Source organism: Schistocerca piceifrons, chromosome 2 (genome assembly GCF_021461385.2).
Source record: "Schistocerca piceifrons isolate TAMUIC-IGC-003096 chromosome 2, iqSchPice1.1, whole genome shotgun sequence".
NCBI classification, from domain to species: domain Eukaryota; kingdom Metazoa; phylum Arthropoda; class Insecta; order Orthoptera; family Acrididae; genus Schistocerca; species Schistocerca piceifrons.
The window spans coordinates 967753545-967825633 of NC_060139.1; the positions used below are offsets into that span (position 1 = coordinate 967753545).

A 72089-nucleotide genomic window follows, 5' to 3' on the forward strand; every position below is an offset into this window, starting at 1 on the left:
AACACGATACCACAGTTCATCAAGAGTAGTGACTGGTGTATTGTGACGAGCCAGTTGCTCGGCCACCATTGGCCAGACGTTTTCAGCTGATGATAGATCTGGAGAATGTGCTGGCCAGGGCAGCAGTCGAACATTTTCTGTATCCGGAAAGGCCCGTACAGGACCTGCAACAAGCGGTCGTGCTTTATCCTGCTGAAATGTAGGGTTTCGCAGGGATCGACGGAAGGGTAGAGCCACGGGTCGTAACACATCTGAAATGTAACGTCCACTGTTCAAAGTGCTGTCAATGCGAACAAGAGGTGACCGAGACGTGTAACCAATGGCACCCCATACCATCACGCCAGGTGATACGCCAGTATGGCGATGACGAATACACACTTCCAATGTGTCGCCAAACACGGATGCGACCATCATGATGCTGTAAACAGAAGCTGGATTAATCCGAAAATATGACGTTTTGCTAATCATGCACCCAGGTTCGTCGTTGAGAACACCATCGCAGGCGCTCCTGTCCGTGATGCAGCGTCATAGGTAACCGCGGCGATAGTCTCCGAGCTGATAGTCCGTGAGGCTGCAAACGTCGTCGAACTGTTCGTGCAGATGGTTGTTGTCTTGCAAACGTCCCCATCTGTTGACTCAGGGATCGAGACGTGGCTGCACGATCCGTTACAGCCATGCCGATAAGATGCCTGTCATCTCGACTGCTACTGATACGAGGCCGTTGGGATCCAGTACGGCGTTCCTTATTACCATCCTGAACCCACTGATTCCATATTCTGCTAACAGTCATTGGATCTCGGCCAACGCGAGCAGCAATGTCGCGATACGATAAACCGCAATCACGATAGGCTACAATCCGACCTTTATCAAAGTCGGAAACGTGATGGTACGCATTTCTCCTCCTTACACGAGGCATCACAACAACGTTTCACAGGCAACGCCGGTCAACTACTGTTTGTGTATGAGAAATCGGTTGGAAACTTTCCTCATGTCAGCACGTTGTAGGTGTCGCCACCGGCGCCAACGCTGTGTGAATGCTCTGAAAAGCTAATCATTTGCATGTCACAGCATCTTCTTCCTGTCGGTTAAATTTCGCGTCTGTAGCACGTCATCTTCGTGGTGTAGCAATTTTAATGGCCAGTAGTGTAATATTGGCCGGGAGTACTAAATGGTTCAAATGGCTCTGAGCACTATGGGACTAAACTTCTGAAGTCATCAGTCCCCTAGAACTTAGAACTACTTAAACCTAAGTAACCTAAGGACATCACACACATCCATGCCCGAGGTAGGATTCGAACCTGCGACCGTAGCGGTCTTGCGGTTCCAGACTGTAGCGCCTAGAACCGCTCGGCCACTCCGGCCGGCTCGGGAGTACCCACCTGGGGAGGTTCGGCTCCGAGTTGCAAGTCTTTTCAGCTGACGCCACACTGGGCGTGTCGACGATGATGAAATGAGGACCACACAACACCCAGTCCCTGAACGGAGAAAATGTCTCACCTGGCCGGGAATCGCAACCAGGCCGGCAGCATGGCAGTCAGACGCGTTCACCACTCACCTTAGGGGCGGACTCCCCAGCAATAACGATCCGTTTATCAGTCAGATGAAGTTGATCCGCATCATTAGTCTGTTGGAACCTCGAGCGTAATTATCGTGAATTTCTATTGTACTCGTATATGCGCAGAATGAAATATGTTTTGTGAATAATACGACGATCGTCCGTAAGAAATATATACCTTGTGCAGGATGTAATTTGTAGTAAATCGATTTTTGTTTGTGCAGCACTATCTAGTCGTTGTTTCATATTTTTCAGTGGCACAGTCTTAATAATGGAAAATGTAAACCGTTTAACCAGCGCTGAAATAAATGTTTAGGAGCCTGTCACAGAAGACGGCAAGTGGGAAGTGACTGACACTGTTTTTTGATTCCGCTAACTGCTGCAAGACAGATGTACATCAGGTAGCACAACTTAAGGATGAAAGTAACTATCATGTGATGGATCAACTGTCAAATAAAATAGCTCGATGAAATTAGGACCTTAGGTGGAAAGAACTGGCAGAGTCTAGTACAGAAGGTAACTTAAAGCAATACACAATGAGATAAACATAAATGACACTTTTTTTCAAAAACGATGTAATTACACTGGAGTCACCACAATTCATGATGGTCCACTCGACACTGCAGAAGGCTGGGCGTGGTTCTAAATACGATGTGTCATCACCGCGGATGGCAACGTATGCTCTACTACGTGCTCGCGTACTGGCCACAAGGTCAGTAAGGCGTTCTTGAGGTGGGGCATTCCATTTGCCTAGCAGCGCAGTTGTACACTACTGGATGGTCGTTGGTGCACGTGGCTTTGCTGCAATACGTCCCCCCAACGCATGCTGCACGTACTCGATGGGATTTACATCGGCAGAGCGAGCAGGTCAGCCCACTAGTCGGATATCCTCGCGTTCCAACAGGTTCACAGCTCGTGGTCTAGTGGCTAGCGTTGCTGCCTCTGGATTACAGGGTCCCGGGTTCGATTCCTGCCCTGTTTAGGGATTTTCTCCACCTGGGGACTGGGTGTTTGTGTTGTCCTTATCATTTCATCATCATCATCATTCATGAAAGTGGCGAGATTAGACTGAGTGAAGGTTGGGAATTTGTACGGGCGCCCCACATAGCAAACTTCATAATCAACGTTCCAACAACTCCTCCTGCACTGATCGATGAGGTCGCTCACTGTCATCCATAAAAATGAAGTCAGGGCCGAATGCACGTCTGAAAAGAGGCACGTGGGGACGGAGCAGCGTCAGAATAACGGCTGAGTTTACTGTGTTCAAAGATTTGCAGGTTAGTGTGCGCTTGCAACATTATGCCTCTCCACACCATAACATCTAGAACACCAAACGATCCCAAGTGAAAGAAAAGTAGCGCAAGTGACTCCAGTATGTAAGAAGGGTAAAGGAAAGGACCCGAAAAATTACTGACCAATATCCCTTATTTTGGTTTGCTGCAGAACCTTGAATATATTCTGAGTTCATATTAAACTTTGATGAGACTGAGAGGTTTATGTCTACGCCGCACGGGACTAGCCGAGCGGGCTAGGGAGCTGCAGTCTTGGATTGTGTGGCCGGTCTCGGCGTAGGCGTAGGTTCGAGTCCTCCTTCGGGCATGGGTGTGTGTGTTTGTCCTTAGGATAATTTAGGTTAAGTAGTGTGTAAGCTTAGAGACTGATGACCTTAGCAGTTAAGTCCCATAAGATTTCACACCACACACATTTGGCATTTTAGCTTATGTCCACGAATCAGTACGGCTTAAGAAAGCATCGCTCGTGCAATGTACAGCTTGCCCTTTTCTCACATGATACACTGCGAACCATGGATGAAGGGCAACAGGTATATTTCATATTTCTAGATTTCCAGAAAGCATTTGGCACGGTGCTCCACTGCAGGCTGTTAACAAAGGTACGAACATAAGGAATAATTTGACAGATACGTGAAATGGTCATAGACGTCTTAAGTAATAGAACCCAATATGATGCGTTCAACGGCGAGTGTTCACCAGGGAAAAGGGTGTCAGGAGTCCCCCAGAGAAGTGTGATAGCACCGCTGTTGTTCTCTGTATATATAAATGAATTGGCTGACAGGGTGGGCAGCAATTTGCGGTTGTTTGCTGACTATGCTGTGGTGTGCGGTAGGGTGTCGATGACTGTGGGAAGATACAAGACGACTTAGAAAAAAATTCTAGTTGGTGTGATGAATGGTTCTAAATGTGGAAAAATTTAAGTTAATGGGGATGAGTAGGAAAAACAAACCTGTAATGTTTGGATAAAGTATTAGTAGTGTCCTGCTCGACACAGTCAAGTGGTTTAAATATCTGGGCGTAACGTTGCAAAGCGATATGAAATGGAACGAGCGTGTTAGAGCTGCGGTAGGTAAGGCGGATGGTCGACTTTTAGTAAAGAGTGGTTCACCTGCAAAGGAGGACGCATATAGGGTGCTGGTGCGACCTATTCTTGAGTACTGCTCGAGTGTTTGGAATCCGTACTAGGTCAGACTCAAGGAAACTATCGAAGCAATTCAGAGGCGGGCTGCTAGGTTTGTTACTGGCAGGTTAGAACAACACATAAGTGTTGCGGAAATGCTTCGCGATCTCAAATGCGAATCGTAGGTGACGTTCTTCTCGAGAAACACTCCTGAAAAAATTTAGAGCACCGGCATTTGAAGCTGACTGCCACACGATTCTACCGCCGCCAACATACACTGCGAGTGAGGACCAACAATATAAGAAACGAGAAATTAAGGTATGTAGACATTCGTTTTTGCCTCGTTCCATTTGCGAGTGGAACAGGAAAAGAAACGACAGAGTACCCTCCACCACTCACCGTACCCTGGCTTGCGGAGTACCTGTGTTGATGTAGATCACGTGTGGCAGTGTTCCTGGCTGCATTATGCGTCCACACCTCTCGCATGTGAGGGGGATACGTCCAGTATTGTTGAACATGATCCTTGTAGTGGGCAAGCTGTTATGCATAATGTTGCACTCGGGTACTGACCAACAAATCTTTGAACGCGGTACAGTCTCCCATCAACAATATTTTGACATTATACTCTTTCCCCACGCAGTATTTTCAGAGGTGCATTCGGTCTTAACTTCATTTCTATGGATGACAATACGTGATTCTTGCGGATATTTGAAATTTGCACCTAGTGAAATTTGCACCGAACTAGAAACCTGTGAAATTTGCACTCAGCTTACCTGGAAACTACCTGTTCACTGCGCCACGGCCTACTTGCAACCTGAGTCCTCGCTCGCCCCCCCTCCCCCGTCCCCCCCCCCCCCCCCCCTCAGTCCGGCCTCAGTGCGGTGCTGCACGTCCCTGTCTGAGCTGCATCGACGCCGCCACGCAAATGACCAAATGACCAACGTGAACAAAATACCCTAACGCCGAAAGAAAAGCCAGAGCGCCACAAATCGTCGACACAGCGCTCTACGACATTTTCTCTTACATAGGCATATGGCACTGATTTAGCTTATTTTTACGTTTATTTCCTACTTTTATGATACATATGTCCGCAGCTCGTGGTCTCGCGGTCGCGTTCTCGCTTCCCGAGCACGGGGTCCCGGGTTCGATTGCCGGCGGGGTCAGGGATTTTCGCCTGCCTTGAGATGACTGGGTGTTGTTGTGTCATCCTCATCATCATCATTCATCCCCATTACGGTCGGAGGAAGGAAATGGCAAACCACCTCCGCTAGGACCTTGCCTAGTACGGCGGTGCGGATGTCCCGCGTCGTGCCCTACGCTCTGTCAAGGAGTATGGGACCCCATCGTCATCATCATCATCATGATACATATCGTGGTGCTGTACTCACGACTTCAGAGTGTACGGCGCGAGGTCTGAGGCGCCTTGTCACGGTCCGCGCGGCTCTCCCCGTCGGAGATTCGAGTCCTCCCTCGGTCCTTAGCGTAAGTTTGTTTAAATGTAAGCTTAGGGATCGATGACGTAAGCAGTGTGGTCCCATAACACGTTACCACAAATTTCCAGATTTCCAGTGTACTGCACCACAATCGATAAGCCGCACCCGAAACACTCTTAGCGGAGCAGCTGTATGGGTTGGCAATACGAACTATAACGAGGTCCGCCAGGGACCGCAGCTGCCAACCCATGGTTGATTGGTTGATGGGACCGAACAGCGACGTCATCGGTCCCATCGGATTAGAGAAGAATGGGGAAGGAAGTCGACCGAGCCCTTTCAAAGGAACCAACCCAACATTTGCCTGAAGCTATTTAGGGAAATCACGGAGAACCTAAACCAGGACGGCTGGACGTGGGTTTGAACCGTCGTCCTCCGGAAAGCGAATCCAGTGTGCTAAGCACTGCGCCATCTCACTCGGTGCCAACCCATGGGCATCAAGTGTGCGGATAGCGATTGGTCGATGCCTCATTAAATACCGGAGCATTGAGCTACGGCGGACAGTTCTGTAGCAGTGCGCCGAGTAATGTACAGTCTCCAGTTACCGCCGAGTTTACAAGCTGCAGTGTTCGTCCGACGTGTCCGACACTTAGACTCCTTACGTATCGTAGGCCAGCCTTGGACTCTACGTAAGTATCACTCAGAGGCACAGTGACAGCACTTTAATATTTCCGAGTACTTGTAATAATTTCAAACGTCTAGGCATTTCACAAGAAGAAGCATCATTTAAGTTGAGTATTTCTTCATATTTAATAAATATCATTTTATTACTAATTGTTGGGTATCTTTCTGATTGCCACTGTCAGACACTTAAGTGTGAACTGCAGGCTAATCATGTAGATGTAAATGTAGGAGGACGGGGTAGGTTATCTCCAATATGGTCAGCACACTGCTCTCCTGGCCGTTGTCAGTTTTCGTGGCTGGAGCCGCTACTTCTCACAACGGCTGAGTGCACCTCGCTTGCTAATATACTCTATGGCAAGGCCGTTGTCATGTAATGACTTTACTAGACGACGGATCGTAGCACCATCTGCAAACACTGTAAGAGAGATATTCAGACTGTCTCCTAGATTAGGAACAGTTGAGTGCCTATAACACCTCCTTGGGGACGCCAGATATCACTTCTGTTTTAGCGATGACTGTCCGTTAGTTACTATGAAATTTGACAATTCTGACAGGACCTCACGAATCCATTCGCACGGCTGAGACGATACTCCATAGGCCCTCAATCTGATTAGAAGTTGCGTGTGAAGAACAGTATCAAAGGCCTTCTTTAAATCTAGAGGTACTGAATTAATTTGAAATACTCTGTCGATAGCACTCATTACTTCATGAGAATAAAGAGATAATTGTGCTGCGCAACATCGATTATAGTGAATCTGTGCTATGTGTCAATCGATCTTCTCTTGGAAGAAATTCATAATTTTCGAACACAGTATAATTATGTTCCAAAATTCTACTGTAAATCGACGTCCGTGACATGGGCCTGTAATTCATCGCATTACTCCTGTTTCCGTTCTTGAATACTTGTGTTACATGTACACCTTCTCAGTTTTTTAGTTCAGATTTTTTGTTGAGCGAGTGGTTATATATGATCCTTACTCTGAAAGGAACCAAATTAATATACAATCTGGACCGGAGGACTTGCCTTTGTTAAGTGATTTGAGTTGCTTCGCTGTACCGAGAATAACTATTTCTAAATTAGTCATGTTGGCAGCAGTCCTTGGTTCGAATTCTGAGCAGTTTACTTCGCCTTGTTTGGTGAAATAATTTCGGATACCCAGATTTAGTATCTCCCTTTTAGTGGCACTGTCATCTCTAAAATTACCATGCATAGTTTGTCCTAATATGAAAAAAATCATTATAATTTATCACATTGAAGAACATTTGTTCTTTTGATACGTAAGTTGTGTCGTTACGTAAATGGTGATGTATAGTCTGTTCTTTTAGTGCAACTTACTAAGATAGAATTAAGTAGTGATAATGTATCTTCCACTTAGCAACAACGACAATTATCCAGGAGTACTGCTGCTACATAATTCTCGTACCACAGCAAAGAGGAGGGATCCAAACATTAGTGTCAGTGGTATTGAGGAACAATTGAAATCTCTAAAATTTAACAAAGCGTCAGCACCTGATGGAATCTCTATCAGATTTTCGTCTGAGTTAGCCCCCTTTTAACCATAATCTGTTATAGATCCCTCGAACAAAAAAACAGTGTCCAGTGGTTGGAATAAAGTACAGGTCACATCCACACACACAAGAAGCGTATCGGAAGTGTACCATAAAACTAAAATCCAGTCTTTTTGAGATCCATTTGTTACAGAATCTTATAACAGATTCTGATCTAAAACGTAATGCGGTATCTCCTTCTGGTCAGACAGCGTGAATTCCGACAATATCGACCATTTCAAACCCAACTCGCAAGTTTTTCACCAGACTTCCTGAATGCCATGGATCAAGGCAGTCAGGTAGACGCTCTATTTCTCCATATCTGAAAAGCTTTTGGCTCCGCAGCACATCTGCACTATGCTTACTATCAAAAGTGCGGCCGTGTGAGGAATCAGGCGAAAATTGTGACTGGATTGAGGATTTCTGGGTAGGGATGATGCAGCAAGTTATCTTGGATGGATAGTCATCAACAGATGTGGAAGTAACTTCGAGTGTGCCCCATGGAAGTGTGTTGGGACCCCTGTTAATGCCGTTTGGCAGTGCCATGCAGCCATTACTTCAGTAACCCAAGACTTTTCACAGTTGATGTAGTTTTCTGCTCTGGGGTAACAAAAGTCACCGGATACCTCCTGATATTGCCGGCCAGGGCGGCCGAACGGTTCTAGGCGCTACAGTCTGGAACCGCGCGACCGCTACGGTCGCAGGTTCGAATCCTGCCTCGGGCATGGACGTGTGTGCTGTCCTTAGGTTAGTTAGGTTTAAGTAGTTCTAAATTCTAGGGGACTGATGACCTCAGAAGTTAAGTCCCATAGTGCTCAGAGCCATTTGAACCATACCTCCTGATAATGTGTCGGACTTCCTACTGCCCGGCGTAGTGCAACATCTTGACGTGGCATGGACTCAACAAGTCGCTGGTCTTCACCTGCATAAATATTAAGCCCTGCTGCCTCTATAGCCATCCATAACTGCGAAAGTGTTGCTGGTGCGGGATTTTGTGCACGACCTGACCTCTCGATGATGTTTCAGAAATGTTCTATGGGATCACGTCGGACGATCTGGGTGGCCAAATCATTCTCTTCAATTGTCCAGAATGTTCTTCAAAACAATCGTAAAAAACTGTAACCCGGTGACATGACGCATTGTCATCCATAAGTATTCTGTCGTTATTTGGGGACAGGTAGTCCACGAATGGGTGCAAATGGTCTCCAAGTATCCGAACATAACCATTGCCAGTCAGTGATCGGTTCATGTGGACCAGAGATCCAGTCCATTCAACGTAAACACAGTCCACGCCATTATGGAGCCACCACCAGCTCGCACAGTGCCTTGTTAACAACTTGCCACACAACTGTGCCACACTCGAATCTTACCATCAGTTCTTACCAACTGAAGTCGGGACTTGTCTGATCAGGCCTGGTTTTCCAGTCATATAGTGTCAAACCGATATGGTCACGAGCCCAGGAGAGACGCTGCAGGCGACGTCGTGCCGTTAGCAAAGACACTGGCGTCAGTCATCTGCTGCCATAGCTCATTAACGCCAAATTTCGCCTCACTGTCAAGGCAGATACGTTCGCCGTACGTCCCACATTGATTTCTGCGGTTGTTATACGCAATGTTGCTTCTCTCTTAGCACTGACAACTCTACGCAAACACTGCTGCTCTCGGTCGTTAAGTGAAGAGCGTCGTCCACTACGTTGTACATAGTGAGAGGTACTGCCTGACATTCGGTATTCTCAGGACATTCTTGACACTGTGGATGTCGGGAATATTGAATTCCGTAATTCAAGTGGTGTCTACTTTGTAAATAGAGGTTATGAAGTATGAAATAACATAGGACTTGCGGTAACATCTGTTTTTAAACTCGCGGTCATGAATAACAAAAACAGTCATGATTCCACGAAAACAGATACAGTTGGTTTCTGTTAGTTTTATGACCAAAGTCGGTGTAGTTCTGACAGAACTATATGTCCCCTAATTTTAACCAGTTATACCCCTCCTTGTAATAGAACCTCATATAACATTTTCCCGTGTCTCTCTCTCTTTCGATGTATCGAAAAACAAATACCGCTTGGGTGCTGACATCGAGCATATTACATATACACGTACCGCACCATTGGAGTTGGTGGCCAGTGGTCGAAGTCGCTTGCACAGATCTCTGAATATATTTCCCACCAAAAATAAAGATAGTACCTCTCACTCCAGCCTTTTTCCCACCAGCTTCTGGGTGAAGTGTGGTGTACGTCTGCCACTAGTTTCGAGTGGTGTTCTAAAAGTTTTTCCTAGCAGGATAACACCAGTTGTATGGCATCAACAATTTTTGAGCTGCATTGCGATATTAGGTACTCCCTGTCTACCGGTATGCATATACTTCTGTAATTAGGATCGATCTTAGTGATTAATTACGTAATTAGGACCGATCTCTATGATTAATTACGTAATTAGGACCTTCCTCACCTGCATCTGGGCAGTTTCCATGTGTTGGGGGTGCACTTGGGCATACCGTCCAGAAGGACCAGGATTCGAGTCCCAGAAAGGACACAGCCAGTTTTAGTTCCCGACAATTCCCCGGTGAGAGGTAGGGTGGGACGTCAACACGGCCCTGTGATAATGAAATTCCCACCAAATTTCGGAATTCACGTTAAAATTCGAAATTCCCGCCAGAATTCGAATTCGCACCAATAGGTTAGGTGGTGGTGGTGGTGGGGGGGGGGGGGGAATGGGACGGGGATCCCACGTACAGGCTGAGGAAAACACATAAACACATGACGTTATCCGGGGGTGAGGGTGGGTGGGGAGTAGGTGTGGGCGGGTGTGGGGAGGTAATCAATTGATCAATTTAATTGATTTGCATATCAATTTGACATCAGTTTGGTATCAAAATTGCACCTGGAGCCCCAGTACCTTACTACCAGCATGCACTTATGAATTAGTTCATCGTCAAACTTAAATTGTGCGGCTGTGGGGGTGAGACCATTGAGGCTGACGACGTCATTGTGCGGCGAGAGACGACCGATCAGTTACACAATGTGAAAATGTTCTCGAGAATAAGGAAATGATCGACATACAAATCTCAGGGTGGTTCTGCTTCGTAATAAGCAATACTTAACGAAGGAACACGTAAAGTGTCCGGTCGTTTTACCAGCGAGCAGTCTGCCCTCAGTCTGTGAAAATGAGAGAAATACATATAAAATTCTATTAATTACACAGGAAACTAAGAGATTTAAAGCGTTTCGAAATAAATATTGTTCTGGCATAACCACAAGCACAGGAACGAAGATGAAGCACGCAAGATCAGAGAAAGCGGTGAGGGAACATCGGCCAAGCCGGCCGCGGTGGCCGTGCGGTTCTGGCGCTGCAGTCTGGAACCGCGAGGCTGCTACGGTCGCAGGTTCGAATCCTGCCTTGGGCATGGGTGTGTGTGATGTCCATAGGTTAGTTAGGTTTAAGTAGTTCTAAGTTCTAGGGGACTTATGACCTAAGATGTTGAGTCCCATAGTGCTCAGAGCCATTTGATTTGAACATCGGCCAATGGTGCGCAGCATTGGACCGCACGGCCCCAGTAGCGACACCTGGAAGAAGTGAACATAAGAGGTGCTCCAACTAGCCTCGGCCGCTCAGATCGGCCCAGCCTGCGACGCCATTAGTGCTACGCTATCGGATTGTCGTGACACATATCAAGTGCTTCAAAAATGGCTCTGAGCACTATGGGACTTAACATCTATGGTCATCAGTACCCTAGAACTTAGAACTATTTAAACCTAACTAACCTAAGGACAGCACACAACACCCAGTCATCACGAGGCAGAGAAAATCCGTGACCCCGCCGGGAATCGAACCCGGGAACCCGGGCGTGGGAAGCGAGAAAGCTACCGCACTACCAAGTGCTTGCTAGGACTTTGTGTATAGCAAGAACTTTACTGTTTTCATATCGCCTGTCGCTAACGATATTTGCTGTAATCAAAGTATTGTCAATTTGCTGTCTAGAAATAAAACTACTAATTTTATTTGTTTGAATTTTTGTATAGCATTCCGAGAAAGCTGCATTCCTTAGGCACCTTATTAGCGACGAGTGGGCAAGGCCCCACAAGTATAATCTGCGGTAAGATTAGAACATAATCTATTTCGGCCTAGTAACAAGAGATTGCGACTTAAATGTTCATAGCTTGATATAAGACAATAAAAGGAGAAAATGAAGACAGCTCGTTCCATCTGTCAAAGAAAAAAGAAGATACTACAGCTTCTGGGCATTTCAAGAAGCTTTTCTGGTTAATTACAGTTTCTGCCCACGATACAATAAATTTATTACCCTGACAATTCAGGGTATTTCATAAGAGAAAAGAAACGATCTATCGAAATAAATGTATAGTCACATACAAAGATTTGTTTTAAATATTCGAGTGCTTGATAGGTGTAATTCACATACACAAACATATAATGCCTGAAACGGTACGTCACGGGTATCGTCTATCTTCATAGTTACTTATCGTGCTACTGTATCGTCGTGCCATTTTTCAACAGGACAATACTCGTTCACAGTGCCAAGTGTGTCTGTGAACTGTCTGTGTGATGTTGAGACATTCCTGTGGCCGGGAAGATCCACATATCTGATGGAACGTGTGTGGCACCGTCAGGACGTCAATTCCGTCCCAGTGCCAGCACCCTAGGTAGCAAGAGCCAGCTTCAACAGTTTTGAACCGACTTGCCTCAGGAGAGAACACGACGGTTTATGACGCCCTTCCCAACCGAATCACTTCGCGCATCCACGCCAGAGGGGTGCAGCATCATGCTGATACGAGGGTTCACACTGCCGAAGTCTTTTGTAAATTTAAGACGACTTTGTAATCACTGAACCCTCTCAACCTCTGAAGCTTCCCTTCGTTTCCTCTTCCCTTCTTAGTTCACTTTTTTGTCAGGTGGTCTGCGTTTCATAACTAATAAATTTTTTCACAGTCCACATGTGCTTTAGGAAATGTTGAGCCTTTTAAAATATTGTTCCTAAATCTGTTTTTCTTGATTTCTTCTCTTACAGGCATGTTATCTGAGGATACTATTCTATACTCATTACTCGTAATTTACATAAAATATATGAGAAATAAGGCACGGAAGCTTTCCCAAAGTAAAGACGTAGGATACTTGTCTCAAATAAGCTGCCAAGCTGCATTCTACGACTATCTAACGCCATGTGACCAGGAAAATACTGATGAATACTGACATGTGTGGAAATGTCTACACTTCACGGAGATAACGAGCAGTCCTCTTCGTTTGTCAAATGCTCGCTATAACAGCCAGTGTGTGCATGCCGTGTAACCTGTAGCCGAGAAAACCGAAGGCGCCTTGTAACAGGTCCGCTGCTGATGACGCGCTCGTCAATGGCGTGTGGTGGGGGAACTGTGAATTCCCGCTGTGGGTATGACGTAGCGGCAGCCTCTCGTCTCGCATAAAACACCGCCGCCGCTCGCTCAGCTACAGCAGTCGCTTGTTGATTCTCCACGCAATACTCAGTCCGACACGATGGTAAGTTGATATTAGCGGCCTGAATAGTTGCTACAGTTTTCGTACTAAAATACGACAGAAATTACCCGTTGTCGTTTAGCTGTGTACAGCGATAACTGGCAGTCAGAGAAAGGCATGCCCGAGGATGTTACTCTGGCTACGTAACAATGTTTCAACGTAGTGTGATCAGACTGCATCGACTAGGAAGATTTGACATATCAGTCTTGCTACGCATATAGAAAACGTTCTTAACGTCTGGCGAACTACGTCCCTGCAAACTCTCGGAACATTTAGTGTTACCATATTTCGCTAGTGCTCCGTGGTATGTTGTTTCCTTTAAAGCTTCGTGCTTTCTTGAGTTCCAGTCTGTCTTTAGTTTTAGGAAAAATGGCTATCAAGAACAAGGGGGTAATAAGTGACCACCGAGCGAGGTGGCGCAGTGGTTAGCATACTGGACTCACATTCGGGAGGACGACGGTTCAATCCCGTCTCCGGCCATCCTGATTTAGGTTTTCCGTGATTTCCCTAAATCACTTCAGGCAAATGCCGGGATGGTTCCTTTGAAAGGGCACGGCCGATTTCCTTCCCCATCCTTCCCTTACACGAGCTTGCGCTCCGTCTCTAATGACCTCGTTGTCGACGGGACGTTAAACACCAATCTCCTCCTCCTCCTAATAAGTGACCACATATATACGTATATTTCCAGTTATATATACGTTTATTTCCAATTACACCGAAGTTTATCTATTGTGTTACAACAGTGCACGAGAGGAAGATAAAAAATAAACACTTGCTTTCCACAAAAAAATCTTGTGTATAGCCTATTTTTAGGGTAAGGACACAGGAAAACAATTTGTTAACGCTGCAATCGATAAGTAGTGAAACATGTGAGGAAACGCTGACTCTGTAGTCAGCTGTAAAATACAACCTTCAACAAATATGCACATAAAGAGGGCTGTATGATGCCCCAAAGTATTCCCTGGCTCTTTCAATCCTTTGGAACAATACATAAAATTCTTACGCCTGCAGTCAACCTTCGGTGGTGAATGTATCTACGCAAGACACAATAGTCTTTTCTTTCTCCTTAAGACCGTTTATGCACGCAATCATTAAAGCAAATTAACCAGACTTAGACTTCTTTACTATCAGGGTACTTCAGACACACCTCTTTGGTAAACGCTACTTTTCTTTACTTTTATTCTCCTTAATGTTTTGTTTATACTGCTGTGTATAAAAGAAGCTTTAAACGTATTCTTATACATTTAGAAGTGATGTACTACACACTGTATGGTTCCAAACTGTTGCCATTATGAAAGATGATGATAATCTCTGAGTGCAGAAATCGCTAACTTTATACGAAATACTTATAAATTTTATTAAATGTCTCTTAGTAAATGACATGATTCCATTTGCCTTATTTACAGCCGCATCAGAGCCCTCAGACCCTTTCGTCCATTAGTAACAATTATTATGCTAAACAGCTCTTCATGTACTAAGTATCTTTCTTTTTGTTTCTCAGCGTATCAATAATTCATCGATATCGTACTTTCCTAGGCAGAGGTGACTCACGCCAACTGACGATTACTATTGCTAAAGAGACTCTTTTGAATCAGTTTAAAGAATGTAAAACTAATTATTTCCCTTAACTTTTTCAAAATAATTCCGTTGAATATACTCTTAATCTGAATGCGATTGTGTTATATTTTTGTTACATCTGTTCTTAATCTCAGATTACGATACGCGTTGGTAGATACTACAGCCTGTATATATAAAGCCACTCTTTCCTGTTTTTTAAGTAATTCTTTATATCTGTTATTTCGAAGAGGAACAAACTATATTCCTTTTCCAATTTCTTATTCACAATATTCTTTCAGAATGTTAGGAAAACAACAAAATACAAGTAGCATAGTCTTGTTTTAATGTTGTAAGATAGATCAGAATTGATTTTTCCTTCCTGTGAGTACACGCCCAGCAATCGATTTACACAGTGTTAATCCCAAGACTTAACTCAGCCGCCTTTCCTAAAAGTAAAAAAAGGAAATAAATAAAAATGTTATTTGTTTGCCACTGACACTTCTGCCCTATAAATTAACACATTTCCAAATGAAGCTAAATCACTTCAGGCGTTGGGGTCTCACTACATTACCTGTTACGAATATACGTTAGATCAGTAAGTAGACTCGATTCAGCCCATGTATTAACTGCAGAATAACACTGTTCCTTTCACACTAATGGTTCCACTGGACCTAGTACTTTGATGAATAATTCGACTATTAAAAATTTAGTTAAATGTTCAAAGTAGTCATTAAGCAAGTCAGACTTTCCGGTAACACGACAGTGGGCTCTTCTTTGCAATCAGTCACGCACATGCCTTATCTAAGCACCCAATAGAAACACATTTCCGCACTTCCAACATCAAATAGCAGAAACCCCTCTCTACACACCAGGCTCTTCCCAGGGCAAGCTACTTCCAACCGGAAACAAATCAAATACACAAATCAAAAAAGTTTTACATCACCTCGGTTCCGAGAATTCAGGAATCTGTACAGAAAATTGAAATAAAGATCAACATAAATATCATTTCCGCCCTTTTTATTGCTCACGAAAACGACACATTGCTTGTTGTACCACCATACGGCGAGACCTTCAGAGGTGGTGGTCCATATTGCTGTACACATCGGTACCTGTAACACCCAGCAGCACGTCCTCGTGCATTGATGCATGGCTTTATTTGTCGTGGCATACTATCCACAAGTTCATCAAGGCATTGTGGGGCCAGATTGTCCCATTCCTCAACAGTGATTCGGTGTAGATCCCTCAGAGTGGTTGGTGGGTCACGTTGTCCATAAACAGCCCTTTTCAATCTATCCCAGGCATGTTCGATAAGGTTAATGTCTAGAGAACATGCTGGCCACCCTAGTCGAACAATGTCGTAATCCTGTAGGAAGTCATTCACAAGATGTGCACGATCGGAGCGCGAATTGTCGTCCATGAAGACGAATGCCTCGCCAATGTGCTAGCGATATGGTTGCGCTATCATTCAGAGGATGGCAACAGCGCTTCGTACAGCCGCTACGGCGCCATCCATGACCACCAGCAGCGTACGTCGGCCCCATATATTGCCACCCCAAAACAGCAGGGAACCTCCACCTTACTGCACTCGCTGTAAAGTGTATCATAAGGCGTTCAGACCGACCGAGCTGCCTCCAAACACGTCTCCGACGAGTGTTTGGTTGAAGGCATATGCGACACTCGTCGGTGAAGAGAACGTGATGCCAATCCTGGGCGGTCCATTCGGCAAGTTGTTGGGCCCATCTGCAGCGCGCTGCATGGTATCGTGGTTGCAAAGATGGACCTCGCCATGGCGTCGGGAGTGAAGTTGCGCATCATGCAGCCTATTGCGCACAGTCTGAGTCGTAACACGACGTCCCGTGGCTGCACGAAAAGCTTTATTCAACATGGTGGCGTTGCTGTCAGGGTTCCTGCGAGCCATAATCCGTAGGTAGCGGTCATCCACTGCAGTAGTGGCCCTTGGGCGGCCTGAGCGAAGCATGTCATCGACAGTTCCTGCCTCTCTGCATCATCCTCTATGTCCGAACACTTTCGCTTTGGTTCACTCCGAGACGCCTGGACACTTTCCTTCCTGAGAATCGTTCCTGGCACAAAGTAACAATGCGGACGCATTCGAACTGCTGTATTGACCGTCTAGGCATGGTTGAACTACAGACAACAAGATCCGTGTACCTCCTTCCTGGTGGGATGACTGGAACTGATCGGCTGTCGGACCCCCTCCGTCTAATAAGGGCTGCTTATGCATTGTTGTTTATATCTTCGGGCGGGTTTAGTGGCACCTCTGAACCGTCAAAAGGGACTGTGTGATACACTATCCACAGCCAACGTCTATCTTCAGGAATTCTGGGAACCGGGATGATGCAAAACTTTTTTTTATGTGTGTATTTCGATACAGATACAAAACCAGTCTTCTGCTGCTCTGTACAGCTGACGACTGACTTTTATTTTTATCGAAATGTTCTGCAGCTGCTAAAATGCAGCTATGAACAAAATGGTAAGATCAAATATTCTACCGAGCAGAACTACCGTACGAATCGCTGTTTAAACAGTTTGTGTTGCTACTGACTCATCGGTCAATGTTCTATTACAGTTTTCTCAAATCATATTCCATTTATCGTAACTTCACCATATATTCTAGGAACAGCCGAAATCTCTTAATCAACAGATTTAATAACTGGACCGAAAATTGCTGTTTTTGAAACTGCGTTAAAGTTACATTCTTTTGTACTCCATTGATGTTACACAGCTAACTTCTCTGATAGGACTTTGTGTGACTTTATTAAGCCGACTCACCATTCGGCCGACCCCCGACTTAAATCTGAACTCAACTGCCGTTAAACCCATTCTAAATCACGTGACCATTTACGGCCATGGAGCGTGGGCACGTCTTGCTAGCAGCAGCGTGTATGTTATCACAGACTCTTGTTTCTTCATCTTTATCTACAATATGAGCATGGAAATTCCATACTACACCGAAGTATATGAAAGAAAGGACATTGTTACCACACCAGTAACAACAGATTTAATTTTGTATTTTCTTACCGTTGATCTGTATAAAGGGTGATTTTTTTCTACCGTGTACAAACTCTATGGATTTATCGATGAGAGGATACAGAACAAAAACAGTCTGATGAACTTACGTTCTGAAATGCATGGTATCCATGCCAGAGACCACTTATTCAGTCATAGATTGTTACAGAGACTGCTGTCTAATACGAGCTATACCATGTATGTGTTGAAAATGATTTTCATGTGCTGCAACGCCTGCAACGCTTGCGTGTACGCGCCGTGGAATGTTCTGTCTCGCACGTTCTCGTCGACCAGGCTGCATCCGAACAGTGTCAAAGGCAGCATGAATACTTTGCTCCAGTGTTTACACATCTGGAATGGACTCTGCATATATAAAAAAAATACATAAAAAATAAAAACCCGTAAGAAAACGAACACATATAAGTCAAATAAGGAAAAATTACACCCATACTTTTCAGATGGCCCCATAACCAGAAATCGCACGGGTTGAGATCCCCTGAACAAGCAGGCCATGCAACTGGACACCCTCGTCCGACCCATTGACCAGAGAAGACACGATTGAGATGCGTCCGGACATTAAACGGCGAGGTGAGCTGGAGCACCATCATGCAGAAGCCACCTAACCCTTGGAATCATCAATGGCACTTCTTCCAGCAGGGCAGGCAAAGTCAGCCGCGAGAAATACCAGTAGTTCCGGTCTGTTCAGGCGACGTTGAAGGAAGACTGGCCCCAAAACACTGTCGCAAGTTATCCTGGCTCACATACTCCGGCTGCGCCGATGCCGAGGATTCGCTGTCACCATACCATGAGGGTTCTGCATATTATCCCAGAGATGACTTATGTAAGTTACAACTCGGCGTAGAGGTGGCCTCATCTGTGAATACAATGAATGACACAGATCCCGGAATCGTGGTTGCTTGGTAAAGAAACCAGTGACAAAACTGCTCAGGATGCGGAAAGTCTGACGCTAATAAGCTCTGATAAGGGTAGTAACAATGGTCACGGAGAATGTTCCACAAATGTCTGGTAGTGACACGGCGTTCGCATTCCACATTTTCCTCCAAGTCTAGTGTCCGAACATTTCGGGTAGGCTCTTCATGATTCCCTGCTTCCTGAAACGACCCTGTCTCAGATAAACGGTGAAAAACTGTTGCAAACACTGAATGCTGTGGCTGTTATCGGCGGGAATAGGTCTCCTGGCTCGCGGCCAGTTGCCATCTGTCCTTCCGCCGTGTAAACACCCTGTCGCCAAGCTCTCAATTTGAACACGAAACCATTGTGTACAACGCTGTATCACATCCACTAAAGGGCGAGTCAGCAAGAGAAGTGAATCGGACACAACATTACCAATGACTATGGCAGGACAGGGCGCTAGGGCATGAGGCATGACGTATGAGGAACAGTATCATCCCCTAGGAGGAAACCATACATATTGTAACTGTGTCTCCGTGGTACGGTGCATATTAGACCGCAGTCTCTGTAACAAAATATGTTTGAGTGAATGGTCTCTAGCATGGAAACCATGCATTTCTGGATATAACTTTATTAGACCATTTTTCTTTCGCATCATCAATCAATCCAAAGAGTTTGTACACGGTGAAAAAAATCACCCTGTATAAGATGATGCTACTATCACCGCCGTGTCGCTATACACTCAATTTTGGAGCACCAGGAGTAGTTATACTGCGTAGATTCTGAGATAACAAGTTTATATATGGGAGTATTGTGACTGTCGAGTAAGTCACCTACCTTAAGGGGTCGAAAAGAGAAACGTACAAGTTCGATCCGCAACAGAACAAATATTACATATTCCCTACGAAAGAAGGAAAGAAAAGAATTTTTAAGTCGTAAAAAGACTAAGCACTACAAGCGGCTTAAGACAGAAACGAATAGTGATTTCAGAGAAGGAAAAAAAGTACTGGCAGGGTGAAAGACAAAGAAACTGAAGTACAAAATGATGAGAGAAGAATTCACTCTTTCGTACCGCTGAATAAACGCAGCTTCGGGTGAATAAGTGTTAACATTCAGTGTCAACAAGAAAAATATAATTGTGAAATACGGAGCAAAATACAGATCGATTCCAGAAAAGAGATGTTTCAGTGTTACTCTGTGAGTTTGACAGAATGTTGAAATATTCAAGTTTAAACGAAGCCGCGGAAACAGTCGGAATATTATAAACTCGGCAGTATTTGTAAATCATACAGATACGAGTATGTAATCTGGCGGCAAAAAATTAATAAAGTACAAACATTTCATCAACTGCTTACGAAAAAATGTTCAGCTCACTGCCACAGATAACAAGATTAGTTAAACTATTGACGGCAGTAACATTTAATACCTAATAATCAGCTTGGCAGTATTTCTAAAAAGGAAATGACTGGTGAAAATGGAACAATAAATTTATTAAAAATAAATATGACTCTGAAAAAAGCAAACTAGCAACTAAAATCATTTTTTGTAATAAGCATTTAATCATATCTGATTAATGGCCAAATCATGGACGTCAGATTTATTTCTTTCTCTTACACATCTTGAACCTAGTGACCAAGTTGCTGCCTTAAATATGAATGAAGAGGAAGAATTAAAAAGGAATTACATTACGATGACGTGATTGTTAAAATGTGCATTGCATACAATAAAAGTGTCACTGATAAATAACATTATTTTATTCGCGTAATTTAGAAATACATGAAGCTATGATTCGACAGATTCACAGTTATTTGCAATTAAAAAACGAAGCAAAGCATTCGAGGAATAAGTTGTCTTAGGAATTTACGTTGGACATGTTTTATGTTTAAATGAAGATCGTGATTGGAATGAACTGGAGTTTTAGGGGTATCTAAAGAATTGAAATTAATTTACGATATATTTCCTCACTTTGCCAATTTTCAGGCAGTACATGGTTCTCTGTATTACAGAACTCGGTTTGTCTTTTCAGATGATAAGAAGGTCTAGGAGTAGCGTCTTTGACTAAAAATCGAAATATCCAGGGGTCCTGGTTCGAACCCAGCTATGGCTAGAATCTTGAATAAAAGTCATCATTAATGGGGGCGTACGATTGCCGCTGTAAATAGTAACCATCGTTCTACAAACGACATTCTTCGGAAGGGTGGAGGAGAGGAGAGAGTCTCAAGGTACCTTCTTGCCCTCTGTGATAGAAACTACCCCTAAAATGCCGCAGAATTGGCAATATCAATGGTCTGAGGATGAATAAGGCGATGAACCACTGCATTAAAAGCACATAATGTGTAAGCACAAGACACGTGGGTTGTAATTGCAAAATATCATGATGCTTTCTCCATAGCCAAAAGATTCCGGTATAGCCCCGTTCGGATCTCCAGGAAGGGACTGCCAAGGGGGAGTTTACCATGAGAGAGATATGGAGCAACCTACGACAGGATAACATTATACGAGTTGGAGCTTGGCATTAGAGAAGTTTGAACGTAGTAGGAAAGCTAGAAAATTTGAGAAGGGAAATACAAAGGCTCAATCTAGTTATAGTGCGGGTCAGTAGAATTAAATGGAAAGAAGATAAGGATCTCTGGTCAGATGAATATACGCAATACCTGAAGCGACAGAAAATAGAATGATAGGAGTATTACTTGTTATGAATAGGAAAGTGGAACAGAGAGTGAGCTACTTGAACAGATCAGTAATACAGTTGTTCTCATGAGTTTCAGTAGCAAACCATTGTCGACAACGATAGTTTTCAGGTACACATTTCAACATCACATGCAGAAGACGAAGTGATAAAGTATATAAATGTAATTCAGTATACAAAGGGAGATGAAAATCTAATAATCATGGGTGACTGGAAAGCAGTTGTAAGGGAAGGAATAGAAGAAAGGGTTAAGGGATGGTATGGGACTTACAGTAGAAATGGGCGACGAAAGAGACTAATTGAGTTATGAAATAAGTTTCAGGTGGTAACAGCGAATACGCTGTTCAAGACCCACAAGAGGAGGAAGCATACTAAGAAAAGTCCCGGAGACACACTGGAGGACGGGGGGATTCCAGCTGGATTACGTCATGGTCAGAAAAGATTCCGAAATTAGACAATGGTTTGTAAGGCGTAGCCAGGAGCAAACATAGACTCCTATTACAATATAGTAATGATGAAGAGTAGACAGAAGTTTAATAAGAGAATCGCCTGGCAGACTCAGTGTGGAAGGAAATGGGACACTGAATTACTAAGGAATGACCAGACGCGCTTGAAGTTCGCTGATGAAGTGGATAATGTGACAAGGAATACCAGAGCACGCAGTTCGGTTGAAGAGGAATAGACATCTCTTAAAAGGGCTACCGCAGATGTTGGACACGCAGACGTAGGCACTAGGAAGGCAAATGAGAAGAAATCATGGCTAACAGAAGAAATAATTCAACTGGTAGATGAAACAAGGAAGTACAAAAATGTTCAGGAAAAGACAGGAATACAGCAATATACAATATGGGATACCCCCTAATATCTTGTCAGAACTCCTTCTGCCCTGCGTAGCGCAACAACTCGGCGTGGCAGGACACTAACAAGACGTTGGAAGTCCCCTACAGAAATACTGAGCCATGCTACCTCTATAGCCGTCCTGTGTCCCAAAGCTGTTGCCGGTGCAGTATTCTGTGCACGAACTGAGCTCTAGATTATGGCCCAGAATCGTTAGACTGGATTCGTGTTGGGCGATCTGGGTGGTCAAATCATTCGCTCGAATTGTCTCGAATGTTCTTCAGACCAATCACGAAAAATTGTGCCCTGGTGACATGGTTCAATGCCATCCATAAAAATAACATCTTTGTTTCGAAAAATGAAGTCCTTGAATGGCTGCAGATGGTCTCCAAGTAGCCGAAAATCCAGTCCATTCCACGTAAGCACAGCTCACACCACTATGGAGCCACTACCAGCTTGCACAGTGCCCTGTTGACAACCTGGGTCCATGGCTTCGTAGGATATGCAGCACACTCGAACCCGTCTACGGTCCAGCTGATACGATCACGAGCACAGGAATGGCGCCTCAGGGGTTTGTGCTTTTAGCAAAGGCACTCACGTCGGTCGTCTGCTACCATAGCCCATTAACGCCAGATTTCGCCGCACCGTCCTAACAGTTCCACAGTGGTTTCTGCGTTTATTTCACGTAGTGCTGCTTGTCTCTTAGCACTGACATCTGTATGCAAATGCTGCTGCTCTCGGTCGTTAAGTGAAGGCCGTCGGCCACTGTGTTGTCTGTAGTGAGAGGTAATGCCTGAAATTTTGTATTCTCGGGACACTCTTGACACTGTGGATATTGGAATATTTAATTCCATAACGATTTCCGAAATGGAATGTCTTATGCGTGTAACTACCATTCCGCGTTCAATGTCTGTTCATTCCGTTCATGCGGCCATAATCACGTCGGATACCTTTTCACACGAATCACTTGAGTAAAAATGACAGCCCCGCTAATGCACCGCACTTTTATACGTTGTGTACGCGATACTACCGCCATCTGTACACGTGCTTTTCGCTGTCCCAATAATTTTGTGACAGCAGTATAAATCCCTAGGAAATGAAATAAATAGGAAGTTTAGGGCAGCCAAGACGAAATGGCTGGAGGAAAGATGTGAAAAATCTAAAAAGAAATCATGGTTGGGAGAACAGGGTTACAATCCAGAAAAGTCAAAACAGTCTTCAGTGAAATTAAAAGTAAGGATGGTAGCGTTAAGAGTGCAATCGGAACTCCACTGTTGCGCAGGGGAGGCAGCAGATAGGCGGAAAGAATACATTGAAGGCCTTTATGAAAAAATTAGAGTTTTAGAGTTCAGTATTAATGTCAGAATTTAAAAGAGCTGGGAGACTCTAGATCAAAGAAGACCAAAGATATATACAACATCTCATTGGAATTTTTAAAATCATTAGGGGAAGTGGTAACCAAAAGACTATTCAAGTTGGTGTGTAGAATCTTCGGGACTTGTGATATACCATCGAAGTTGCGGAAATGTATCATACACAGAATTCCAACAATAGCTAAGGCAGATCAGTGCGAGAACTACCGCACTATCAGCTGAACAGCTCAGGTATCCAAGTTCCTGACAAGAATAATGTACAGATAAACGGGAAAGTAGATTGAAGTTCTGTCAGATGATGATCATTTTGGCTTTATGAAAAGTAAAGGCACCAGAAAGGCAGTTACGACGTTGCTCTTGGTTTTGGAAACAAGAATGCAAGAATGAAGAAAAATCAAGATACGATCGTAGGATTTGTCGACCTAGAAAAACCACGAAACGTGAAATGGTGCAAGGTGTTCGAAATTCGGAGAAAAACAGGGGTAAGCTACAGGAATGACAGGTAATACACGATGTGTGCAAGGAGCAAGAGGGGACAACAAGATTGGAAGACCAAGAACGAAAGGTCGGATTCGAAGTGCGTTAGCCAGGGATGCTATATTTCGCCCCTATCCATCAGTCTTTCTATAGGTCGGTCGAATCGAGGCAAGCAGCGTGGTCATCGGTTCCATCTATCCATAGAAAAAGCAATGACCACTGACGGAAATAAAAGAACGGTTCAAGAGCGGAATTAAAATTCAGGATTAAAGGATATCAATGATAAGATTTGCTGATAACTTTGCTACCCTCAGTAAAAGTCAAGAAATATTACAGGATCTGTTGAATGGAGTGAACAGTCTAATGAGTACAGAATTGAGAGTAAAGCGGAAAAAGACAACAGTAATGAGAACTAGCAGAATTTAGAATATCGAGAAACTTAATATTGGTTATCAGGAGACTGAGGAAGTTAAGGGATTCTGGTATGATGGAAGAGAAGTAACTCACGACGGACGAAGCAAGAACGGCATAAAAAAGCAGAGGAGCGCAGGCAAAGAGGACATTCCTGGCTGAGATAAGTGTACTGGTATAAAAAATATGCCTTAATTTCAGGAAGAAATTTCCTGTGCTGCGTTTCGAGCACAGCATTGTCTGACAGCGAATCATGGAGAGTAACAAAACCAGAAGTGAAGAGAATCGAAACGTTTGAGATGTAGTGTTACAGAAGAATGTTGAAAATTAGTTGGGCTTATAAGATAAGGAATGGTTAGGTTTTCCGCAGAATCGACGAAGAAAGGAGAGTATGAAAAACACCGACGAAAAGAAGGGACAGGATGATAGCACATGTCTTGAAGCATCAGGTATTAGAGGGAAAAATGTAATGATTATCGGTTTGAGATCTTGGTAAAATATTTATTTAAACAACCTGTTTCGCTCTACTGACCATCATCCAGGTTGTTAAAAGCATTTACAATATCATATTAGGCGAATATGAAATCACTGACCGCAGGTAATAAAACCATGAATTTGTCACTGTTGTAACATCGTAATATAAATTAGACTGTCAGTATATGGACTGTGCTAGGCAGTACAGGTACTTGATCAGGAATCGGCGACGAAGGCCTTTGTACTGACGAGCCTGAATGTGGATTTTAGACGGTTTCTCACATCTGACTAGGTGAATACCGAGTTGATACCCAAGTCCTGCCTCAGACAAATCACAAATATTTAGTAACATGTTCGCACCCTTCACATGGATAACACTACAGGCAGACAGTTAGGGTACACGTGTTCCGCCACGGGGGCCAACGGGGTGGCAACAGGAAGGGCATCTGCCCACTCGTTAAATTAACCATGCCATATTGGAAATTAACCAGTCCAACGCCGCGTAGATGCAGAATAATGTCGGAAGGAAAAGATGAACAAGGAGAAGGAACCTGAGAGAAATATTCACAAAACTTTGTGTAAAGTCTGCGGACCAACTGCAGTCGACATTAACACTGTCGGTCGCTGGGTAGAAAGGATGTGGCCACCACAAGGCTTTTCGACGGAGCTCCCAGATTTCCGGCAAGGTTAAATCCATTCACAGCTAGCACAACTGACATGTTGCGGTATACCGATGTTCTCAGTCGCATAGATCGGCGCACTACCGTCTCTTGGCGCTACTGCTGGGGAGGGGGGTTGAGGGGGGGGTATTTCTGTTCAGCACTATAATGCTAGGCCTCACAAGTTTGTGAACTTCTGAACACATCAAGAGACACGTCTGGACAGTGTTATCCCACTTACCCTACAGCTATGAAATATCTCCCCGTACTTTCTCTTGTGTAGGCCTTTAAAAGACAGCATTCGTAGAATAAGTTTGAATGTCGCGAGCTCTATCTTCTTATCTCGTGTTTTCTACTGAAAATCTCGGGCTTGTACTCTTGTTAACTTTATTATTACATAGGTCGCCTAAACTTTATTTATTTTTTTAATTGGTCCTGTTCGCAACAAATAACTTACTCGGTCTTTCTGCTGCCACTGCTTGATCTGCTGCATTCCATTATTTAACAAAAACATTAAAAAACCTATTATTCATGCTGAGTGCGTTGCATGTTCTGTATGGCGGCTCCTGCTGTTGCTGCGGCTGCTGCTGCTTACTACAACTACATATAATTCAAGAGAAAGGATTTGGTCAAATCTAAACTCGATAAATGATAACCCAAACAAGTAAGTCCTTTTTTCAAAAACTATATTCTGAAAGCGATTCTTTCTCATTCAATTAACAAAACGCTAGAAGCTCGTTGAACAATCGCTTCGTATGTAAATCTGCCTCCAGTGGCATTAAAGCAATATTACAAATTAATCAAACTCTTGAGACAGGCTGAAATACTTTTCAATTAAATACATAGTGAAACAATTCCCTGACAATTACAAATGAAATCAATGACAAAAATCAATACTTAATCTATTCGCCTAACAATGGTTTCCCTTAAGAATTCAACTCCTATCATTATCAAAATTACAGTCTACTGCTATGCACATACACAAACCATTTTCTTTAAATTAATAAGCACGCTGCAAATTATAAAAAATATCAATTCACTACCAAATCCTGGCGCACACGGCAGTACGGCAGCTCGGCGACGATCCCTCGCCCAACACACGTGCACACCACAGCAGGCGGGCTCCTACACTGGCTTCCAAACTGCCACTATTAGTCCGCGCGCTGCGAAGCGCGACAACAATATCTTAGATTCCAGAGCTTGTGTATGCGCAATGTAGCCAACCTTTAAATCCTAAGAGAGTATTGCCAACTCTCAAGTTTTTAGGTCGACGAAGTGGTGATTCGCGCAGTGAGGAAATGGCTTCATGAGCTGAACGTAGACTAGTACCGACAGGGCACATGCGCTCTCGTTTCGCGCTGGACGAATGCCGTAGAACTGGAAGGAGATTACAGGAAAAATTACTGCGTGCAGATAAAACCTCATTATTTCATTTGTGTAATTTGCATTGTGTGGAGGAAATAGTAATTGAGTTAAAAAAACTGGTTGTACTACATTCTGGGCAACTTTCGAAGTGGAAGGTTGCCTCACCGCTAAAAATGAAACCTACATGGCATACACGGTCTAGTCTCATTAGTGTGACCACCGACTACGTTCGAATTCAACCTGCAATAAGCATTCTCAGACGGCAGGTGGCAGCACTAGCAATGAAGGGTATATAAATCGTGTCGATGGTCTTAGAAAACAGTGCAGTCGTTGTCGGTGTGCGGAAACGGAGTTATTTATCTGATGTCCAAAAGTGCGTGATCATTGGCTTTCCAGTCAAGAATGGAAGCATTACCAAAATAGTGTTGTAGAATGTCGGGCGCCACATGGATTAAAGTATACCGTACATGGAAAAATGGCACCGTGGGACATAGATGACAGGAGTGAACGACGTCTGTAGAGATGTGTATGGGGGTGCCTGCGGATAGACGTACAACTGTGGAGCGACTGACCACCCAGATGACCCAATGGGCTAACAACAGTCTCCTCGACGACCATTCAGCGAAAGTTGCTGCGTATGGGCCTCCGCAGCAGGCCCCTGATTCTTTCACCCATGCTCACTGATGTTCATGGGCGACGAAGGCGGGAATTTTCACACCATTACGCAACTGGACGTTCACTGAGCGGCGACAGGTTTGGATAAATCACGCTTCGTGCTACATCGGCGGAAGGTCCAGGCCGGAGGAGGAAGTCTCTGGACTGTTTTCGTGACATTCCCTGTGTGGTCTCGCCATTGTGGAAGGCACAGTGGATCAACAAAAGTATCCATCTGTCCTGTGGGATCATGTCAACCGCTACGCTGCACTTGGTTTTACCCCAGCGCGATGGTATCTACCAGCTGGACAACAGCTCGCCGTGTACGTGTGTTGTTCGAGGAGCTCCAGGATGAGTTTACCGCAGCCCTCGGACCACCACACTCCTCTGATTTAATCCGATACAATATACATACAGGGTGTTACAAAAAGGTACGGCCAAACTTCCAGGAAACATTCCTCACACACAAATAAAGAAAAGATCTTATGTGGACATGTGTCCGGAAATGCTTGATTTCCATGTCAGAGCTCATTTTAGTTTCGTCAGTATGTACTGTACTTCCTCGATTCACCGCCAGTTGGCCCAATTGAAGGAAGGTAATGTTGACTTCGGTGCTTGTGTTGACATGCGACTCATTGCTCTACAGTACTAGCATCAAGCATATCAGTACGTAGCATCAACAGGTTAGTGTTCATCACCAACGTGGTTTTGCACTCAGTGCAATGTTTACAAATGCGGAGTTGGCAGATGCCCATTTGATGTATGGATTAGCACGGAGCAATAGCCGTGGCGTGGTACGTATGTATCGAGATAGATTTCCAGAACGAAGGTGTCCCGACAGGAAGACGTTCGAAGCAATTTATCGGCGTCTTAGGGAGCACGTGTGCAGGCACTATCAGCAGCTGATTGGCCTCCATGTGTACACTTCTGCGAATGGTTCATCCAACAATGTGTCAATCCTCATTTCAGGGCAAATGTTCTCTTTACGGATGAGGCTTTATTCCAACGTGATCAAATTGTAAATTTTCACAGTCAACATGTGTGAGCTGACGAGAATCCGCACGCAATTGTGCAATCACGACATCAACACAGATTTTCTGTAAACGTTTGGGCAGGCATTGTTGGTGATGTCTTGATTGGGCCCCATGTTCTTCCACCTACGCTCAATGGAGCACGTTATCATGATTTCATACGGGATACTCTACCTGTGCTGCTAGAACATGTGCCTTTACAAGTACGACACAACATGTGGTTCATGCACGATGGAGCTCCTGCACATTTCAGTCGAAGTGTTCGTATGCTTCTCAACAACAGATTTGGTGACCGATGGATTGGTAGAGGCGGACCAATTCCATGGCCTCCACGCTCTCCTGACCTCAACCCTCTTGACTTTAATTTATGGGGGCATTTGAAAGCTCTTGTCTACGCAACCCCGGTACCAAATGTAGAGACTCTTCGTGCTCGTATTGTGGACGGCTGTGATACAATACGCCATTCTCCAGGGCTGCATCAGCGCATCAGGAATTCCATGCGACGGAGGGTGGATGCATGTATCCCCGCTAACGGAGGGTGTTTTGAACATTTCCTGTAACAAAGTGTTTGAAGTCACGCTGGTACTTTCTGTTACTGTGTGTTTCCATTCCATGATTAATGTGATTTGAAGAGAAGTAATAGAATGAGCTCTAACATGGAAAGTAAGCGTTTCCGGACACATGTCCACATAACATATTTTCTTTCTTTGTGTGTGAGGAATGTTTCCTGAAAGTTTGGCCGTACCTTTTTGTAACACCCTGTATGATATGAGACAAGATTAAACTTAAAGTCCGTGTTTTTCAACCAATTAATTAAGCTGGGTGTGAGACTGAACAAGTCGTCGGAAATTCCAGGATATGAATGAAGTGGACAGCGTTGAACTAGATGTTCAATTGTCAGCTCTTCTTGATTACATTCACACATTGGTGAACTGATCCAGCCCCATTTGTACCTGAAGTAGCTACAAAACCATGTCCAGTTTTTAACCTGTTGAGGCGACACCAGAGGTTCCTCGGTAGATCAAAACCTTTTGGATTCTTTGTGGGATCAAGGTGATGGGCTCTTGTTCCCAATGTTTTTGTTGACCATTCATGTTTCCAGCATTCATTTAGGTAAAAACCATCTGCGATGAGTTGTCCTGCAGTAACACTTGTTGGTCTTCTTGATCGCAATCGTTGCTGTGGCGGATGACGGAATTCCTGGTGCAGTGGTAGAGAGGGTGATGCAGAAATTTTCTTGGCCTCCCTCAGTACAGCTTGTTTCCGCCTTGAGTGAGGTGGTGGGATGTGACTCAATACGGGTAACCAGTGGCATGGAGTTGATTTGATGCAACCAGTAATGCAGAGCATTGTGTCGTTCAGTTTTGTGTCTACCTTCTTCACATGAGAATCTGTGGATGTACCTGATGGGGCTGTTCGCGCTATAGATCCTCAACTGAGACACCTAGCACAGCTGACCATGTCACTGGAGTCGGTGCCTTCCAAAAACGCATTGACTCTCTTCCTGCACGTCTCGTAATGGTCCGCACTGCAAAAGGTAGTTTTCAGCCTTTTGAGAGGTGGCCACATTAACGTGACTGGACAGTGTGTCCATGCCTCCACGGCTTCCTGCATTGTCGTAAATAATTCATACGTTTGACATAGTTTCCAGTTACAACTTCTAAAAATCTGAATTACGTACGACCTAATTCACAGCCTTGTTTTGAGAACACGCCAAACCGTTATTCGTGGCATCTGTAGTTACTTTCTGGCTTCGTACGTCAAAACCCGCCGTCTACTTCAGAGGAAAGACGAGTTGTTTCAACGTTTTGTGCTGACACACGTGACGGCCGGTACTTTTTCCTTTGTGATAACATCCTACTTCTTCAAAAAAGCGATGCAATCTGCGAATATTGTTGGCGTTCGAAGCTGATCATTAGTCTTTCTGTCTTTCACTTGCGCCTTTATCCCGAGGTTGCGCAGGGTCGGCGTGGCTAAGTACGGATTTGGCAATGTCAGTGTGAAGGGGTGGCCGGATGACCTTTCTGCCGCCACATAGGTGCTCATTTATACAGCTGACTAAATCTTCTCTGCACGGTGGAGACAGAAAGATGTTTATTAAATCCTAAGACGAAGAATGCCTTCTGCAAGGGATTTTCACATACGAGACGGAGCTTTCCACTAAAGTATAACCGCGCATGCACCGGTTGCCGATTCCTTGCAATTGAGAAATGATCTAAATGGTGAACCTTCTTTTTGCATTCTTTCCAATTATACCGATGTAATGCTTTTCATTAAAAGTCATAGCTGTTTGTAGCCACTGCAGCCGGCTGCTGTGGCCGAGCTGTTCTAGGCGCTTCAGTCCGGAACCGCGCTGCTGCTGCGGTCGTAGGTTCGAATCCTGCCTCGGGAATGGATGTATGTGATGTCCTTAGGTTAGTTAGGTTTAAGTAGTTCTAAGTCTAAAGGACTGATGACCTCAGATGTTAAGTCCCATAGTGCTCAGAGCCGTTTGAACGATTTGAGCCAATTAGCCACTGGATTCATTCTGGATTTCCGCCTATTCAAATGCTTCGTCCTCTTCAGTAATTGAACGAAGCTGATATCGTTATAGGTACAGAAAGCTGGCTGAAGCCAGAGATAAATTCTGACGAAATTTTTACAAAGGCACAGACGGGGTACAGAAAGCTGGCTGAAGCCAGAGATAAATTCTGCCGAAATTTTTACAAAGGCACAGACGGGGTACAGAAAGCTGGCTGAAGCCAGAGATAAATTCTGCCGAAATTTTTACAAAGGCACAGACGGTGTTTAGAAAGGATAGATTGCATGCAACCGGTGGTGGCGCGTTCGTCGCTGTTAGTAGTAGTTTATCCTGTAGTCAAGTAGAAGTGGATAGTTCCTGTGAATTATTATGGGTGGAGGTTACATTCAACAACCGAGCTAGGTTAATAATTGGCTCCTTTTACCGACCTCCCGACTCAGCAGCATTAGTGGCAGAACAACTGAGAGAAAATTTGGAATACATTTCACATAAATTTTCTCAGCATGTTATAGTCTTAGGTGGAGATTTCAATTTACCAGATATAAACTGGGACACTCAGATGTTTGGGATGGGTGGTAGGGACAGAGCATCGAGTGACATTATACTGAGTGCACTATCCGAAAATTACCTCGAGCAATTAAACAGAGAACCGACTCGTGGAGATAACATCTTGGACCTACTGATAACAAACACCCGAACTTTTCGACTCTGTATGAGCAGAACAGGGAATCAGTGATCATAAGGACGTTGCAGAATCCCTGAATATGGAAGTTAATAGGAATATAAAAAAAGGGAGGAAGGTTTATCTATTTAGCAAGAGTAATAGAAGGCAGATTTCAGACTACCTAACAGATCAAAACGAAAATTTCTGTTCCGACACTGACAATGTTGATTGTTTATGGAAAAAGTTCAAGGCAATCGTAAAATGCGTTTTAGACAGGTACGTGCCGAGTAAAACTGTGAGGGACGGGAAAAACCCACCGTGGTACAACAAAGTTAGGAAACTACTGCGAAAGCAAAGAGAGCTTCACTCCAAGTTTAAACGCAGCCAAAACCTCTCAGACAAACAGAAGCTAAGCGATGTCAATGTTAGCGTAAGGAGGGCTACGCGTGAAGCATTCAGTGAATTCGAAAGTAAAATTCTATGTACCGACTTGACAGAAAATCCTAGGAAGTTCTGGTCTTACGTTAAATCAGTAAGTGGCTCGAAACAGCATATCCAGACACTCCGGGATGATGATGGCATTGAAACAGAGGATGACACGCGTAAAGCTGAAATACTAAACACCTTTTTCCAAAGCTTTTTCACAGAGGAAGACCGCGCTGCAGTTCCTTCTCTAAATCCTCGCACAAACGAAAAAATGGCTGACATCGAAATAAGTGTCCAAGGAATAGAAAAGCAACTGGAATCACTCAACAGAGGAAAGTCCACTGGACCTGACGGGATACCAATTCGATTCTACACAGAGTACGCGAAAGAACTTGCCCCCCTTCTAACAGCCGTGTACCGCAAGTCTCTAGAGGAACGGAAGATTCCAAATGATTGGAAAAGAGCACAGGTAGTCCCAGTCTTCAAGGGTCGTCGAGCAGATGCGCATAACTATAGACCTATATCTCTGACGTTGATCTGTTATAGAATTTTAGAACATGTTTTTTGCTAGAGTATCATGTCGTTTTTGGAAACCTAGAATCTACTCGTAGGAATCAACATGGATTCCGGAAACAGCGATCGTGTGAGACCCAACTCGCTTTATTTGTTGATGAGACCCAGAAAATATTAGATTCAGGCTGCCAGGTAGATGCTTTTTCCTTGACTTCCGGAAGGCGTTCGATACAGTTCCGCACTGTTGCCTGATAAACAAAGTAAGAGCCTACGGAATATCAGACCAGCTGTGTGGCTGGATTGAAGAGTTTTTAGAAAACAGAACACAGCATGTTGTTATCAATGGTGAGACGTTACAGACGTTAAAGTAACCTATGGCGTGCCACAGGGGAGTGTTATGGGACCACTGCTTTTCACAATATATATAAATGACCTAGTAGATAGTGTCGGAAGTTCCATGCGGCTTTTCGCGAATGATGCTGTAGTATACAGAGAAGTTGCAGCATTAGAAAATTGTAGCGAAATATAGGAAGATCTGCAGCGGATAGGCACTTGGTGCAGGGAGTGGCAACTGACCCTTAACATAGACAAATGTAATGTATTGCGAATACATAGAAAGAAGGATCCTTTATTGTATGATTATATGATAGCGGAACAAACACTGGTAGCAGTTACTTATGTAAAATATCTGGGAGTATGCGTGCGGAACGATTTGAAGTGGAATGATCATATAAAATTAATTGTTGGTAAGGCGGGTACCAGGTTGAGATTCATTGGGAGAGTGCTTAGAAAATGTAGTCCATCAACAAAGGAGGTGGCTTACAAAACACTCGTTCGACCTATACTTGAGTATTGCTAATCAGTGTGGGATCCGTACCAGATCGGGTTGACGGAGGAGATAGAGAAGATCCAAAGAAGAGCGGCGCGTTTCGTCACAGGGTTATTTGGTAACCGTGATAGCGTTATGGAGATGTTTAGCAAACTCAAGTGGCAGACTCTGCCAGAGAGGCGCTCTGCATCGCGGTGTAGCTTGCTCGCCAGGTTTCGAGAGGGTGCGTTTCTGGATGAGGTATCGAGTATATTGCTTCCCCCTACTTATACCTCCCGAGGAGATGACGAATGCAAAATTAGAGCGAACCATACGCGACTGGAACAGGAAAGGGAGGTAATGACAGTGGCACGTAAAGTGCCCTCCGCCACACACCGTTGGGTGGCTTGCGGAGTATAAATGTAGATGTAGATGTAGAGTTCTTGATCGGTGATAGACCATTCGCTTTCTTTAGTAGGAATGTACCTGATGCTTATGGCTGCTGGCTGTTACCTAAGGAGGCCGATATGTGCTTTCGTTGCAGGTGACAGTGACAGTAGCAGCGATGTTGGCGGTGCTGGCAGTGGCTGTTCAGCCATCAGCAGCCCAGAGTGGGAAGTGTGACGTGGTGCGATGTGCCAACCCCAGGCAGGAAGAATGCGGCCCCGCTGGTGGAGTCTTCATAGAGGCAGACCGCGTCACCAGGTGCTGCGACGCCTGTGTCAAATACGTAGGCAAGTAGATGACACAGGCTAATGTTGACGCCATTTCTGCCTTCGTCTCACAATGAGCAGATGTTAGCGTCGACGAAAATACTGTTCCTTCTCCTTTTGTTATGTTGTGTGCAAGGTACGGTCTTCCACTCCATTCTGTCACCTTACTGAATTTTTTTGTTTTGTTTTTCCTAGTAATTCTGAACAGTCATCTCTCCACTGCTCGCTGATCATTTTTCTCACGTTTGTCGCATTAACTGATCTTTCGTCCCCAGGTATAAGCCAACACTATTAATACGCTGACGACAAATTTTACGTTTCAGGCTCATTGGTTCAAATGGCTCTGAGCACTATGGGACTTAACATCTATGGTCATCAGTCCCCTAGAACTACTTAAACCTAACTAACCTATGGACATCACACAACACCCAGTCATCACGAGGCAAAGAAAATCCCTGACCCCGCCGGGAATCGAACCCGGGAACCCGGGCGTGGGAAGGCTCATTGGAATTTTCATTTTGAAAAATATTTACTTTACCGACAACTTGCCTGACTATTTTTACTCTTTTATTTATAAATCTTTTGCTGTCCATCCAGTCTTCTTCAACTATGATAATCACAAAAATTCATGAGGTCGCATTGGTTTCATTTGTAGGTTGTACTATTTTCACTTTTTCTTCCATTTCCGCAACACTCTTTTCAAGTTGCTGTCATATCTACAGCCTTTCTTTCTTTGTTTAGAATGGCTTGCCAAGTGAGTTTTTATGTTCATACAGCTGCTTGTCTTCTTAATTAATCCTATTAGCTGCATATAATCTCGTTGTAGTCATACACGCTTCTACACATCTTCACTCCTCCTTCAGCAACTGCTGCCGTTACCATTTTGTACTGTGGGTTAACTAAGATTTGTAGACATCTGTATTCTCTTTTGCCTTTTAGATTTGGTGCAATTTTATATTTTCTTCTTCCGCCAGTCAAATTTAATATTTTCTTTGATATCTAAGCACTTCTACTGGGCACTGCATTTTCACACAATTGTTCCTCTGATAATAATTTTATCTTACAACTCTTCCATTTGGTCCGTGTTTGCATAGAAAAACAGTAACATCAGAAATTGAGTCCGCCTTGATGCAAAACACCTTGTTATTCGTTTTGTTTCTTTATTCTCCCAAACTAGTTTCAGTGACAAATATCACCAGCATCAGTTGGTTTTAAAAATCTAAAACAAGCAGACAATAGCATGGTTACACAAACACAGTAGCACGAATACAAAAATGTAATAATGTGCTGCTGTGTTTGTATAATCAAACTATTTTCTGCATGTTTTAGATTTAAAAAAACCCACTGATGATGGTGATATTTGTCGCTGAAACTAGTTTGGGAGAATAAAGAAATAAACGAATAACAAGGTGTTTTGCATCAAGGCGGACTCAATTTCTGATATTACTGTTGTTCCTCTGATGCCTTCACTACTTCGTCTCTGAAAGCTAAATCTTCTATTGCATTTCTATCGCTCACTTTAGTAAGTTATTGTCTAATGTTCCATTGAAGCCTCGGCTTCAACTTATCTTCGGTCCTGTCTTTCCGCCGTTTCTCTTTCTGTCCGCTACGTCTTCAAATGCACGAAATACGAAAACTCATAAACTCAACCTATTACTTCCTTTATAATTTGTGTTGCTGTCCCTTTGGTGACTTGATGACATATTACTTTAGACTTATGCTAGTTGATTTTCAGGTCTATTTTCAAAGATAGTCCTCTAAGCTCTTACATCAGAGGAGAACAGCGCAGTGCCATCAGCAAAAACGAAGCTGATTCGGCAATGTTCATTTACTCGTATCCCTTCTTAGTTTTCTCAGTTTAACATTTAGTTATTTCTCCACTTCCTTCCTGATCATCTAGTAGTCGTCCTTATTGTCTTCGTAATTCTCTGGTCACTGTATTCGTATTTCTCTTACTCAAATGTGAAGCAAACCCTACTCTGGCGTTTTACGGGAGTTTTCTCGTACTGCACCACGAAAACAGAGCCACTAACACAAAGGGAACCTGTTAAATAGCACGTTGCTCAGTATTATGGTGGTTGCTTTAATAAGATAACAAAATGTGGGAACCTTATATTGTGAACAGTGTCATTATTGGTTTTGATGGCGATATATTATTGCTTTTGATGGCGATATATTACTGCTTTCAATTATAGATCTGGGATTGCACTGTGTTCAATATCTATTTAAATGGACAACTTGGGAAGCGAACTCTGCAAATTCCAAAGTCTTCCAGTTCAAGTGAGTAGGTTAACAAACTGCATATTGGCTCCTGTCTCGGGTTCTTCGGCCGACTTCTTCATGGAACAATTCGAAGCACAGGTATTGGACTTGGCGACTTGCAAACCTAAGGTTCAAATGGCTCTGAGCACTATGGGACTCAACTGCTGAGGTCATTAGTCCCCTAGAACTTAGAACTAGTTAAACCTCACTAACCTAAGGACAGCACAAACATCCATGCCCGAGGCAGGATTCGAACCTGCGACCGTAGCGGTCTTACGGTTCCAGACTGCAGCGCCTTTAACCGCACGGCCACTTCGGCCGGCTTCAACAAACCTAAGGTGAGGTACAGGTACGTCGATGATAATTTCGTGGTGTGGAGCCATGGTGAAGAACAGCTCGGTGACTTCCTAAGACACTTGAAGAGCCTCCATGCCAACATAACATCTACGATGGAAATAAAAAAGGACAAGAAACTGCCATTTCTAGATATGCTGGTCACAAGGGACGGCGAAAACCTGGAACACCCCGTGTATCGAAAACCAACACACACGGACCGATACCTGCACAAACTATCAAACCACCACCCGAGCCAGAAAAGAGGCATGATTAATACGCTCGTAACGAGAGCAGGACGAATATGTGAGCCGCAGCACTTCAGACGAGAAATGCAACACCTGGAAAGAGTTCTGAGGAGCAATGGGTACTCCACAAATTATTTTAGATGTGTAACAGAGCCAAACACTCGGCGAAGTAAGGAATCAGAAAAAGAAATGTCGGGTACGGCCTTTCTGCCATACATTCCCAGAGTGACGGATAGAATCGGCCGTATATTGCGCAAACATGGCGTAAAGACGATTTTCAAACCGACAAAAAAGATCAAAGAGTGTCTTAGATCGGCGAAGGAGAAAAGGGACCCACTTGCAATGTCGGGAATATACCGTATACCATGCACATGCCGGAAAGTTTATGTTGGAATGACTGGAAGATCAATTAACACTAGGATCAAAGAGCGTAAGCGACATTGCAGGTTGGGGCAGGTGGAGAAATCGGTCGTGGCAGAGCACGCACTGAGTGAGACCGACCACGTAATAAAATTCGCCGACACGGAAGTTCTGACTGTAGACAAGCACTATCACACGCGCTTGTTCAGAGAAGCTGTAGAAATACAAAAACACGCGAATAGTTTCAACAAGAAAGAGGAAAGTAAACGGATCCTGGCTTCCCGTGCTGCAGCGAACGACCGTCACAGGTAGCAAGAGGAGAACCGCACCGGAAATGACCACGGACGTTGGCGCGTCAGGTACATATAGTCTGCGGCCGCGAGCTCGGCTCCAGTTCACCACCGGCAATGGAGGGTGAAGCTTTGACAATGCCAGCAACTCGCGCTGGCGAAACGTCAGTAAAATCATTAGATGAACGTCGGCCGAAGAACCCGAGACAGAAGCCAATATACAGTTTGTCAACAACTGGCCACGAAAGCCTTAACAATTGTGAATAGGTTAAAACAGATACTGGGTTCGTGTGCAACAGGTCTTTTTTCTTTAATTTTTGGCGTTATTATTGATCCATCTAGAAGAAATCTGGAGTATGCAAGAGCAGTTGAATTACTTTTCATATTCCTACAAACAGCAAGAAGTTCACTTACCTTCTTCATCTGAGTCAACTCCTGGGGAAGAGGTTCAGTCCTATTTATACTATTTATAATTAGGAATTTTCTTGATTTCTGAATTTAATGGTGAAAAAACCACTGAGCTGTGAAGCGAAACCTGATTTTACTTTAAAGTAAAGGTTTTCTTCACAACTATATGCTTGTGCATCAAGAAACTCATAAAAACCAGTATTTCTGTTGTCGTTGCTTACGGAATTTAAAGTTCCCCTTGGTCTTCCTAAACCGCTAGAGGAGAGCAATGGGCAGGTTCTTCAACATATGTGACTACCTTTTTGTCGTCCCCATCCATTCATGTTGCGCAACACTCAGTAATATGAATTGCACCTAAGTTTTCCACATTGTTATTCACAGAACTACTATTTCTTCCAGTCGCCGCGTTAGCACGTAACGAGTAGTGTTTTGAAAATTATTTAGGAGTCTTCCTAAGAACACCTATTCCGAGCATTCTTCATAGAATGACGTGGCTCACAGTTTAAGAGTCTACAAGGAGCTAACAACACCAGACAAGTTAACACTCAAACCCATAAATGAATCATTCCCGTATAGGAAAGCGACTCATGTACTCATTGGTACTTGTTAACTATGGTGACCCGTAGTTAGCCAATATAGCTGAATTACGCTAACCAGTTTATGGATAGCAGTCGTGGGATAAACTGAAGTCATCTGCAGCTTCCCGGCTGCCATGGTGTCCTGGATGATTCATGTAACCCTTTCGATATCGTTTTACGCAACCCCCAATGTTACATCTGCCTTCGAAAAACAAGTGCGAAATTTTCATACTCTCTCATTAGCTACGCGCAAACTATTACTCCTACAGAAAAATTGAACGGAAGCTCTTTGTAGGAAATTTAATGTAGTTAAATTTTATACTGGGATACGTTTTCGCTGGTAGCCAAAGGTTTTCGAGTTATTCAAGAGAAAAGTATGAAAGTAACCATCAAACGCACCGCCATCCCCAAAATCATCCTTCAATAGTCGCGATTTCGGGTATGGTGTTCGTGGCACTCCCTCCTACCACCGTACAGAAATTTCCGACTACATTAACTATTCCCAATATTCCACCTTTTTTGGTGTCTATTGATTGGGCTATTACGCCACCAGCACAGCCGGCTATTTCGTTGGCATTAATAATTTAAACGTGGGCGCAAGGGTAATGAAAGAAAAATTACGTTTGTAAACGTTACACTAAAACTAATTGCGCTGGCAGTTAGACCTAAATTTAACATTTATAAGCAGAGTAGTTGCGTAGCCAGAACGCCTGAGGAGTACAACGATGTAATTTTTTATTTTGTGCTGTCAGAATTCATAAAATTGTACGTAAAATTTACGCAGGCGCCAATTTTGCAATTTGTAGGGGATTGACTAAGCCGATCTCGTAATAAGGCCAGTCAATGAAAGCCAAAAAAGGTCGAATGTGGGAAACAAATACTGCAGTCGCAAATTTTTGTGCAAAGATAAGAGAGAGCACACGAACAACATACTAAAAATCCTGACTGATGCTGGCTGAGTGTGGAGTGGGGGTCCGTTTGTAGGATACTTTTGTACGTTTTTTTGTTTTTTTTTTTAATAACTGAAAAATTGTGGTCTCTGGCGAAAAGATATCCAAATACAAAATTTTAATACATTAAATTTCCTACAAAAAGTCCTTTTCATTTTTTCTGTAGTACTAATAGTTTGTGCACAGCGAGGGCGAGAGTATGAAAATTCGCGCGTGGTTTTTCACGGGCAATAAAACACTGCGGCTCACATGAAACAGCATCGGCAGGGGTAGCTGAATAACCTTGTCTTTAGAAGCTTTGGAGTACCATCTGCACAAACCGTTATTACTACAGGGTAAACCAGTACTCCATCTCCAAACTTTCAGAGGCTGTGCAGGTATACATTCAGATTATTTTGGTATAAGCAACCCAAGGTCTCCAGTGGTTCTTTACAGAGTAATAATTTAAATTATGATTCATTCTGTTTGTTACGACGATCACCCTCGTTGTTGTGAAAATACCTTCATAAAATTGAAGAAGCCTATAGTGTGCAATAACCAAAATACACAACACAAAACACTGAGTCATGCAACAACCTGCAGGTGAAACACTGTATTGTGATGGGGTTTCCCTCTCTTCGGCAATAGCTCACCATAGCATCGCTGTTCCGCTCTTCCACTGCAGTCAGCGCCCGTCCCCATAGTTGAGCGCGGCTGAATACCATGCGAGGGGCTGGAGTTCGCTTCTCGGCCGCATCGAAAATTTTCTCTGTTCGGTAACTGGATATTGTGTTGTTGTCTTTAACATAATTTCATCTTCATCGACAGACAAATCGCCGCAGTAGCGTCAACTACAAAGACTTGCGGCAAACGACCGCTCTATCCTACAGGAGGCTCTGACCACATGCACATTTCATTCATTTTTATTCCATTCAGTGAAACCATACACGAGGTTTATATCGACCAATTCCTCATCAGTAAAGATATCCATACAAGTGTATATCACTGTTAACGTACAACTAACGCTGCCGGAAAAACAAATCCAGGATAGAGCTGCGCAGTACTGAATGCAAGCCTCAGGACGGGGTTGTAAGTGGGTATTAATGTTGTCAACAGCGAGCGAATGGAAGCAAGATAGATGGCGCACACAGTCGACATCTGCTGTGTTGTACACTCAGTGCGATACCAGACTACTTGGAGGATATTTATTTGGTAATACGACGTTAAATGTACGTACTTTCACCACGATGGAACTCCTGCACCTTCCGCGCGGCTAGTGACACAGAACCTCACTGAAAAGTGTCCTGTGCGTTGGATCGGTCGCTGGGGAGTCATTTCTTGGCCACCGAGGTCACTCAGTCTCACTCCATTAGATTACTGTTTGTGGAATTGGCTTAAGAGCGAAGAGTACAAGCGCAGAATGGACAAAAAGGAGTAATTTATCACTCGTATTTTATATGCTTGTGCTCAAGTAAACGATGGTACGAATGAGCTCAGATCAGCAACACAGCACCTGTCTACAACAGCTGCAAGATACGTTGCTGTTGACGGTGGAATTTTTGAACATCTTTTGTGCGGAAACGTACAGAATTATACAAAACGTGAGATCCCAATGATGCATTTAGTATCACCTGCATTTGTCCGTTCCCCATTGTTTTCATTAATTTCCTCGGAAGTTGTTACCAGTAGGACATATGTTCTTATCACGTTTTTTGTTCAGAATCACTAATACGACTACTATTATCTCTGCCGGCCACGGTGGCCGAGCGGTTCTAGGCGCTTCAGTCCGGAACCGCGCGACTGCTACGGTCGCAGGTTCGAATCCTGCCTCAGGCATGGATGTCTGTGATGTATTTAGGTTAGTTAGGTTTAAGTAGTTCTAAGTTCTAGGGGACTGATGACCTGAGATGTTAAGTCCCATAGTGCTCAGAGCCATTTGAACCATTTGAACTATTATCTCTCAAAGCATCTATTTTCCTCCTGACGGACGATACAGGATGGTCACAAACAATCCGAACAGTTTGTAAGGGAGATGCCTGGGAGGTTGAAGAGAGAAATAACTGTTGAGAAAAAGATGCGATACGTTGCGCCGTTTCCCAATTATTTATCACTGAACTTGACCAATCATGTAGCGGTGTGCGCAAATTCAAGCAGCCTGCCACAGACAGTGTCGCAACACTTGTTCTTCGTTTGGTTTCCTCAAACCGAACGAAAGTAGCTTCTGCTTAACTAGCTCAAATTTATCACGTCCGAAAAAGGCAAAGTTTAACTGTTAATGAGCTTTTGAACAACTGGTAACTCACGAATGCACAGATGTGTGCAGTTTATCGCATTCTAGCGCAACGATCCGATTGGCTATTTTCAGTGCTAATCAACTTGGAAATGGCGCAACGTATCGAAATTTTTCTTAACAATTATTTCTCAGCACAACCTACCCTGCAACAGCCTTACAAACTTTTCAGACTGCTTCTGACCACCCTTTATAACAAGTCACGCCTTCGTAACTATCCTCTGAGGTATTCCCAAAGTCAGTATTTAGGACTTCTCTCCGTCGTTTTAGAACCGGAGCTTGTTTGATCGCTTACAGAATAGACGACTTTGGTCATTATTCAGGCCTTCTCTCAGTAATTTTCGTATCGATGCTTATTTGATCGCTTACAAAACCTTTCAGACTTAAGATCGCTCAGCAAAGCTTTGCTATCGAATTCATTGAAACTTCTCATATTTCTCTCCTCCACTCATTCTGTGCAGTGCAGCGTAGCTCTTTTTTTACGCACTCCCCCCCAAAAAAATTCATCAAAACTCAGGAAGCACTTGAGAATGAACATTTCGCCTCCAATCTGATATTCACCGACAAAGCAACCTTCCATTTATCCGGTAAGGTCGAGCTCCACTTCAGACTCGAAATTAAAATGTTCTCGAAAGTCTTGGAACCCCTGGAAGCGCTATCTTGCCAGCATCAGTCTTCCAACAAGACGACCTCATTGGAGCATCGGTGTTCGTCCCAACTAAACGACGAACTTGCGCTCGCTGGATTTGTTGTAGTGGTGAAGATGTGGCTCTGTTCCCTGGCATCCTCTACCCTCTCTCTCTCTCTCTCTTTCTCTCCCCCTCCTCCCACTCCCAATGCTGTCTCACCTAACACCTTGTAACTTTTCCCACTAGAGGTACATTAAGTACCAAGGTTACGTACACCCACTGTCCAGAATACTGGAATGGCTCAGAGAACATATCATCGCTGCTGCATCTGTTACAGCGTAACGATAAGCGCCGGCACGAAGATGAAGAACGCAAGAACAGAGAAGGTTGCGAGAATATGTCAGCCAATAGCCCGCTGACAAGGACCGCACCACGACAGGAGCGGCCTCTACAAGAAGAGCATACAAGCGCCGCTCCTGCCAGCCTCGGCCGGACAGTTGAAGAGGGATTAGTAGACTTGGCATTAGACGAGGCCATAGAAGAGCGTCTTCCTAACTGTTACACTGAGAATTGTGCGTTATATCAGTTGCTTACATGGACATTGTATATAGCGAGGAACATTATTTGCATTTCGCCAATCGCTTGCGACACATTCTTGTAAACCAGAGTTAAGTATTGACAATCTACTTTAATGTAGTAAAAACGATTAATGTGATTTGCCTGAATTGTTGTACAGCTATCCGAGGAAGCAGCATGCCTTAGGAAGCTATAAGAGAAAAGTGGGCAGGACCCCACATTGTTCCCATCCTCATCCCCAAGTGGGGTCCTGCCCTACTGATTTGTTAACTTTCGTAAGCATACTTGTTATAATTGTGGTGTCACCGCCAGACACCACACTTGCTAGGTGGTAGCCTTTAAATCGGCCGCGGTCCGTTAGTATACGTCGGACCCGCGTGTCACCACTATCAGTGATTGCAGACCGAGCGCCGCCACGCGGCAGGTCTAGTCTAGAGAGACTCACTAGCGCTCGCCCCAGTTGTGCAGCCGACTTTGCTAGCGATGGTTCGCTGACTACAGACGCTCTCATTTGCAGAGATGACAGTTTAACATAGCCTTCAGCTACGTCATTTGCTACGACCTAGCAAGGCGTCATATTCAGTTACTATTGATATTGATATTGTGAATCATGTACCGTCAAGAGCGACGTTCATCATTAATGGATTAAAGTATGAAATTAATTACGTCCGCTTTCTGAATTCTCATTCCTTGTCATGTTCCAGACCTCACGTCAGTATAGTTCTTCCCTCCTCACGCCAGCCTGCGTGAGCTAAAATGCGTGCATTTCGGCATCCTCTAGTAACACGGTGTTGGCTGTTCTGCCAAGACAACAATAATGACTTCACGATCGCTAATCCACGTTTCTATACTGACGTCCTCGATAAGGTCAGGCCTCTTTTGGCTACAAGGCCTAAGATATTTCCATTGCGTGTAGACTGTCAGAAAATATGTTCAAAAGTACTTCGCATGTCTGTCTGTAGTCCCTGGAGTGAGTCCATAGACATCCCAGTCTATAATCGGCGGGTTAAAGTCACCTCCAACTAGCGAGGCAAGATCTGAGTATTTACACGCTACTGACCATAGACATTCTTTGAATGATTCTAGAACAGTCACAGCAGAATCGGGTGGTCGGTAAAATCATCCAACAATTAACTTTGTTTCACGTATGTCTGTTATACGAGACCAGATGACTTCACGGTCATACTAAAAAAAATGGCTCTGAGCACTATGCGACTTAACTTCTGAGGTCATCAGTCGCCTAGAACTTAGAACTAATTAAACCTAACTAACCTAAGGACATCACACAAATCCATGCCCGAGGCAGGATTCGAACCTGCGACCGTAGCGGTCGCCCGGTTCTAGACCGTAGCGCCTAGAACCGCACGGCCACTCCGGCCGGCGGTCATACTCAACTTCGACCTCAATAGACAATATTTTTACCTGCAATGAATGCTGCTCCTTCTGCGGCCTCTAACCTGTCTTGCCTATGTACGCTCCATGATTCGCTCAATATTTGGAGCTTTCCACTTCGGGTTTCAGCAAGCTCTCGTTCCCGATTGAACGTGTGTGTGTAACCAAAGGAGCAAACATAGAACATTTGTAGAGTGCAAAAAGCAATATTGGTGAATTTATGGTTCTATTCACGCATCAGTCATATTCGTACACCTGCTGACTACCAGGCTTTGCCCTGGTATGTGTTTATCCGGATGCTGTTAGTCCATCTCTTCCTTTCCCCTCTCCCTGTCTGTCTCCTCGGCCCTCTCTCTTCCCATCTCCCCCTCTTCCCTCCCTCTGTCCACCTCCTTCTCTCTTTGTCCACCTCCTCCTTCCCTCTTATCTCCTGGACTTTGTGTCGTACAATGATATAATGTCGTAGGTATATTCAGCAGCATATGTGAATACCGTCTGCTTAAGCGCGAATAGAGTTAGTAGCTAAAAAGTAATGAATGTTAACGTCATGACGTCATGCCTGGTGCGGCGGTTTGCTGCATGAACTGCGAAAAAGAAGTAAGCGATAACCTAGGGGGTGTCAGCAAGAAAAATTTTCGTAAAGGATGGAATTATGCATAAAATTTGTTGCAAGTCTCTTAAGTGCTCTCGTTCTCAAATACTGGATGAATAAAATTTGGATATTCGCACGTCGTGGATTACACTTCCTTTTTATCCCCATCCCTCTGACAGGTAGGTGGTCCTTATCGCCGGCCGAGGTAGCCGAGCGGTTCTAGGCGCTACAGTCTGGAACCACGCTTCGGCTACGGTCGCAAGTTCGAATCCTGCCTCGGGGATGGATGTGTGTGATATCCTTAGGTTAGTTAGGTTTAAGTAGTTCTAAGTTCTAGGGGACTGATGACCTAAGAAGTTAAGTCCCATAGTGCTCAGAGCCATTTGAACCGTTTGGTCCTTATCCCGAAAGTGACTTTCCAGACAATAAGTGATATGTGTGCCGAGTTTGGTTGAAATCGGTCCCGTGGTTTCTGAGGAGATGTGGAACATACATACATACTTACGTTTTTATAATATCTATAAATATCTTCTTTTCCGTGACCCATTTTTGATGAAATGCAGCCTTTACGGTGCTCTATCTACGCCGAAGTTACTAGTGAAAACTCCATAAAAATCCGTCTAGCAGTTTCGGATATTAGCTTTTTCAGACAAGCAGAAAAGAAAGTTTTAGTAACATTTTAAATCACGATATCTTTTTTTTCCCGTGATGCGACTCTGATGAACTAATACCTGTACAGTGTCCCGAACTATGCTCAAGTTACCTGAAAAAACCCATAGAAATTCGTCTAGCAGTTGATAAGCGTGTTCAAAGATAAACAGACACAACGGTTTTACAGATTTCTTATTAATATAGATGTAGCGCTTGAAAATACACAGCTTTGAAAACGAATGAATCATATATAATAGCCCAGTATTGCAATGCTCGCGGACTTGTATGGGACATTAATTCCCTTTTATTAATATGTCGAAAGATGATAGCTCCATTCTGCTTACACACACACACACACGCACACACACACAGCATTTCACTGCTGTGACGTACAGTACGGGAGGGGGGGGGGGTAGGGGAATGGGGGGGAGGGGGCGAGGGGGCGAGGGGGCGTGTCACGTGACAGCTTGGTCATGTTCTGCACCGTCTGTAAAGCTCCAAAGCGAGCTGTGTGCTCTTTTGAGGAAGTCGCTAATATTTTGTCCAGTGAGCTTTCCTTCCTTGATGTTACAGCTTTTTGATGCTATTAACATAGAATGGTTCAAATGGCTCTGAGCACTATGGGACTTAACTTATGAGGTCATTAGTCCCCTAGAACTTAGAACTACTTAAACCTAACCAACCTAAGGACATCACACATATCCATGCCCGAGGCAGGATTCGAATGTACGACCGAACATAGAATGAATTCCAACTGAAATAACACGACGGTTAACCCCAGCTTTTCTTCATTTCCATGCAGACGGTTTTTCAGTCCTTTAAAATGACAGTGTCCGAGAGCGTAGCTACAGCTGGGACTGAACGTGTGTGTGTTGTTGTGTTGCAGGTGAGGGCGAGAAGTGTGGCGGCAGCCTCGTAAACATACCGGTGCCCACATGCCGTGCCGGCCTTGACTGTGACTCCGAGAGCAGCCTGTGTGTGCGTGCTGCAGGCACCGCCTAATGAGATCCGGCGCTGTTCCCGCCGTGACAGCAGTCAACAGGCCGCAAATGGAGCATCTGCCGCCAATGCGTAGATTGCTCTTTTAACCCTAGGAGCACCGAGTTATTTTAGATTACGTGGAGTGTCAACCATGGGCAAAATTTGCCCGTGTTGCGAGAGGCTATATACCTTGTAATACGAATTTATTATAAAAGATTGTGTTTCCAATATGGGATCAAAAAAATGTGCTCCGTGACATTATAGCTAAAAATGCAAACTTTGGAACATATAAAGTGTCCAGTTACTATTTATATTTATCTTTAATGAAATGTAACTGGCAACAGTGCTCAAAACTTGGATAATAAAAGTTTGTACAAACTTTTTTTTTTGGTCATCAGTCTACTGACTGGTTTGATGCGGCCCGCCACGAATTTCTTTCCTGTGCTAACCTCTTCATCTCAGAGTAGCACTTGCAACCTACGTCCTCAATTATTTGCTTGACGTATTCCAATCTCTGTCTTCCTCTACAGTTTTTGCCCTCTACAGGTCCCTCTAGTACCATGGAAGTCATTCCCTCATCTCTTAGCAGATGTCCTATCATCCTGTCCCTTCTCCTTATCAGTGTTTTCCACATATTCCTTTCGTCTCCGATTCTGCGTAGAACCTCCTCATTACTTACCTTATCAGTCCACCTAATTTTCAACATTCGTCTATAGCACCACATCTCAAATGCTTCGATTCTCTTCTGTTCCGGTTTTCCCACAGTCCATGTTTCACTACCATACAATGCTGTACTCCAGACGTACATCCTCAGAAATTTCTTCCTCAAATTAAGGCCGGTATTTGATATTAGTAGACTTCTCTTTGCCAGAAATGCCTTTTTTGCCATAGCGAGTCTGCTTTTGATGTCCTCCTTGCTCCGTCCGTCATTGGTTACTTTACTGCCTAGGTAGCAGAATTCTTTAACTTCATTGACTTCGTGACCATCAATCCTGATGTTAAGTTTCGCGCTGTTCTCATTTCTACTACTTCTCATTACCTTCGTCTTTCTCGGATTTACTCTCAAACCATACTGTGTACTCATTAGACTGTTCATTCCGTTCAGCAGATCATTTAATTCTTCTTCAGTTTCACTCAGGATAGCAATGTCATCAGCGAATAGTATCATTGATATCCCTTCACCTTGTATTTTAATTCCACTCCTGAACCTTTCTTTTATTTCCATCATTGCTTCCTCGATGTACAGATTGAAGAGTAGGGGCGAAAGGCTACAGCCTTGTCTTACACCCTTCTTAATACGAGGACTTCGTTCTTGATCGTCCACTCTTATTATTCCCTTTTGGTTGTTGTACATATTGTATATGACCCGTCTCTCCCTACAGCTTACCCCTACTTTTTTCAGAATCTCGAACAGCTTGCACCATTTTATATTGTCGAACGCTTTTTCCAGGTCGACAAATCCTATGGAAGTGTCTTGATTTTTCTTTAGCCTTGCTTCCATTATTAGCCGTAACGTCAGAATTGCCTCTCTCGTCCCTTTACTTTTCCTAAAGCCAAATTGATCGTCACCTAGCGCATTCTCAATTTTCTTTTCAATTCTTCTGTATATTATTCTTCTAAGCAGCTTCGATGCATGAGCTGTTAAGCTGATTGTGCGATAATTCTCGCACTTGTCAGCTCTTGCCGTCTTCGGAATTGTGTGGATGATGCTTTTCCGAAAGTCAGATGGTATGTCGCCAGACTCATATATTCTACACACCAACGTGAATAGTCGTTTTGTTGCCACTTCACCCAATGATTTTAGAAATTCTGATGGAATGTTATCTATCCCTTCTGCCTTATTTGACCGTAAGTCCTCCAAAGCTCTTTTAAATTCCGATTCTAATACTGGATCCCCTATCTCTTCTAAATCGACTCCTGTTTCTTCTTCTATCACATCAGACAAATCTTCACCTCATAGAGGCTTTCAATGTATTCTTTCCACCTATCTGCTCTCTCCTCTGCATTTAACAGTGCAATTCCCGTTGCACTCTTAATGTTGCCACCGTTGCTTTTAATGTCACCAAAGGTTGTTTTGACTTTCCTGTATGCTGAGTCTGTCCTTCCTTGTACAAACTAGAAACATAAAATCCTTAGTTCAATAGACAATGTGTCAAGAATTATTATACACACTTTGATCTAATAACTGACTCATACACTTTTGTCCTTTACGCCAATTTAAAAAAAAAACAGAAATAATAACAGATGCCCAAATATTACTTACGATGTACTGAAAACTTTCAAGAAACACTCCTCAATCGGAGAAGTTACTGTCATTTATGGATGCTATTTACCCCTTGCACACAAAATGGTTGATTCTAAATGACTCTTACACAGATGGCGACCGCCTATGCCGCAAGTTGACTTTGTTTTTGAGGTGTCATCTCTCTTTGGTTAGTTACATTCTTCAAGCATATGTAGCATCTTGATTTCCTAGGTGGTTCTTCATTTGTAATAACTTTGACTATGCCTTCCATAGCGTAAATGATAGACAATCTGAGTCCTTTGAAGTCGATGGATCGGTCTTCTACATATGGTTACAAAAGTTCCAGGCCTAATTCATGCAGGTTTCCCCTTATTCCACTTAGGCGCATTCATCTTGAACAATATGTATGAGTTTCTCGCAACAACATCAAATAGGCTATAGAACACTAAAAGTGGCCATCTTCTCGTTTCTCTTTTTGTGGATCATGTCGTAGACATTTGGTCTATGGCATCCACGAAAATAATGATATATTGGTGTACTAGTAAACTCCCATTAAAATTAATATTCTCATCAAAGCATGTATTTCTGAATCGTTAGCAGGAAATACATTCTTTCTTTCAGCTTCTTCTTTTGTACAATCAACAATTTTAATACAATTTTAAGAGTTATTCCCTGAGGTTAACTAACTGTTTTGGGATCTGTTCGCCGTTACTACCTCCGGGCAGGAGATCTCTCGTCAATCAACGTCAGGCACCAACCGCAACTTATTCGTTAATTGCCTGGCACTGTGTTCGCGATCATCGGCCATCGGGCTATACACCCACACGCCGAAGTCTGAGCGGAGTGATCTACCCTCCAGCACGCGACATTATTTTCCGTCTGTAGAGGTATGCTACAAATACAGTATCTTTGTTGGACGCGTCATAATTTTACTGTAACATCATATAATCTAGTAATGTAATGTGGTATTTCTTATACAATGTCTTTGGCTTACAGAATTCTCTACGAAACCACTATTTCTACCAACGTTTCTAATACTACGATGTCACACTCTAGTAATGATACTTAAATCGGGACCAAGGCTGACAACAACATTACGTCGATGCGATACTGTGACACGACGTCGTGACACGACACAACTCGAAGTTGACATATAAGTCGCGTATTTGGGTACAATGTGCGAAACTGTAGAGAATACGTAAATCTGAGAGTGTTTACATATCTGCCTAGGTGTGGTCTCTGCCGCTGTCACGTAATATTGTTATTAACAAATATATCTCAGGTGAAATAATTTTTTATAAAGAAAAACACAACATCTCTCTATGCTCTAGAGTGTCTCTAGTTGTAAAATAGAAAAATTGTGGAAAAAAACGTAAAACTGTGGGGGAAAGAATACGTAAAAATGAGAGTACTTACATTTTACGCCTGGATGTGGTATCTGCCGGTGTCGTGTAATACCGGTGTTAACAAACTGACGTAGAGTGACGTAATTTGTTATTAACAAGTAGAGACATCCCTTCTCTATGCTGGGCAGCTGCAGGGTAACTCCTCCGACACAAGTGTTGCAGTCATAAAAGATCAAGGTGTGGAGGAGTGCATGATCCTCATTGATCCTTAGTGGGTTCCTGCCATTTTTCTCTCGCTTGATACAATTGCGTAGGTGATTCCCCTGAATGACCTAGATCAATTCCCGAAGGTTCCCCGAGGGAGAGGGAGTGGGAGAATTAAGGAGCCCAAGTGTGTAACCCGACGCCAGATGTCTTCATCTTATCTTAGCAGTGGAATGTGCTGACATCAGAGTTCTTTGGGCAGGAACATACACTGTATTGCTACTGCTATGCCATACCGCGAGAAGAGTTCTGTTTCCTGTGATCATCACATTGTTAGAGACATTCACATCATCACATAATAACGATTGGTAATTATTTACTGTCAAAAATAAATAAATAAATAAATAACGGAGTGAAAATCAATCCATGTTGAGGAGTTTAGAGCTTATGAGACGTCTAAAGTGCAACAGTACAACAGGTTTCATATAATTCTAGCCATTAAAAATGTAACACCAGTAATGATAACATATAACGTAATTTTACCTACTGTTCGCTTACAGCGCAGCAGGAAGAATATACGACTCATTTTAGAGATGGTTTGAGGGTACACAGGATGCGAAATGTAGTACACAGAGCTTCAACTTCTGCCACCAATACTGACTTTAACTCGACTTGGCATAGAGTGAAAATGTGCTTCGATGACACATAGAGTTACTTCATTCCACATTGTTACACTTCTATGGCAGTGATCATCAGTACTGAGTGGATACATCTCGGCAACCTATGGCCAAAGTGTGAGACATCAAGGGAACTTTCTGACCACGGGAAAAGTCATTGAATGAGTAACGCCATGGAGATAGCTGCCGGCCAGTGTGGCCGAGCGGTTCTAGGCGCTTCAGTCTGGAACCGCGCGACCGCTACGGTAGCAGGTTCGAATCCTGCCTCGGGCATGGATGTGTGTGATGTCCTTAGGTTAGTTAGGTTTAAGTAGTTCTAAGTTCTAGGGGACTGATGACCTCAAATGTTAAGTCCCATAGTGCTCAGAGCCATTTGAACCATTTTTTGAGATAGCTAAAACAGCCATCGGCCATAACAGTTCACAAATGTAGTACCTCCTGTCCAACGTACCGCCTATATGAATCTGAGGTGATCTTGTCATGAACACAATGGCATTCTATAGCACCACGTCTAGTGATGGGCACGTATGACGATAATGAACGTTATTTGCAACGTTCGTACTTATTAGAGCCTCCACACATGGATATCCACAAAGTGACGCTGTATGCAGAACGAGGAATCGTCTAAGAAGAGGAAGTGGTGTCATTATTTGTCTCACGTTGCTGGGCGCATCACTGTCTATGTTCCTCTCTCTGCTGGCGTCTCAAGGGAAACAATGGTCTACGTAGTGACCGCCAATGGTAATCCAGGAATCGTTACACTGTGGATGTGGATACTTGACTTCATGAAAGCAAGGTACTTAACGTGTTTTTATAATCTTGTATGGCAGTGCAAACAACTATCTGGCGCTAGTTGTAGCGGGCCCTTTGTGGTCGTGAGTATGACCATGCTTATTAGCATGATAGTCATTGGATCGTGACAAATACGAGCAGCAATATAGTGGAACGATAAACAGCTATCTTCATAGGAAACGAAACTGCTGCTGTCGAATTCCGACACGTGTCGGTGTACGTATCCTTCTAACATAGGGAATAATGAGATCTACTTACAAACAAACAACGTTTATATGCGACTTCGGTATGAGAAACACACTACATAATATTTGCCTGTATACAAAATGCAGCTGGAGTCACTGCTATGTACTCTGTGCAGTTCTTCGTTGCAGATGGTATCCGTTACTGAGACAGTCAGACCAATTATCCATTTTCTCTGGATATTTTCTGTTCCGTTGTGCACCAAGCCCCTTTCTCCAGCGAGTTACAGATTTCCGTTGATGGAGTGGACAACAGCGAATAGGGAATGCTGTCAATAGTAGTCTAGTTTGCTGCCACCCTGTACTGGCAGACATGCAAATTCTTTACCTAACAGGCACCAGAGGGCACCCCACAGCGGACACTCAGGCAGTTAAAATTCAGCCATTAGACAGTTACGAACCAGTAGGCAGTTCAAGTCAGTGCCAGTAGTTGGCTGAGTACCGTTCTCTGAAGGCTAACTTCCGACTCAGCAGTCACTGTTTACGGAAAGTATTCTAGTGTGTTGGCTTTACTATCTGTGTGTGACTGTCTACGTGGCGTACTTTTATGTAGTAGCTGGAAAGTGTTCTAAATTCTGAGTACAGTCTCGCCAGTATACCATGACCTAGAAGTACCATCACAGTACTACTTCTGAAAATAAATATTTATTTAATTAATTTAAAATTAACCTTTCTGCATGAAAATTTATTTTACATGAATTTGAAAAACAAAAGGGCAAAAACTCTCTTCCACTACGCATTATTGTTCACAGTAAAATAATATATATGTTACATGCCAAATCCGATTTTAGGATGAAGTAGCTGTGCGCGCCTGGTGGGGGACAGGAAGTACATCCTGTTCTGAGGCAGCAGCATGCTCAGTCGACTCGACGCAGCCGCACGAAGCACACAGCCATGCCGTACCGTCGCAGAAGATATAGGAGGAGCAGACTTCCAGTCTACAAGACAGTGGATACTTTTAGTTTTGTTCCAAATAATGTTTCTCAAGAGGAGCTACTGACTGGTCCAATCACATTTGTTGGCTGCAAGATTAATTTTTCATGTACCACTACTGAACTTGTTCCTGGTAATTCATGGTTAACACTTGCTGTAGTACGAGGTAGTGATAAAGCACTAGAAGGATTGGAATCTTACTATGACAGAGACATTATAGCCTATCGCACCTTTTCTATTGGTGTACAGGGTGATAGGAACTATGGAACTGGTGTGGTACATACTGATAAACAGTTTAGCCTAGATCGAATCGGTTTATCCTAGTTAGAATATACATGCTTTAGGATAAACTGGTACATACTAGTCCGAACAGATTTTGCCTAGTCGGAACGCATGTCGCTGCCTGTACGAACGGGGAATCCCCGAATCATCTCTGGCTCGCCCCTCGCGCCTCTCAACCTATCTTCGCTCGCACTGGTCTTCGTTTTGGACGGTACTTTGCATTGACGAGTGCTCGTGTTAAGTTGCTGGTTGCGTTTAAAAGATTTTATTATAATACCAGTATAATTATTGTGAGGCGTTTCATCATGGACGAGCCTTCGTGTAGTAGACAAGCCAATCCAACGCTGTGGAGAGAAAAGTTTCTGGAGGAAATTCTCATTATAATGTATTCTCAGTAGACGAATATGTGGATTTTGTTTAATAAGCAGAAGATGCGGAAATGTTGAAAAAAAAGAACATCATTCCAAAAAAGAAGACTGAAACGATTTGCTGTTTTGAAAATTGGTGATGTGAAAAAAACCTGTTGCACGGTGTGAAGGGAATACAAAATACTTTGTTCCAGCTGATGAACTTTATGATGTGATTGACGCAGCTCATGTAGCTGTGGGTCATGGTGCGATAGGATGTGCCAGCATCACAAAGGAAATGATATGCCTCTATTTATCAATGTGTGATGTTTATCAAAAAAAGAAGACAAAAAAGATAAGAGGGCTAGTTTCAAAGCCAATTCTCCATTCGGAAATGAATAGCACATGCCAAGTCGATTTGATTGATTTCCAAACCCAACCAGAGGGGAATTTAAAATTAATTCTAGTTTACCAAGACCATCTCAGAAAATTTGTCCTCCTTCGTGCGTTAACATCAAAGAGGGCTCAAGAAGTGGCTTATCATTTGAATAACATATTCCTAACTGTAGGGGCGCCGTGTTTTCTTCACTCTGATAATGGTAGAGAATTTGTCAATAACGTTATAAGTGAACTCGCAAAGCTTTGGTCAGAACTGAAAATTGTGCATGGAAAACCAAGGCACAGTCAAAGTCAGGGTTCTGTTGAACGTGCCAACCAAGACATTGAAAATATGATAAGTTCTTGGTTAAAGACAACAATTCGAAGAAGTGGTCGGAAGGATTCATGAAAAATCGAGTTTACCACTCTGGCATAAAACAATCACCTTACAAAGCATTTAGGAAGAAGATGATCTAAAGAAGGCAATCGAAGATGACAGCAATACTGAACAGCACGAAGACAGTGATGATGGTAACATTGCGAAAATTGACACAAACGACATTCAAAATGCTAGAAAAATTGCGACAGAAAATTTAAAAAAAGAAACTAAAAGAATGAAAGCTTCCTCAGACAAATCCCATCCACCAGCTGCCATTGGAGACAACGTAACCATACCTATTCCAGATGCAGATAAAGACAGAGGTCACCTTCGAAACGTAATTGGAGTAATACTTCAAAAGACTGATGAGGGCCTCTACAAAGTTGGCACCAAACATGGTGTACTTCAAAAACAATGTTGCAGATATATTTTTATTAAAATTTTCCATAATTTTTTGTAATAATTTATTAAATTTTTTTTTAACTTCTTTTTTATTTTTTTAGAACTGATTTCGATGTTTGCATTCAGAAATTTTTAGATGTGGGAGATATTAACCAGGATATTGAAATATATTTAAGGACTGCAGCCACAAAACATTCTGTTGGATCAAGGCTTCGTGAAATGCAACTGTACAACTAGTTCATCCTAAAATCGTGTTTGGCAGGTAACATAAACATATGCGACTTGACGGTAATGATAACTTTAGTGCGGATGCGCACTGCGCCTTTTTTGTTTCTCTTTTGAAATACGTTTAACCGAAAGGGATGGGCGAAGAATAGTTATCAGAGCTCGGAACACATCATTAATAATTTTGAAATGGATACCCAGACAGATACTGTAGATCTAAATTTCGTCTTCATATTCTCCTCTAATAATTTACAGAATGATGCTGATGCTTACGCAGCTGGTGCTGGTGTCGCGCTTAGCGCTTGCAGCAAACAAAACGCATTGAGCATATTATCTCATTCTAAACGAACACTCACACCATAAATCATCTCGAAACAATCATCGTCTATCCATACGGTTGCCATATGTAGCTGGAAACTCTTTGGGACACTCTGAGATGGGGGTGTAGAATCAAAGTAAAAAAAATTATTTAATACAGTTACTTTTTAATTAAAACACAATTACATGGAACTTGTTGCTGCAGAAGTAATTGGTACACCACGAATTTCGGAAGATGTAACCTTTTTCAGCAAGTCTCTTTTCCCTTTTACGTATTTGTAAAAGTCTCTGCAGTTAAATCCATGTAGTTAAACTGACACTGTGAGATTGATTTCACAGTCCCTAACAGTAGTCGTCTTCTTTCATCAGTCCACTGGGCCGACATCAGCGAAAATACTTTTTCCACAGTGGCACTGTGCGCAGGAATAGAAAACAAATACTCGTTTAATTTTAGCAGTTGGAATTTGCGTTCAGGATTTTCGATTTCCTTAAGGAAGTAAATCTACCTTTCTTCCACGGAGTTTTTAGACTTCCATTCTTCCCAGTCACGCCTGGTTTCTAAAAAACTCTTCATGTAGATATAATCCTGAAAACAATTGCCGCCTGAAATCTTCACACGATTTTAGTGAGGTATGTAACATTGTTTTCAATTGTCACCGAATCTGGGTTTCATGTAGCGTCATCCAATCAAATACTTGATATTTATTAAAAGATATAGCCAATTTCTCTAAGTAATCAAATTTTATGGTATAGAAATCCATTGTCTCTTCCCCAGATTTCGAGATCAAATTAATTTTTTCTTGGTTAGCGTTCTCATTCTTTAATTTTCTCAAATTCATCTTGGTTCGCATGCCAATAAAACTGGCAGTCTTCTTTTCATACATACATCTTTGACTGTCGATTAATATATTTATTATTTCAACTATCCAGACTTTATTCTTCTCCAATCTTTCTATATATGTTTTCAAACAGAGTCAAGTTTGACTGCGAAAACATGAAGTAAAGTTCAGTGATCGGACTAATTTAAAAATTCTCTCAACTGCGTGCATTGACTACAGCCGTCTTGTTTGTGAGTAAGGTAGAAGAGCCTGATGGTTGACATCAACATATAAGCAGAACTCTTTCTGCTTCCCTGTCCTTACCGTGTAAATTGAAAAATAATTAAATATTTTCATGACGATTATTTCAGTGTCGACTGTTAAGACTACGGCAGCGCTTGATATAATGTTGTGGAGAATATGGGCAGGGCATCCAATTCCTTCCATATTTTTCCCTAGTTATTCTTTAATTTGGTGAAACACATTGCGCTGGCAGCGTCGATGAAGACCTCCGAAGTTGGTGCTGGTACTGTCTCCACAAAAAGCGATCTAATAAAATTTGTAGTTGTGTTAAGATGTCTAGACAGAGCTTTGCAATTGTCTCCAATGTTTCGTTACTTAATGAAACAAACCTAAACAGCTTCTACTGGATTCCGTCAGTTCCAGTAAAGTGTTGTACAACTAAACAAAACATTTTTCAGCCTTGTGGTTCGTTGCGTCGGTGCGTATGCTGTAAAATGAAATTTATTGCAATTGCTTTATGCACTGTGACACCGAGTGTGGTGCGAGAATATTTTTAACAATCGCTGTAGCTCTTTGGTCCTGATTGTAGTCTGCTTCGGGGTGACTTTGGAATCTGGATACATTGCGGCATTCAGTTTTACGGCACAGTCAAGAGAACTGAAGGACTGATGATGCTTGACAACTTTATAAGGTGTTGTTAGTTCTGCAGAGCCAACGAGGAATTCCCTGGAATGATGTCGATCCTACTGCTAACCTGTTTGCATGATTCTTCGTAGAAAAGTGATGCCTCATATCTCCCTTACGTCCGTGAGTTACTGAGATGAAACAGCTAAAATTTTCACACAATGCTTCCTGATCCGTAAATCCTTTCTTGAAAAAAGATCATTCTTTTGTGTAACCATCCGAAAAGTGACAGTTTCTCTTTCCATCCTTAGGAATTTTCGTAAGCTATGATAAGCTTATTGGACGATAAAAAGTCGACAATAACGTTTTAGTCATGGAAGTACACGTCACTACACACTTCACGTCGTATATACACGCAGAAGCACTTCAAACATTTACTAATTTGCAATCGTTGTTCACATTACTTTTAGACAGGATCGCTATTCGAATGGAAACTGCCCGACTCTTCCGCTTGGAGGTACGGTACTTAAATAGTTCCACCTCTGTACTGCTGGAGAAGACTTAATATTTTCTCAAATGATGGCGCTAGATCACGAAGGTGCTTGTGTCGTCGATACAGGATACGTAACATGCAACGCCATCTGTGAGGCATAACGAAAACTAAGTGAGGCTTCATTTACATGTTGCGCTAACAGCTGACGTTACTTCAGTACTTGAGCGAAGCTCGTAACAGTATTTTACAAAATTGGGTCTTGTCGGGATGACTGGACAAGAAGGTCCATAACGGTGACGGTCTCAATATATCGGGATGGATGGCGTTCCTATCGGTCCATCATGTCTGCCAGCTGCACTGTTCTCTGCTGACCACCGACTACAGACACCTGCTCACAGCTGAGAGGCAGTGACCTCATCTGCTCGTAAAACAACCTTTGTTAACCAAAGACTTATGTATCACCCATGTGTTCACGTATACAAAGACGCTTTCTGTGACAAATATAAAACATAAAACTACCACTTCTTATAACTTAGAAACCATACGCTATGACGAAAAAAACATTACTATCTGCGATGTTTACAATATCAGAGACTGCCAAAAGACATCAAAGTCAGATATCATTGTATTACGTTCAGGACATCAAATGCCACGCATCAAACTCTACCGAAGTCAAGTACCATTCGGTAAAACACTCTTAATAAATGATATTTGTTATTTATTATTGTCTGACAAAGCTTTGTCATAGTGGTTTATTTACAAGTGTTAAATCAACCATCGTTAAGGTACTATAGCCTCGAAATCGTTTTCTGCTATTGTGAATGTTTAAGCTGAATGAATAGTAGCATTCAGTTAATATATTCACAGCTTGCTTGATATTTAGTTACTAGTTATGAGTGACATTTTCAGAGATGAGGTACTGTAGGGAACCAGACAAGATTTGGAGAAAGTACCATGATTTTGTTGATAGAATCTTCTCTATCTTCAACTCAAATATCTGATGAAAACTATCTTTAAAAAATCCATCAGGGTGGAACAGCTATTTGAATCCAGCTCCTAGCAAAAGAGCATCCGTCTATGAACAAGACTTCTGACAGAAGAACAATTGCAGCATGACGAAGTTAATAACTGCTTTAAAAGTATTGTTGCTTTACATACAGATACATTAGAGCAGATTGGTGTAGGCTTAAAAGAACTGTTAAATATATTAAGCCAATAACAGTGTATGTCACAGGTATACAACATTTGCATATTTAGAAATGTTCTGGATAAACAGACTGACAAAAAATTTGAATTTTATTTCCAAAGTGCTTACAGTAGGTACATAAAATAAATCGGCGATGGCATACATTTTTTAACATGACGTAATTTTTTTAAATCACTGAGTACTCTTGTATCTTTGGATGGGTCTTACTTTTTACACAATTGACCTTACTTTGGACACAAGTTTTCGTGTCTGGGTCGCAAACAAGAGGTTCTTGACAAGTGGGCGTTGGCGTTGGTGGCTGTAAGACATCTTGGCCCGCACAAGATTCTCCTTCACCTGCAATATAAAAACGACGATTACTACAGTTATTTTAGATCAGCTTTCAGATATTACACAAGCAAGATACTACGCAAGAGAGATATCTAATATCACCAGTGAGGACAGAGATTTGTCAAAACCTTGAATTATTCTTAAAGAAGACAATATTATCAAAATTTTATCAAAATAGGTATCGGTTGCAATATGTTTCCATAGCCTCTGTTACACAATTATATAGACGTTGCTAAATAATTCTTGCATGCAAGCAATGATGTGAGTTGAATTTCAATGACTTTTTATAATAATAATTCTGTCATTTTAATAACGTGTAGCTAACTTCCTCATATATAACAAACACATCATTAATATTTACACATGTCTGTCCTTTCTATGAACCCCATAGAGCGACATTAGTAAATGCAGCTGTTTCTAATTGGTCGAACAGTACTGCAGGTGTTTCACAAAGCTTCTGGAACCTTCCACTACCCCTCCTTTTTCCCTTCTGGATAGAAAGAGCGAGCCAGCATATTTTGTTATTGTGCTTATGCTAGCTCGTTTTGAGAGAGACAGCCAAAACCGTAGCGATCCGTAATCTCCTTGAAAATTTAACTTCAGATTTCAAAGTTATCTTACTCACTTTCTAGTCAAAAATTTCCCTCTGTTTCGCTACTGCGAGACGTCCGTTCTTTCGTCAGCAAAAGCTATGTATTTACGGAGACCACGAATTTCTGCCAAGAAACTCTCCATTTCAGTGTCACTGCTACCTCATATACGTATTTCCTGTGTAAGTTTCTTGTGGCAATGTTAACTTTCAGAACAATACTTCTCCCGTGTGCTCTGGATCGCAAGCATACTGCAAAGATATTCGGTCACCGAAGGTATCATAGTCTTTGACTACCTGAGAAGAAATATATGAAGCAATAGACTCCGGCGAGCTGAAGCGACAGACAATGACAAGCGAGGGCAGCCACATGCTCTATGAGTGGATGCTCGTTCGAAGGAGACAATTCAGCCTAGTGGAGTCTTGTCTGATCGTTTCCTATCGTCGTTTCTGGGTGGTCACCTGCTAAAGCTCAGCTACAGGTGAGTAGTAGTAGCTTTATTCATCTGTAGATCTCTTTTTTGAAGGATATAGGACATGTCAAAGTATTTAGTAATTTAGATCAATTTAAAATAAGCTAAATCGTATACACATATATTCACAGACTTCTAGTTAGAGACAATCATTAGGTCTACTCCTGGTATACAATACCTTTTTTACAAATAACTTATTAAATAATGTAATGCCACATTGTTCACTCACATCTCACTAACAGTCACTGCATGCACTATACCCACATTGTTTCATAATACTTCACTCACTCCACACACACACACACACACACACACACACACACACACACACACTGGTGATCTGTGGGCCATTTTCTGTACCACAACTTCCCATTTGCTATCCTGAAAAACTGAGTCAGCATCCCTCCACAATGAGTGAAATGTTGAACTCATGAAAGAGGAAGAGGTGTTAGTATTGTGCCACGCATAGCTTGGGGGTAAGTATTTCTAGAAAGGGAAAAAAGAAGGAAAAAACATAAAGTGAGGGTGTTATGTGGAATGTTGGATATTTTATAATCATTATTATTATTATTTATTTGCATAACATTTTTATCAAAACCCTACTCTGTTTTAGCTAAGTAATCCTTCAATATATAAAATGTATAGCATAACAGGTACTGTTTAGCTGCCTTTTTAAATAAGTGTATTTTTGTAATTTCTTTGATCTCTTTTTGTAATTTATTGTACTGTTTTATTCCTTGGCAGAAAATGCTGTTTTGAGTTTTATGTGTAATTTTTTTTCTTGGTAAATGTAAGTTGAGTCCATCTCTTGTTGCGTGGACATGGAAAGAGCTGTAATGACCAATGTTATTTTTGATGTGTACAACTGACTGGTAAATGTATTCACATGGAGCAGTTAAAATACCCAGTGTTTTGAATGGATCTTTACAATGAGCTCAACTAGTGATGTCTTAATTTGAACTACGTTCCTTTCAGAAAAGGAATGCATGATCCTCCACCCCTTGAAGTAGTTCTGCAGTAAGAGTTTGCCTTTTCATATAATGATAATACTTCATCTTGGATTTCTGTGTCTCTACACCAGTGCTCAGTAATACGAACTACTGTGCAGTTCAAAGATTGGAGCTCAGCTTCTAATAGTTGTATTTTATTTTTTATTGATTGCATGTTTTGATGGAGGATTGTTAAATCTGTGAATTGCACCATGTTACTCTTTCCCATGGTTTGTTTTTCTTTGTGGCATTTGGTATATGTGATATTTGAGGTGATAAAATCTGTCTTGTGAGTGATCGTTTCACTATTTTTTAAACTGTTGGAGATACAGGGGAACCTGTTGTCTGGATTTATCCTAAAAAGACCTACTTTTCCTACCTATGACAATAGGTATTTTACCATGTGTGGTCCGAGATCCACCCCCTATACTTTCATGAATCAGCTGTACCAATCTTTCCTTCCCCGTCCTGTTTAGATGTAGGCCATGCCTAGTGAAACTCCATCTGTCGATAGTCCCGACGGGCACCAGAGAAACATGAGCCAAGTTGGTTGTCCTCAGAGCCATCCCTAACCCCACATTGATTCGCCTCACAGCTCCATCAAGGTGTGGTCGATCACGACGCCGGAACAGCTCAACAAAGTGTATGTTGGTGCCATGAGTCAGGGAAGCTATCTTGTCCAGGTCACCACCTATGTACGTAGTGGTTAAACACTGGACTCGCTTTCGGGAGGACGACAGTTCAATACCGCGTCCGACCATCCTGATTTAGGTTTTCCGTGATTTCCCTAAATCGCTCCAGGCAAATGCCGGGATGGTTCCTTTAAAAGGGCACGGCCGACTTCCTTCCCCGTACTTCCCTAATCCGATGAGACCGATGACCTCGCTGTCTGGTCTCCTTCCCCAAAACAATCCAAATCACCACCTATGTAATATGCCCCATCCCTGTCCAAACTGTTTCCCGCCCCACCCACTATCACTACATGGTCCTGTTTTGTAAAATCCCTTACATAAAGACACTAGGTCCTCTATCACATGACTAAGCCCTGCATTTGGCTTGAAGATACTGGTGGCCTGGTACGCTGCCCCTAAACTTTCTTGTAACTGATGGCCTACACTTCGCCTATGGCTACTACCTAGCAGCTGTACTTTCTTCTTCCTTACACTTTGTACATTCGTAGGCTTCTTGGCCTCGGTTGAAGTGTGTTGCACATTTTTTGCTCCTCGTTCTACTTGAGGCTCTTCTCCACTTAACTCTGGCAGTGGCAGATACCTGTTTTTGGTGTTGATGATAAAACTGTCAAATCGCGTTCTCTTTCTTCCTATCCTCCTACCAGCTGCCAGTTCCGAAGCTCCCTCCTCCCCCTTATCTCCCTTGATCCTTATGAGTTCCTTCGTTGCTTCCTCCAACTGTGCCTGAAGGGCACAGATTTGCCTTCCTGTTCCCCCATCAAAATGTTCCTACTGCATACTCTGTAGTTTTAGGAGAGAGCCTCTTCTGCTCTCCCAATATTCTCTCCACTGCATCCCCCCCCCCCCCCTCCTCCCGTGAAAATATTTCCTGAATCCCTCTACTCACTACCCTATAACAGCACCCACATTTCTCACTCATGGTCAGTTTCGAAAGAACAATTAAGTTTAAAGAATGTTTTAAATTTGTCAAGGACGCGGGATTGGTTGTGTGTAAACAAAAAACGACACAAAGGTCTTATGTGCGTTTTTTGTTGTTTTTTTTGTACTGATTTAGAGATACGACAGAAGAATGAATTTGTAATTAATTTGCTTTTAGAGAATTTACGTTATCAGGCGTGCTTGGTCAGGTTTTTATACGTTTATAACTCGGAAAATTGAGGCCTAGATCTCGTCTATCTAACTAGTAAACAATACGAAATATGTTAATTAAATACGATTTAGAAACGTTTAATTACACTTTTAATGCGACAATAGACACTGATGAAACTAGTTGCAGTCTTTTTTAAACGAAATTTGCACTATCGAGATAGCTTGTATAGAATTTTTTGTGTTTATGTCACCCAAAATTTCGGGTTATGTCGCGGTTATCGGAACTTCAGCTAAAGACCAAGTTTTTTCAAGAAGAAGCGCCGCTGGGACGCTAACAGTCAGTTGTGTGACAAGAACGACATTACAGCAAGTACACAAAAAAAAAATTAAATTTGACACTATTTTCTCTTAAACAAGTTCTTTTAGCGGACGAAGAAAATTGGGCAGAATGATGTACTAACTCGTTTTGAAGCTGATTTTTGATGGTCAGTCTCATACAATGAGTCACAAATGTATGGTGAGATTGTGGCTAGCGTCGCTCTACTTGGCGTAATATTGTTTGCAGCATTTTCTGTCTATAATGTGCATTTACGTATGTTCGGACTTAACATTCATTGTTCAGTGAGACTGAGACACATGGTGCAGAATCGGCCTTATATTGATCCATTCGAATAACAGGCTATTAGAATTCATCACACTCTCATTTAGTAAAATATTTCCAGCATTTTCCAGTGCATGATGAAGCTCTTGTCCTTTTTTTTTGGCCCAATATGCCACAAATTTCACGCACGGGCAATTGTATTCTCCGCTGTATCAGTGGTTATGTTCTGAGACAGAATAATTATCAACTGAATCGAAGCTTTGATAATGTATTTATGATACCCTGCCGTTGATTAATTTATATTGATAGATTTGATTATGCACATGGTGTTGTGAGTACTTTGTAACCTGCATTTAATTTAAGGTATGAAGCCTCAAACCTCTCCACCTTCAGCAGGAATGCCAGTTAAAGCCAAATACTACTACAATTATTACATACACTTTTAAGAATTCCCATCAGCAAAACGCTTTTGTTCGTTGCGTGCCTTACAGCTTAGACGATATGAATGTGGAGATTCCGAGACTGCTAGCTACTTGTGATGTCATGTTTGACTTGAGTGTTTTGGTTCTGTATGTTTCAAGTTCCTAGGCAAAAAAGTACAAGGTAACATCAGTGAACTAGCAAGCAGTAATTGTGATCATAAAACTCACTTATACGCCTACATCTATACTCCGCACGCCACCTTGCGGTGTCTGGCGGAGGGTGTTTTGTGTACCAATATCACTTCTCCCCTCTCCTGTTCCAGTCGCGAATAGTTCGCGGGAAGGACGATTGCAGGTAAGCCTCTGTGTGGCCTCGAATCATTGTATTTTCATATTAATGGTCTTTTCGGACGACGTGCCAAGGAGAGAGAGCAATACATTTGTTGACTGTTATAGGAACGTATGCTATTGGAACTTCAACAGTAAGCCATATCTGATGCAGAATGCCTCTTCTGTACATCTGATACTGAAGTTCGTTGATCATCTCTTTCGTGTATCAGCCCTCTATCGTTTAAGTGGCTCAAGGCAGGAAGTAGCTAGATCTTAAATACACTAACGGAAAATCGCAACAACAAAAAATAATTAATGTAGAGAAATGGCGTCGATCGTGGCGCAACACGCAGCAAACGATCGAGCAATTTTAAGCCATCCCAGTGTTGTGTGAAACTAGGAAGATCGGGTACGGAAACGTTGGATATGTGTCGGCAAGACTACTGCGATGATTACCCGTCAAAATCCCAGGTTTCCAGGTGGGCGAAGAGCTTTAAAGAGGGTCGGGACAGCGTTGAGGATGTGAACCGCTCCGGATACCCGTCAACCAGCAAAACTGACGAAAATATCGACCGTGTGCGCGGTTTATTGAACACTGACCGTCGGATGAGTGTCAGGATGGTAGCAGATGATCTCTGACTTGATAAAATGACAGTGTACAACATCATCACCAAAGAATTGTCGATAAGGAAAATTTGCGCCAAGATGGTTCCAAGGATATTGTCAGCTGTTCAAAGGCAAGCACGTATGGACGCCTGCCAAGACAGTCTCCAGAGCCCTGAAGCTGATCCAGAATTTTTAGATAACGTTATTACTGGAGACAAAACCTGGGTGTTTCAGTAGGACCCGGAGATAAAGCGCATGAGTGCCGAATGGCACACCACAGCATCCCCATGTCCAAAAAAGTCTTGCATGAGCAAATCAAAGGTTAAAACCATGCTGATTGTGTTTTTCGACGTCAGGGGCGTGGTTTGTCGTGGGTTTGTGCCCCAAGGCCAAACTGTCAGCGGTGTTTTTTTATTGCGAACTCAAGAGACTGAGAGGCACGGTCCATTGCGTGAGGCCAACCATGGTCAATGATTGGAAGCCGCATCGTGACAATGCACCGAGTCACACCTGCTTCATGGTGGATCTGGATTCCAACGATTCCCCAGCTCCCGTACAGTTCTGATATGGCCCCGCCAGACTTTATTTTGTTCTCGAAACTAAAACTTCCCTGAAAGGACACCGTCATGGGACCCTGGAGAAGATCCAAGCCGCCACGATGAACACTTTGAAGGCCATCCTGGATTCAGAGTTTGCGGTAGCATTTGAAGAACGGAAATCTCGCATGCAGCGGGTTGTTGACTCTCAAGGGTCATAGATTGAAGAGTTCTAAGTGGTTGTAGCGATATGTACAATAAATTTTCGTTCACAAGCTCAGTCTCATTACTTTTTATACAAACCCTGTATAATAAATTACCCTACGAGCGAGATAAGCCATTGCAAATGTGAAATGATGGTACATTAAAAACCCGTGAAACCGCCATAATGTTGAACACAAGCATGCCAACGTGCATGAGTTGTGCTGTACAGGTGCCGAATGTAAGTTTAGGGATGGAGTTCCATGCCTGTTGCACTTGGTCTGTGAATAAATGGCGTTGAACGCTGTTTCTGCATGAGGCTGCAATTGTCGTCTCAAGATGTCCCATACGTACTCGATTGGAGACAGATCTGGTGATTGAGCAGGCCAAGGCAACATGTCGACACTCTGCAAAGCATGTTGGGTTACAACAGCAGTGCATGGGTGAGCGGTATCCTGTTGAAAAACCTCCTGGAATGCTGTTTATGAATACAGCACGAATCATCAGACTGACATACAAATTTGCAGTTACGGTGCGTGGGATAACTACGAGAGTGATCCTTTGTCTTACGATATCGCACCCTAGACCATTAATCCATATGTAGGTCCAGTGCATGTAGCACGCTTACAGGTTGGTTGCAGGCCTTCACTGGCATCGAGGCAGAACCATCTTTCATCAGAAAACACGACAGACCTCCACCTTACCCTCCAATGAACCCTTGCTTGACTCCACTGAAATCACAAATAGTGGCGGTTTGCGTTCAGCGGAATGCATGGTACAGGGTTCTGGCTCGAAGCCGTCCTTGAAGTAACCACTTTGTAACAGATCGTTGTGTCATTGTGGTGCCAGCTGCAGCTCAAAGCGCTGCTGCAGATGCAGCACGCTGTGCCAGAGTCTTATGCCAAACATGACAGTCTTCCCTCTCGGTAGTGCCATGTGGCCGTGTGGAGCCCGCTTTTCTTGCGACCCTATATTTTAGTGAGTACCACTGCCAGATGTCGTGTAGAGTGACTATATTCCTGCCAGGTCCTTCTGCAGTATCGCAGAAGGAACATCCTGCTTCACCTATCTCTATTTCATGACCTCATTCAAACTCAGTAAGGGTTGATAATGGCGTCTTTATCACATTAAAGGCTTTCTTGACCAACAGCACCACACCACGTCCATGCTCAAAGGTAACTAACGGTCTCGACCGTTACAGAGTGTATTTAAAGCAAACCTGACTTGCATCCTCATACTGGCGCTACTAGCGCCACTCGTATGCGACTACCGCGAAATTTGAATAGTCGTCATCTTTCAGATGTAGAACTACACTAGCGACTTTAGTCTATGTTACACAACTCCTTCTTAGAGCTGTGATTCTTTTCCGTCAATGTATGGCCCTTTTCCTATGCAGTTTAGTTAGACAGCTTTTTTTTTTATCAAGAACTCCGCAAACAGCTATATTTTGAACCAATTTATTAAGGCACTATCGGTTTCGTGACTTGTAGCCTCATAATCAGTTGCATGTAAACATTAATACATGGTAAACAACATGTCAGAGGATACAGAAGATCTAACCTTTGTAATTATTCCAACGGCCTCGACTCAGTGGTAACACTGGCTTCCGTCAAATCACCAAAGTTAAGCGTTATCGGCCTTGGCTAGCACTTGGATGGGTGACCGTCCACGTCTTCTGAGCGCTGTTGGCAAGCGGGGTGTACTCAGCTCTTGCGAAGTCAATTGAGAAGCTACTTGACTGAAAAGTAGCGGCTCTGGTCATGGAAGCTGACAACGACCGGAAGAGTGGTGGGGGGAGGTGGGGCAAGACTGTAAAATTACAATTTTTGATATAAACGATATAGCAGTTGCTAAAGTCATAATAATCTCAGCCGCGTAATACAACAAGTGTCTAAACGAGAGGTCTAGCAGAATCACGGGAAATCACTCCTAGAAGTGCATGACACTCTGTAATGAATAAAAACTTTCTATTCCAGGACGAAAGGGAGGGGGGGGGGGGGGGGAGGATAAACCAAGTGTCTCCTCTTGCATCCATTCGAAACTTTTTATTGCACTAAAGTGAAGTCTCCATCTACAATTTTTCACCGTCCAACTGTCCTCTATTACCAAATTAGCCATTTCATAGTGCGTCAGGATGTGTCCTGTCAGCCTTTTCATTCTGTCTCCATTAGTTACGTAATCTACCCATCGGATCTTCAGCATTCAGCGAGAAGCGCGGTGTGATGTAGCAGTTTTCACTCTTCTTTTAGCTCTCGAGAAGGCCGTAACTTCGAGTCACATACACATTGGTCTTCGCTGTGCTAGCAGCTGTTGTCACATTAGCATCAAATTTCACCTGCCCAACGCCACCGTGGACGTATCACACGATGTGAAAGTATTTACACTACGTCTTACCCACATTTCACGCTTTTCTTTGACGCCTATCTGATGGATGTCAGAACCGCGACAGCCACCGTTGAAATCACGTGGTTTTCTTATCGTGGCAGAGGAAAACATTTCAGACACATGGCTGACCAGTATCGCCACGGAACGGCGTCAGGTGGTGGCATAAAGAGCATCAGTAACTCCACTCCTTCCCTTGGGGCGTAGATTGCCACACATTTCACCGTAAAAAACGTCAGTTTGCAGTGCGATGCACATCACGATAGTGTTCATGACTTTCTTCGACTCTGCAGACACGCCACCCTCCCCCTCGCCCCCACACCGATGAATGACCCACGTCTCGGAACATCGTGGGCCTGCAACCCCACGGAACTCGATCATCCTCCTCTGGAGTGCAGTGCGACCGCAGATTTCGCTTTGTTATGCGGAAAGGAGGACTAGGGACAATTAAAAACCATTGGACGAAATCTGAACGTGATCCAAAGCAGAAAAGGTATACGTATTTAACTGGCCGGTGTGGCCGAGCGGTTCTAGGGGCTCCAGTTTGGAACCGCGCGACCGCTACGGTCGCAGGTTCGAATCCTGCCTCGGGCATGGATGTGTGTGATGTCCTTAGGTTAGTTAGGTTTAAGTAGTTCTAAGTTCTAGGGGACTGATGACCTCAGATGTTAAGTCCCATAGTGCTCAGAGCCATTTGAACCATTTTGTACGTATTCGTCAGCCATCCTGTCTCATATCCTCTTGTGGCGTGATGTATGAGGCTGCGACATTGACACACTCATGAATAAACAGGAACCTAGTCTGGCAGCATCCTCGGTACCGCATGCGCACATTTGTTGGGAACTTCAGAAATGCTCCTGTACACAGACAGCTAGTCATTGATTCCTAGGGATCAGAGTCACAGGCATCGATTTGGAGACACCTTAAACTTTGCATGTGGCTAGCTGGGGTGTCGAAAGGGATGCCTGTCACACTGGGAGACAAGAATCAGTGACTGGCCATTTATCTACAGGTACATTTTTAAAGTGCTCAACAACGGTGTGCTGATGGCACTGAGGGAGTAACCAAATTGAGGGATCATAGAGGGATCCTTTGCCGATTTATTCACTCATGTGTCAATGTCGCGCCCCTCTGTGAGCACGCCACAGGAGGGCGCAAAGCAGGGGGGCTGAAAAGGCATAAACATCATTTGCTGCTTCGGATCACGTTCAGATTTCGTCGAATGGTTTTGAATGTCCCTAATGGTTCCAACCTGTACACCACAGCAAAAACTGCCTTCGCATTACACTCCAAAAGGATGTGATAACGTTCAGAGGGGTTGCAGGACTTCGATGTTCTTAGACAAGTGTTAAGTTGTCCGGGGTGTGTCAGCAGTATCAAAAGTTGTTAAGAAAGTCGTCCGTTGCTCATCGCATTGCGAGTTGTCGTTGTCGACTGCGAAATACGTGGCAACCAATCCCTTTATGAGCCCCCTGTGTCCTTTTCGTATCGGTACTGAGCGTTGGTGTGTCTGAAATGTTTTCCTCAGCCAACAAAAAGAAAACAGCGAGATTTCAGCGCTGGGCGTCGCGGTTATGACTTCCATCACAGAGTCGTCAAAGTAAGGAGTTAAATGTGGGTAAGAGGCGGTGTGACGACCTTCCCATCGTGTGACCCGTCCACGGTGGCGGTGGATAGAATTATTTGATGCCAATATGACATTATTAACCCACCTTACAGCGCACACGAAATTCTGAGCTCTGGCGTTTTCTTCGGATTCGTCGACACCTTCGCCGTGCTCGAGGATGACGTCTCAGGGTGCTAAGCTTTTGCTCCATTACACAGGAAGGGTGTGGCATCTTTGAGCCAAAAGTCAAGTTTCTGTGTCGCAATGGGAGACAGTTATGGAGTTTTTTGAAAAAGTCACACTTTAATTGTGTTGCACAGTATAGGCTGCGGACTACCATGGCCACAGGTAGATACCAGTCAATGTTCACAGCCAGAAGTTCTTGTCTGAACCGTAGGAAATGACGCTGTTCTCTATCGATACTATGTATTGTTGGAATGACAGGTCTGAGTAGTGCAGATATTTTAAAGGGATGCAAATCCCTTCACAATTTAGTGGAAAAGAAACTTTCCAACGTAGCAGCACACGTCTGCTGTTGTGCTGAAGGCAGATTTCCGGCAATTTTCAGATACAGACTCAAGGCAGCTGCTTTTACACTTTAGAAAAGTGTAGATACGTCGGTGGGATGATATGACAGAAGCGAACTTTAAAGTCATGGCAATGCTTCCTTTTGAAAAACTTTGAAAGCGTATGGTAACTGAAAGCCGTCAAAAATAACACAAAATTGACAAAAAATGGGGAATGAATGAAATAAAAATGATAAAAATAGGAGAAGAATTACAAAAAAATTCTAGTACCTTCCGCCATGGAAGTCGAACACGCGGCAGAACAAATGGTCGTAGTCAGCCCATAGCGACTATTCCGCGCAGCGGCTCTCGCGCAGCGAGGGCGCCACCGCTAAGCCACGTGCAGACAGCGGCCAATAGCCGCTCCCTCCGGTTTCGTATATAGGGACCTGCTCTGCCCTAGTCCAACCCCCTCTTCCTGCCTCCTCCTCAGGGCTCCCTCTCCTCCCCCTCCCTCCTTCTGAGCGGATTTCCCCTCCTACTCCCCCTCCATCTCTTGTGCCTTCTTTCAGTGTCTCTGCGCTCCCTCCTGCCCTGTCTTCCCTTTTCCTCTCCCGCCCCATGTGTCTCCTGCCTCTTCGTGAACCCACGGTTGCCCCTCCTCTCTTCATCCCGCCGCTTCCCCAGCTGCCCCATGCTCTCCCCTCCTTTTCCATCCTCTCTGACCTTTCCCTCGGCAGGTCCCACCTGGTAGTTTTATTCTTCGTCGTGTGTACTCCAAGTGGGTTTTAAGTGTGTTGTTTCGGAGTGTTTTTTAATACTGTGGCCAACTTTTAACCTGTGCATGCGCATCCAGTGTCTTCTCTGTGTTTTAAGAATCGCCAACTGTGTTTTTTAACTTTCTGGTGACTTTTTTTAACTGTCCCCAATGACCGTCTACATGTCAGTGTATTTTTACCTCCATTTTCTCCCCTTACTCTGTTTTATGTTCCCCTTTTTTACCTCCTTATGTATGTATTATTTTATTCTTGTTTTAGTTTTCATGTCACTCGGCTGAAGAGCGGCGGATTGTGCTGCTGACAGCCCTCCCCTGCCCATATGGGGCAGGGGAATGAAATCACAATAAAGGAAAAAAAAACCTAGTCCAGCCAGTCTGGTACTCGCTCTGGATTTCGTTTGTATCTCGGCGGTACTGCGTTCTGGGCGTTGCTCGTTGTTGACATTTGCCTGGCTCTGGCTCCGAGCGGATTTACGTTTGGTGTTTGGTGTTGTGGTTTCTACAAGCCTCCGTTGTTAATCTCCTCCTTGTTGTGTCGCTCATAGTCGGTCGTGGTCGGTTGTTGTCGTCGTTGGTCTGTCGTCCGACTCGTCCTGTGTTTACCCGGTGGTGCGTGCTCCACCGCCGGCGGCTTCCCCGCCTGGCGGCTCCGATCCGCGGCCCAAGGCGTTCCCGCTGTTGGTTGTGGTTACTACAAAAATAGTCTCAAAATCTACCATGTGTCTGTTTGCTGTCTCTATGCATAACATTTTTGTAATGTTCCTTTCATTTCAAATTAAGTGTGTCTGTACTTCATTTCTCATATGAAATTACTACAGATATTGTTTTTGAATGATACATATAACAATGAAAAGAATGTCGGAGCGACATCAACTAGTGTATGCATATAAGAGGATGTTTAACAAGTTTTACTCGCTCACCGTTGGTGGGTGAACCGAAACAAGTGTGGCGAACGTCGCTAAAGAACCGACACTGAATCCCGCACATAACTGAATAGTGCATATGAACGCCAAAACAGCAAAACAGTAGAGAGA

At 43.4% G+C, this 72089-nt stretch overlaps 2 protein-coding genes across 2 annotated transcripts in view; one reads left to right on the forward strand and one right to left on the reverse strand.

The window, feature by feature from the left end:
* The first annotated feature begins 13072 nt into the window (after positions 1-13072).
* On the forward strand, positions 13073-47151 carry LOC124777662 (serine protease HTRA3-like). Its single transcript, XM_047253144.1, has 3 exons — positions 13073-13143; positions 34083-34272; positions 46676-47151. Exons 1-3 carry the CDS (start codon positions 13141-13143, stop codon positions 46789-46791), a joined length of 309 nt encoding a protein of 102 aa, XP_047109100.1. The 5' UTR covers positions 13073-13140; the 3' UTR covers positions 46792-47151.
* Positions 47152-58996: 11845 nt separating this feature from the next.
* Positions 58997-72089, reverse strand: part of LOC124777754 — a 17090-nt gene continuing 3997 nt past the window's right edge. The window contains exon 3 of the mRNA XM_047253256.1: positions 58997-59261. Within this exon, the coding sequence (XP_047109212.1) occupies positions 59092-59261 (170 nt within the window). The 3' untranslated portion in view covers positions 58997-59091. The remainder of the gene's footprint in view (positions 59262-72089) is intronic.

Bases quoted from the DNA above. Each gene is read 5' to 3' on its own strand.
- LOC124777662 (XM_047253144.1), top strand. The intron at 34,273-46,675 runs GCAAGTAGATGA...GTTGTGTTGCAG, and splicing joins CGCCTGTGTCAAATACGTAG to GTGAGGGCGAGAAGTGTGGC.